General features: G+C 34.7%; 2 long non-coding RNA genes across 3 annotated transcripts; both read left to right on the top strand.

Moving 5' to 3' along the window:
• Positions 1 to 14,821: 14,821 nt before the first annotated feature.
• LOC127862624 (uncharacterized) lies at positions 14,822 to 16,040 on the top strand. Its single transcript, XR_008040707.1, has 3 exons — positions 14,822 to 14,963; positions 15,221 to 15,406; positions 15,700 to 16,040. It is a non-coding gene; the product is annotated as an uncharacterized LOC127862624 (long non-coding RNA).
• A 19,544-nt stretch (positions 16,041 to 35,584) lies between these two features.
• On the top strand, positions 35,585 to 57,019 carry LOC127862617 (uncharacterized). Of its 2 annotated transcripts, none has more exons than XR_008040706.1 (3): positions 35,585 to 36,177; positions 54,499 to 54,651; positions 55,887 to 57,019. It is a non-coding gene; the product is annotated as an uncharacterized LOC127862617 (long non-coding RNA). The 2 variants fall into 2 exon arrangements; XR_008040705.1 differs by lacking the exon at positions 35,585 to 36,177 and adding an exon at positions 49,545 to 50,120.
• The last annotated feature ends 15,070 nt before the right edge of the window (positions 57,020 to 72,089 follow it).

Below are 72,089 nucleotides of genomic sequence, written 5' to 3'. Positions count from 1 at the left end.
CAGGGGTGGCAAAATCAAATGTCCGAGTTTCCCGAGTAGTACATATGCTTGTCTGGGCAACTGATTTTTTTCAATTAAGTTGTCCGTGGACAACAAGTTTTATAAAAGTCGGGTCCAGGTATACAAAAAATACATTGTGTTAAAGCTGTAATTAAGTTTTACAAAACCGGATGTTGACACGAGATTACATTGTCAGTGCTATTTGCGGAGCAATCAAGCTAAAATACGGGCATTCTCCTGCGCAGTGATCTCCCTTATTCTATAAGAGACCAGGATCATGCCGCATTTTAAACATTCGGCCCTACTGTAAGACAGTTTACAGACTGCAGAGCTCCAGATAAGGGTCGTATTTTCATAATTACGAATTATTTTCAAGTCCGTTACGTATTTTTTTTTAAATCTTGTCGTACCATTAAGAATTACAAAATCAAGTTAAGAATATTATTTTTACATCAGTTCGTATCGATTTTTATTGAGTTCTTTTTGCGTATTAAAGATCTTTGCGGCGCTTATATAGAATGGTTATCGGGTTTGTTTGACAAAGCCCATTTTTTTTCAATAAAAGCGGCGTATACAGTCTATCTGTCAAAAAACAATGGCGGCGCCCAGAGAGCGTCCTAAAAAACTGCAAAGCGTCCAAAAACACGCTTTTAACATATTGTACGCAAAGTGAGCCGAAGTTAAATGTTTAGAAAGACATTATAGAAAAGATCTTATACGATGTTGTATGTTCAGTTCCCGACTCAGACACAGTCGGAAAAGCTCAACAAAAACGCGACACGACGGGTCCAAACTTAAACACAAAAAAAACATTGAACGAGTGGAAGGGACAAGTCCCGTGGCTAATCGTTGAAAAGATTGAAGGGGTGACCCGTTTTAATTGTGAAATATGTAAAAATTCATCTAAGGCATGCAATCTAAGCACAGTTTGGGCATGGTATTTGAAAAATAAAATTGTATAATACTGAAAAGACACTGTTGAACTGGAATAAATAAAGTTGCTAGTATGTTTATTTTGATTTTTTTTGCACGAAAATAACCATTATTATTTATTTTTAGGTCATTTAGAAAAAAAAAGAATTATTTTCCAAAACTTAGTAGTAACATTAAGAATAAAATTTCAGAGTCAGACCTGTTTACCCTACCGATTGCTTCTCAGTAGTATGGAGGGCATCTCTAAGTAGTTTTGGGCTGTTGTCAGTAGTTTTAACCTTTTCAATCATTTTGAGCATCAAAACACCATGACTGGGTCACATATCAGTTTAACGGTACATAAAGCATTAGATGAATTTACATGCTAATAATTTAATCTGTTAAGCGATTTTTTTGCTTTTATTTGTTACAGCCTGTGTCATTTGGATTGAGAAAATTAGCGCGATAAACCGTGAAATTGGAAAAATCAGCGCGATAAACCATGAAATTGGGATACATAAAGCATTATAAATATAATTATAAGTAACAGAATTAAAATTGTTTTAAGTGCATGTTTGACAGCATTTTTATATTATAAAGTGCTGCTTTAATGTCTTCTTACAATGAAGACAATATTTAGTTATTATCCATCTACATGCATATTAAACTTGCAATAATCTATAGATTCTTAAATACACCATTTAATCATAAGCTCATAACAAGTAGCTATTAATTTAATTCAGTATTTTTTTAAATTAAATATCATAAGGGGAAAACATAAACAAATATTGGCAGTGTTCTTGCTGTGTTAATGATGTATTAAATGGAGTTCAAATAATATATTTTATTTGTTAACCTTTCAATATCTTGCACTTGACAACCTCAGTTCAATGCTATTTTATTAATCTGTACAGCATAACACACATAATAAAGCAGAATATGCATATGAATCTGAGTACACACAGATCCACTAACATATACATCAAATCATGTTTGTCTCTTTCCATTTTCGAATGAAACTCATCTTATTATAATAAATGCTTTAATTTTGTGAGTAGACTGGACTCCAATTTTCCAACACTTGTTTCCGTGACGCACATTCACTGTGCAGATTTCTGATAAATATTTGCTGATGTTTTTTTTTATCTCAAACGTAGTATTTTGCTTTAATAGACACACGCATTAAATTATTCCCTAATGACCATATGATATCCGTTGTTAATTTGAATGGTATTTATCATTTTTTCCGTTAATCGCAATTTCTCGTCTGCTTGCTGCCATCTTGGACGTGTGTAAAAACAGGCGTGTTCAATCCCGATAAATCAACTATCGTCGGTATTCTCCGCAAAAGACAGAGAGATGTGTATACTGGATAGCAACGTTAAATCGTATATATTCGGCTAAATTTGCGAACCAATACGTAATCAGTTGTCGTTCGGTGACGACCCGACAAGCTCAATCAGCACATGTTTCCCGGGAGACTTGAATTTTAATGTTTCTTACTACGCAAGCCACAAAAATGATTATGATTGATAAATTACCCGCAAAGACCGAAAATAAGCAAACGTACGATTTAAAACTGAAATTTGACCATTTTGATCAATGGATCCGTAGTTTTTCAGTACAAATCCGTAGTGCGTAGTTTAGCCAAATAATCCATAGTAACTACGGCGATTCCGTAGAAGTAAACAGTTCTGCAGAGTTAAGAATTCTTTTTGAAAATCTGGTAGTAATTTAAGATTTTCACAAAACCTTATCTGGAGCTCTGGACTGGTTTCTTTATTTTTACAATCAGATCGACAGAAATAAAAGTATCAAAGTAAGATAATCAAAACACGGTCTACCTTGTTTTATAAGACGACTTTAATGGTAACTGAGGAGCTGCGCCATTAGCGCATGATACGCCCGTCGTTCGCCAATGAAGTAGTAAGGTAATAAATAACCCTTTGAATCATTTTTTTACTTCAGTTTATTTGTATTTGAATATATGGTTTATTTTATAAGTACATGAGCATGGAGCGCCGTCTCCTTGACATTCATACCATATCTTTTTTTGAGTATATGTATGCATTTCTTTAGAGGATATGGAGTTGAAGTAAACCTGTTATAGATATTTTGACCAATAATAAAAGAGAAATGAAGATGGGTAAGTGGTAGTGTACAATCGGAATAGAAAAAAGCTCACCTTGTTCAATTTTTCAGGGATACTAAAAAAAAAAAAAAAAAATCCATCGAAGGATATTTGAGCTACAGTAGGACATTCAATGAAATCACGAAATTTTGACGAACAAAGTCCCATAACTCTGGAACAACAATTCAGAATTCCGTCAAAAACGAAAGGGGATCAGGGTTTATCAATATTAAGATTGTGTTAAAATTTGAAGAAAATCTGTCAAAGGATATTTGACGTAGCGTATGACATTAACAGACGGACGGACGGACGGCTACGGTAGGACATTCAATGAAATCACGAAATTTTGACGAACAAAGTCCCATAACTCTGGAACGACAATTCAGAATTCCGTCAAAAACGAAAGGGGATCAGGGTTTATCAATATTAAGATTGTGTTGAAATTTGAAAAAAATCCATCGAAGGATATTTGAGCTACAGTAGGACATTCAATGAAATCACGAAATTTTGACGAACAAAGTCCCATAACTCTGGAACGACAATTCAGAATTCCGTCAAAAACGAAAGGGGATCAGGGTTTATCAATATTAAGATTGTGTTAAAATTTGAAGAAAATCTGTCAAAGGATATACCATAATACGTCCCGTCATAGACGGGCGTATAAAAATGGAACATTAAGGTTTTTTTAAATCTTCAACAACGGAGCAGAAACTCGAAGCTTTGAGCAGTCCACCTCCCAAAAAAACTAAGAAAGATTATAAAAACAAGAGGGCCATGATGGCCCTAAATTGCTCACCTGACTCATTAAGATCAGATGAAAACTATGACCTCTATTGTCTACACAATGTTTTTCTATGATTTGACCTAGTGACCTAGTTCCTGACTCTAGATGACCCAAATACAATCCCAATCCAGATTTCATCAAGATAAACATTTTGACCACAGTTCATAAATATTGGATGAAAACTGTGACCTCTATTGTCAACACAAGGTTTTTCTATTTATTTGACCTAGATTTTTACCCCAGATGACCCAAATACAATCCCACCCAGATTTCATCAAGAATTCTGACCAAATTTCATAAAGGTTGGATGAAAACTGTGATCTCTAATGTCTACAGGGTTCGACACTAAGGCACGTCCGACAGACATTGTCTAGTAAGATTGGTGGTCGGGCTAGTAAAACTGCGGGCTAGCTTGTCCGACTGGTCATACATAAATAAAATAAAAATCTATACTGATTCTTTTTACTATAAATAACTGTTGTGTAATCCTTTACTTTTAATGTTTAAAATTACTCTTGTATCCGTTATTTACATTAAAACAAAACTAGTATATTTAAATAAACGCGGAGCATTCACATGATTCATCGCTATTTTTAGATGCAAAGGAGAGCTTCCTGCAGAAATTGCTTGTTTAAATTGGTCAAGTTGTCATGAATATTAATGATTTTCTGCAGTGACGTAAAACTGTAGAGCATGATTTTACGACTTCTATCGAAAATCGGTATCGTCAATGTAAACATTTTTGCGTAGCAGACAAGATAATGTAATTTAAAGAATGGCTGTGTTCAAGTTCGGACTTTTGTCCGACAAATCAGTTAAAAAAAAAGAATCCGATGCTTAACTGACACGAAACGTAAATATGAAGAAACACGAAAACGTCAATTTTATCCTAGATGGAAAATCGAGTCAGTTCCCATGGCTTGAATTTGACGAAGAAAAGCAAAAAAAAAGGGTTATTTTATTGTTTTACTATATGCATAAAAATCTGGTGTTCACTGATTATTTACTGATAAATCCTGATTAAACAGTTACATGACACAATTGTGTTTATTTGCTATGTCATTTATGGTCTAGTAGACATCAGGTTCGGGCTAGTACATTTTAAGAGGAGCTGGTCCGACGGTCTTGCTGTAAAAAAAGTTAATGTCGAACCCTGGTCTACACAAGGTTTTTCTATTATTTGACCTAGTGACCTAGTTTTTGACCACAGATGACCCAAATAAAATCCCAACCCAGATTTCATCAAGATAAACATTCTGACCAAATTTCATAAAGATTGGATGAAAACTGTGACCTCTATTGTCTACAGAAGGTTGTTCTATTATTTGACCTAGTGACCTTGTTTTTGACCCCAGATGACCCAAATACAATCCCAAACCGGATTTCATCAAGATAAACATTTTGACCAAATTTCATCAAGATTGGATGCAAACTGTGACCTCTACTGTCTACACAAACAAATTGTTGACGGACGGACGCACGGACACACGCAGGCACGCACAACGGACGCCGGACATCACACGATCACATAAGCTCACCGTGTCACTTCATGACAGGTGACCTAAAAATATGTGTAGGAGATAAACATGAACAGTTGTGGTTAAAATCCCATAGAAACAAGGGCTGTTTGTAAAACATGCATGCCCCCCTATATGGGCTATAAGTTGTAGTAGCAGCCATTGTGTGAATACGTTTTTTGTCACTGTGAATGGTGGTGGTGGTGGTGGTGGTGGTGTAGTAGTAGTAGTAGTAGTAGTAGTAGTAGTAGTAGTAGTAGTAGTAGTAGTAGTAGTAGTAGTAGTAGTAGTAGTAGTAGTAGTAATAGTAGTTGTAGTAGTAGTAGTAGTAGTAGTAGTAGTAGTAGTAGTAGTAGAAGTAGTAGTAGTAGTAGTAGAAGTAGTAGTAGAAGTAGTAGTAGTAGTAGTAGTAGTAGTAGTAGTAGTAGTAGTGGTAGTAGTAGTAGTAGTAGTAGTAGTAGTAGTGGTAAAAGTAGTAGTAGTAGTGGCAGTAGTAGTAGAAGTAGTAATAGTAGACGTGGTGGTGGTGGTGGTGGTGGTGGTGGTGGTGGTGGTGGTGGTGGTGGTGGTGGTGGTGGTGGTGGTGGTGGTAGTAGTAGTAGTAGTACTAGTAGTAGTAGTAGTAGTAGTAGTAGTAGTGGTAGTAGTAGTAGTAGTAGTAGTAGTGGTAGTAGAAGTAGAAGTAGTAGTAGTAGTAGTAGTAGTAGAAGTAGTAGTAGTAGTAGTAGTAGTAGTAGTAGTAGTAGTAGTAGTAGTAGTAGCAGTAGCAGTAGCAGTAGCAGCATTACAAGACCAATACTTAAGAATGATCAAATGGGAAAAGGTAACATCGCACCGGCAGTAAATATGGGGCTTATTTACAAGTCAGATTTGGAATCTCTGCTGTAAAATGAGATTTTGAATGAATTAAAGGGAGGCAAATCTGTAATAAAAAGAACATGCATAAACCGTAGTTGTTTCCTTTGTTTGAACCATGCTAAATCCTTACAAGTTTGGAAAGAATTGGATGAAAAATTTGGACTTTATTGCATAAACACCATTTTCTCAATTCAAGGGGAGGTAATTCTGTACTTCATGGACCAATAATGCTCATTTTTTGTAGGGTTCGTGTCCTCATTGATATAAAGACACTGTGCAAATTTGGAAAGGATCGGACAAAAAATGTGGAAGATTTTTGAAAGTTTTCACAAAATAGGCAAAAACGAATAAACATGCAAAGTTCAACGAGCTCCTGCGGCCGTGTTTTTTGACGAATCAAATTTCTTTGAACAACTTTTTCAGGGGAGCCCTCAAAGGTCATCCCTGTGAAATTTTTTGAAAATCTGATGAGCGGTTTCTGACAAGAAGATTTTTTAAGGTTTTTACCATATATGGTCATGGCGGCCATCTTGGTTATGTGATCAAATTTTTTTTAACAATTCTTTTGTCCCATGACCTAGGGATGCTCCACATGAAATTTAGTTGAAATTGGCTCAATGGTTTAGTAGAAGAAGATGTTTACAAATTGTTTACAGACGGACGGACGGACGGACGCCGGACGCTGAGTGATCACAATAGCTCACCTCGAGCTATCGCTCAGGTGAGCTAAAAATGATCTAAGTAAACGCACCAGAACTTTTCAAGAAACTTGGCTCACAGATTTTCAATGGTTACCAGTTGATGATAATCAAATTGCTACCAGTAGGGGCGCAGAGCCTCAGTCTGATGAGGTCGACATATTGGACTAGTTTAATTTGTTAAGATTACGATGTACTTATGTTCAACACATGTTTTAATAACACTAGCTTTGCAAGATTAAAAGTTTAAGAAAATCTTTATATTGTTTATAATATACTGCTATAATGAATGTACTATTGAAATACAACTATAAAAAAAACTAGCAAATCATACTCATTTTGGTATATTCCACATTGTTTTACATTAATCAATAAATGCATTTATAATTTATATGAACATTAACGGACAAGTGTAGTTCAGCAACGGACAAGTTAAATTTCCTAAACGGTTGTCCGTGGACAAGTATAGTTTTTTGAGATTTCGCCACCCCTGTATATAAAGAAGATATGGCAATTTTAGCAAAATTTAATAATTTTACCTTAAGAGTCAAGGTCATTCAAAGGTCAAGGTCAAATTCAACTTGCCAGGTACAGCCCATGTGATAGTAAGAAAGTATTTGATTTTTGAAAGCAATAGCCTTAAGAAAGCCCTTGATACTTTAGAAGAAAAGTGGATCGAAACACAAAATTTAACAAAATATTTTAAGTTATTAAGACAAAAAAAGGCCATAATTCCATTTAAATGCCAACCAGAGTTATGCATATTGCCCTGTACAGTCCCCTTATGATAGTTAGCGAGTGTTCCAAGTCTAAACGCATACATGCCAGACATCCCGATCTCAACGGGACAGTCCCGCTTTTGGGCCCTTTGTCCCGGCGTCCCGATTTGAAACGATTTGTCCCGACATTCGTAAAAAACAATGTAAGGTCTATAGGTTCCCAATAAAATTCGCTATTCAATTCTCTGTTTCGCAAACACTTACCACCGCTAATCCCTTTATTGCCCCCAATTGACAATCCGATTCTACTTCTCGTGTGTACCAGTGTTGTTTATGACACCTTATCAGCGATTTATCGGCTAATTATTGATTTTATCAGGCATTCACACCATGGTGGTCTTCAAGATAGTGGTGGCTTATTGCTATCGATAGTTGTATTATAATGAAATTAATGTTGAAAATGTGTTTGTTTTTGTCTTTGTTTAAACGGTTTACAAAACAATTGTTTTGTAAAATTAACTCTACACGTACGTCATTAATGAGTCTTTTACATTCAATGTTTAGTTCCAAAATAGCGGGATAATCCGAATGTGCAATACCAAAATCGCAACAAACAGTCCGATAAGTGATACCCATCCTGCAGTGCCTTCCCCAGGAATTTGTTCAGGCGCCCCGGGGGTGGGTTCGGGAGCGGTGTCCCCTCCCGACGTTGATTTTTTTTAAATTTAACGTGTCAATTCACGTTCTGTGGTGCGTTATAACTCAAAGAAAAACAGCGTCAAAAGACGTCATTTGGTGCACTATGACTCTTCAAAAAAATCCCCCAGTCATTTAAAAAAAATTTTTTTTATTGTTTAATTGTTTTAAAACTTTTCCGCACAAATAGTAAAATCCCGACTCGAACGATTCCCCAATACATCCGTTTCAACCCGACTCTATTACTGTATACTTACTATTTTTCAAGTTTCTATTTATTACCCGATAATCCCGTTTATTCCGTTTTTATCAATCTCTTTCTGGTAAATATTTACGATAAAAGCTTTCAGTTATTTCTTTAACACAAACCTTGCCATTTTTTAAGTGACTATTTATAGATTTGATGAAATATTGCCTCTGAATATGCGTCAATCCCCTGACCTGTTGTGTGCTTGTTAAAACGCTCAATACACGTCATTTGTATGCAATAGACGCGACGTTGTACATGCTGCATAATTTTCGCGCTCTTTTTAATTGAGAAAAAGATTCGACACAAAATAAATTTGCACTGCTTATTTGAAGCAAAAATATTTAACGTTGCGGTAACATTTACATTCGGAAGTGTGTTTCGGATTAAAAACGCGTTAACATCGACTTACGGTAATGGGTTTCGGATTACAAATTTAATTATTCCCATTTGAGATTTCAACAAATATTAACCGTTGCGTTATAAATTCAACGATAATTTGTTTACACACTTTACGAGTCGAATAAATGTTTTGACAGAATTATGCATGAAATTCACGTTGTCCACGAGGATCACGGCCGGTTGCCATCATCAGTCTTCTAACTATCGATTATCGGACGAAACATTTACAAGTGTGCGTAATTAATTCAACGAAAATTTGTTAAAGCGCATTACGTGTCGAATAAATGTCAAAAAACGAGGTGAATCAGTTCTATAAATGGACATTATGAAATATACATGTTCTGGAATTAAATAAATTGTTATCACATAATTGTAACCGCTATAATAATTAATTGTTTACCACTTGCAATTAATTTCTCGTATTAATTATGAGTCATAGGTAACACTTGTTTACAGTAAAAAGGTGTGATGATGATGCCCGAAACCGTCTTTAATGTTGTGCACTGTACTAATTACTGGTTTTATATTACGCAAATGGTACAACTATTTGCTAATCATATGCGATAAACTCTTATTTCATGCCCGACGTCAATCAAAAATAATGGTCGATAGTTAACCCCGCCCCCATAAGCATTCGCGTAACCGATTGGACGATGAACTTCACAGTTTGACGACTGGAAAGTTACCAGATACATCCTTGTCAGCATTTTAATGACCGTGTAATGTTAGAATAATCGATACGCGCGTCATGCTATTCTCTTATCAGTGGATTATCCATTACCCCATGTGGTGTTTATGGCGATTACTTGTGAAAGTAGGTACCGAGTGCTCTTTTAAAACAGGGAATATTGATACACTGATAGGGAAACCTTGATTTTTTTTGACAATCTCCACTTTCTTTTACTGAAGAATACACTGATCGGAAAATTTCAAGCGCCCCGGGGACTCTGATTTCGAAATTCAAGCGCCCCGGCAAGGGGCGCTTAAATGGCCTGGGGAAGGCACTGATCCTGTCTAGTGTACTTGGGTGTAATTGTAATAAAAACAATGAGGTGCTATGCATGACAGTTTGACCCTACTCCAATTTAGCCGCGACAATTGACAAGTAACAAAATGCCGTGGATACATGCTTAAAAAAACATTGCAACAAACAGTAAAAGTGGTATCCATCTTGTCTTGTGTTATTGTTATAAAAACAACGTGTTGTTATTCATGACAGGTTGACACTACCCCAATACAGTGCCTACCTCGGAAATGTGTACGGCTGCGAATTCCGTGTCAAGATGATGTAACTGTTCGGTAGATAGTTTACTGTAACCCGTACTTTCAGTGTACTGGATAGCCTCCCCTGCGTTAATGTTTGCCATTGAAAGTAATATAATAAGTATTGTTGTCGTAATGTTCCAGATTTTGTACTCTAAAAAGATGAATATTATCTTCGTTGTTTGCTATTGTCTTATTTAATAAAACTGTTATTGTTATGTTTTAGATTTCATGCTTCATATCAGATGTTTTATGTCTTGAATAAAAGTATCAAGAGTTTTTGTTAGTACTATACTGACTACAGTAAAGGTGGAATGATAGATCGTTTTAGGTGTCCTGCTTTTTTGGTCAAATGTCCCGACAATTTTTATGGAATGTCCAGCTTTGGACCTAGAAAAATTCTGGCATGTATGCTTAAAGCCATAGCTATGATACTTTAGGAGTAAAATTGACCACAACATAAAACTTAACCTAATGTTCAATTATATAAGTATAAAACTTTAAAAGGGGCCACAATTCTGTCAAAATGCCAGTCAGAGTTACATTACTGTGCCTGCACAGTCCCCTTATGATAGTTAGTAAGTGTTGCAAGTATGAAAACAATAGCTTTGATACTTAAGGAATAAAGTGAACCTAAACAAAAATCTTAACCAAATTTTCAATTGTCTAAGTATAAAAAGGGAACAGAATTCTTACAAAATGCTTGATACAGTTGTCTGCATTTGTTTATACAGAGCTCCAGATAAGGGCCGTACAGCCGTAAATACGGCTTTTTCATGAAGGTTTACGCATTTATCTTTATAAACTAGACGTACAATTACGACTTCAATATCCCTTTTACGCATTTACGAAAACAATCTGGCCGTAACGATACCTCCGCGTCAGCACAGCGTGATTTGTTGGTCTCTAACCTAACGGCGCTTTTTGTTTATTTAAATTACTGGAAAGTTGTAGACTGGGTTCCGATATTATTGTCTATTATGTCGCGTGATTTCCAGTAACTTGTAAACCCGTCAAAAACAATATGTATGCGCGCAAGGGAAGGCCAGCTAACTTTCGGTTAAAAAAAACAACAACACTTTGTTGTCATATAATGGCTACATACGGTCGTCTAACTATCCTGATATTCAATATATCAACCCAGAAAAAGACATTGTCGCCCCAATATTAAACAATTTGATTGCATCGGTGGCTACTTTGCAACTTAAGCAATGATTCTTTTGAATAGATACAGTGACATTAGTGTTCATTTACTTAGCTTTCTAGTTGGCTTGTGTTTTCTTGTCAAGAAAAATGAAGAAATAGTATTTAGTCATGCGTTTTAATGTGTAGTTTAATTTGTATAATAATGCAGAATGGAAAACTTAATAAAGTAACTGTTTAAGAAGCTAAATATATTTAATATAATTGCTGCAAATGTTTCTGTAAAGTCAGTTATATACATTTCAATATACAAGAACGCGGGTAGTACAGTACTACCTGTATTTTTGGATATGGTAGTACAGGTACTTATTGATTTTCAGCGTTACTCCTTTTCTTTCTGTCAGTGGCAGTACCGTTACTAATTTCACAAATCTTTATCTGGAGCTCTGTTATATTTTTTGGCATGTTGGCAAAGAAGTATGCAAAATATAAAAGCAATATGTAAAGGGACATAGAAAATATTTAAGCTCGTACGCAAACTTTTACATATATTTATCAATAATATGCATATTCTAAGTGGAAAAAGGGACATAATTCTTACAAAATGCTTGATATAATTGTCTGCTCTTGTTTATAGATTGGGGTCATGTTGGTAAAGAAGTATGCAAAATATAAAAGCAATATGTCAAGGGACATATAAAATATTTGAGCTGGTATGCACACTTAAACATAGATTTATCTATAATATGCATATTCTTAGTGCAAAAAGGGACATAATTCTTACAAAATGCTTGATACAGTTGTCTGCTCTTGTTTATATATTGGGGTCATGTTGGTCAAGAAGTATGCAATATATGAAAGCAATATGTCAAGGGACATAGAAAATATTTGAGGTGGTACGCAAACTTTAACAATCCAAAGCTCACGCTAACGCTGATACAGGGGTGAGTAGCTCCAATATATATATTTCATATATAATAGTCGAGCTAAAAATTGTTGCCACGGGAATTTTAGTATGCATTGGACAATTGGTAGTAGTATACTAATAATATATAATGTACATTACGTTCAACTATACACATGCACACTATTAATAAGAGGACTTTAGTGAAATTAACATTTCATGAAAGTAGGTTTTGTGTAGGCATAAGTTCGAATCCCACTAAAGGCATGTATGTAAAACAAAAAATAAAACATCTTTTTTAGATAAATACCTTTTTGAAAACAAAGAATATGCATTGTTATGGGGGAATTCTTTTCATATGCCCCTTTAAACATTTTGTATTTTCTGATACGATCATTCAATCAATTAACAAACTTTGATTGAAATAGGAGAGGTTTTATAATGGAGCCTTAAATCTTCTTGTACACACTGATGTCTGCCGATTCTTTTCAAACCTTTTGAATCTTTATATATTATCATAGAACAATAGAACATTTATAAAGATGTATTTGTCACTGCTTGAATTGTTTTCAACAGACAGGGTCAAAGATGCTAAAGATAAACCAGAGACCATTATGATAATAGACCAGTGTTGGTAACAAGTGCTTTTGTTATTTAATTATGGCTCTTTCATTCAGTCAGTTTAAAGAGATATGATCCATTGTTTAAATAATAAAATTATGCCTTGTCACTGAATGATCTCAGAGCCCAAATTACAGCAATCATGGCAGAGGTCCACTTGTTATTATGTTGTAAAAAATATCAATGCTCAATGGGAATTTTTTAAAGTTTAAACAATAGGCATTTTTTTAAAATAAAAAGATTTTGAGATATTCTTTATGAATGGTTAAGGCTGGATGGAGGACGTACTTTTAAAAATGTTTTTTCCAATACTTAAGCAGTGTCTTTTTCGATAAGAATCGGGTCCGGTATTTGGCCCCATTCCGAATGGAACAAGAGCTGTGTTTGTGAAACACCATGCCCCCTACTGCGGCTTAAAGCCGCATGGCAGCTATTTTAGAAAAAAATGACATCTAACCTTGAAGGTTGACCTTGACGTTCTCAAAATGTGCAGCTCTCCCTTGTCAAATAAAAACGCACTTTTTACCAAAACACACATTTAGCGCACTTAAAAGTGCGTTAATTGTGTGTTTTTTGTTAATATGTGCGTTTTCAGTGATCAAAAGTGCATTTAAGTGCGCTTTTTGTGCGTTTTTGCTTTTCAAGTGCGTTATTTTAGTGAAAAAGTGCGTTTTTTGTGTGTTTTCTTCATCTGTATGTGCGCTTTTGAGTGTAGATGTGAGCAAAATGTGTGTTTTTTATCTAAGAAGTGCGTCTTTTATTTAGGAAGTGCGTTTTTTGTGTGTTTTCTTCATCTGTAAGTGCGCTTTTGAGTGTAGATGTGAGCAAAATGTGTGTTTTTTATCTAAGAAGTGCGTCTTTTATTTAGGAAGTGCGTCTTTTATCTAAGAAGTGTGTTTTAAGGTTTACAGATGTGGGTTTTTTCTCACAAAAGTGCGTTTTTCTATTTTGATGTGCGTCTTTTTTAAGCATAAGTTAGTCTTTTATTTCATAAGTGCGTTTTTATCATATGATCTGTTTTAAAAGGATGTATCTAAAAAGACACATGTTTAACACACTTCTTAAAAAGTGCGTCTTTAACAACCGTTTAGCAAATGTTGTACAGAAATTGAACAAGAAACAAAATTGTTGCAGGCTCTAACAATTTATTTACATCAAATGATTAAACATAGACATATATCTCAGTAACCTGTAATAATATAAGGGGCAGTTTGAATAATTACTGGTTGTCCATATTAACCTGTTAAATGTTTACATACTTTATCATACAATTTCAATGCATACCCTATTGCTTACGTTTTAATCTCAAACATTTCTAAAAATTTCCACCTAAATCAGACTGTGTGTAACTAATTAAAAATATTGAAAGTGTCAAAAGTATTATGTGGGCTTGATAGTATCAATTATATTTCCTCAACATATATAAGTATTTGAACTTTCTTATACTGATATTAATACCCTAAAACAATTAATGTCTACCACATTGACCATAAACATACATTTTAAAAGGCAATTAAAATAATATTTATACTATTAATATTATTTGCTAAAACCATTCAGCATGTTATATTTAAATATTTACAATTAAATATAATGTGTTAAGGGTGCTGTGTATTATTCAATAAATATTTTGGTGTTGAAATGACTGCCTTATCAGTATTTCTCAAATTATGCAATTTTTGGCTTAGACACAGCATGGTATCAGATAAGAGAATAGCCAGTCCCTATCAGTCCTCCATCTAATCCTAACTAAGGTGTGTTGATATACTTTTGATTTGTTCAGGCACCATCTATTTGAGAACCACAGATAGGAAGTTATTTTTTGAAAACAAGCAGCATCAGCAACTGACTTTAAGCTAGAATTAAGACTAATTATTTTAGTGTAAAATGTCTTGAAATACTTTCAGCATGAAGAATTGTGTGATGAAAAAAATGTGTATTTACTACAATGTGTAAATCAACAATAAAGGAGATTAAAAGTGGGTGGTTAAAGACATATAAAGTGATATGGTCTAGTTCAACAACTGCCTGTATTTTTGGAATACTGAAGAACAGTCTGTTGTAACAGGTTCGTATTTTCAATTCTGCATCCCTTTTTTATTTAGTTTATTGAATTAATAATGATCATTATCATATTTATGTATTGTCACTGGGAAATATAAATGGATGAGTAAATGTAATGCAATTTTAAAGAAAAACAACACCATTTGAATTATTATGGCTGTATTTTATGGTTATTGTCATCTTAAAGTTATTTATACCTATTTTTGGTCATTAATGAACAGTTTTTTCCCCCATATTAAATGAGAACTTTTAAATTTATAGGTTAAACCCCATGGAAAGAATGTGCATCATCGCATCGCCTGCCAAAAAAAGGAGCAAAAAAGAGACTACCTGATGTATGGACTTGAATACCAGGTTTTACCCTGCACAAGCTGGCCGACATGAGGAGAACAGGAGTGGGAAAACCGCGCCCTCTCCTTGACCAAGAAAAGCTGGATTTGTTTAGAGGTAAAACTATACAGGGTACTGGTTATTGCATTTTAAAGGTGTCACACTTCCGACCAGTCCACACAGCAAAATGAGACCACGTATCTTGGTACATTTTCGAACAGTATTTTCTATCAAACGTATTTATTTATGAAAAGCGTTAAGTCACATGTGATCAGGGGATTAAAATTGCAAAATAAACAACCAAAAACAACAAGCAAACAAACTAGTTTTGATTTAAATTTAGAATTTTTATAGCAACAAGATTACCATAACAGCAATATTCAACACTTACATTATAAAATATCTTTCAGGACCTGATCAAATGAGATCATGCACGAGACGCATCGCGCAAAGGCCATGACAGTATAATTGTTGCAAAGAAGTTTGACCGGCTAGTGGCAGACTTGGAGAGAAAGATGAGAGCTGCACTCCGCTGCCTCAAAGAAATGCTGAAAGGCCTTGATTGATATGCATCTTTCTTATGTATATAGCTGTTCGTGTGTATATACTGTACATGTTATTATAGTATGCTATTATTTTTTGTTTATTTATAATCAAATTATGTTTATATTTATTTCATCAAATTGCCATTGATATTTAATTACTCATGTATGTTAAAAAATGTTGGTGTACATTAAAGTATAAAATTGAATTATCTTGTAATTATTAAAATACACAAATATATATGTTTATATAATTATTGGTTATTATTGCATATCTGAATTAAAAAAAACTTTTAACAGCATATAATTGAATCAACTGTTAAGGCAAAAGATGCACCTTTAACGCACATGTGTGCTTTTTGTGAGTGTGTTTTTTGCTGCCATTCATTTGCGTAAATTGTGCGTTTTGTGTGGGTTATAACCAGGGTTGGCACCAATCGACCGCCCCAGGTTTTAACTGGCGGTTTTTACCGGTTAAAACCGCCCCGGTCAATACTCCCGAAGTGATCATTACTGGTCAATACTGGTCGATTGAACTTTACCCCCAATTTTAATTTATATTCCATGCCTAATTAAACAATATTGATAATATAAATTAAACAGACATGTTGCCAATAATGTTTTAAGCTATTAATACCCACTATTTTATACCTGTTCATGCAATTTTTAGGCCAATCTCTCAAAATTTTGCAAATATGTAAAAGTTGGTCAATTTGATTTTTTCTGGTTGATTGAATTTTTTTCCAATTCTAATGAATTATGATGCTCATATAATTCTGTGCTTGATTCAACAAGAACCTGTCAATTACTGTGTATGAGTTGTTCCTCATACCCCACTGTCCCCACAGTCTTCTAACAGTCTTCTCACCTATACAGGTTGGGGCAGCCAAAACTGATAATAGGGCCTTAAATGGCACCTTTTTGACACAATCCTTACTTGTCATGTATTTTTGAATTGATTTCTTTAAATACTTTTTAAACAAAATAGTGTAAAAAACTTTAATTTTTATTGATATAAGAATAAAAAACATAATAAGAAATAATTATTAAAAGAAAAAAACAATTGAAAAGAAGAGTAGACCCACAATTGGAAATCATTATTTATTGGCAAAATCAAGAACTTTGATTGTTTATTCATTTGAATACCAATTGAACTTTTTAATATGAAAGGGAAAAAACACCTCTAAATACAGAAAGGAAAGAAGTTAGAAGTAACTATTAAATTAATAGCAAGTACAATGTAATCTTCTTGTGTGAGTGATATGAAATAGGGCAGATTTGCTTAATTGTCAATATCAGAGACATAACACTGCATGCATTTTATTACCAACTAAGAGGCTAGAATTATAACCCTAGAATACACAAGAGTTCTGTTTGTCCATCTGCTTATCATATAGATATATCAATAGTTAAGTGAAATGGTACCTACAATAGTAATAATACTTTAGTAACAGATGTGATACACTAAGATAAACAGCGTTTTTCCTCCTTCTTTATAAAGTACCGGTAAACGGCACTTTCCCAATTACGAAAAAAATACAAATTTCCCAATATCTGTCCTTAAATTTCCAATTAAAGGTAATAAAAAAAAAAAAAAAAAAATTTTTTTTAAGCAACATTTAGTTAGTTTCCCTTTGCAGCTCTATAGCTTGAACCTAGGTTTATATATAATATTGACAGCTTGAAAACACTTGGTTATCAATTTTAAAGTATTTGGGAGCAAAAAATCAAATACACCAATTTCCCAATTTGAGGTTTTCACGACTCGATTTTTCCCAATTTTGATGTTTTCACGACTCGATTTTTCCCAATTGGACCGGTACGGGTACTTTTCCCAATTGGACAAGGAAAATCGCTGATAAAGATATTGCCTTAGTCCTTATGTATTTGAGGCTGTTTCCATAAATAATAAAGAAGTAACTTTTTACAGCTTTAAAGATTTTTTTACAATAAATAACTCAGAAAAAAGTTTATCAATTACAGAATAATTATTGATTAAATATAAAATGGCTCCTTTGTAATGTTTAAATGCTACAATTTTCAATCGACCAGTATTGACCAGTAATGACCAGTATTGACCGGTTTTAACCGGGTATTGACCGCCGGCCCGGTCAATACTCAATTGACCGGTCAATATGCCAACCCTGGTTATAACTGCGCTTAAGGTGCGTTAAATGTGCGCTTTTTGTGAGTTAAATGTGCGCTTTTTTATTTAAAAAGCGCACATTTAACGCACATAAAAGCGCACATTTAACACACATGTGCGCTTTTATGTGGGTTATAACTGCGCTTTTCGTGAGTTAAATGTGCGCTTTTTAAATAAAAAAGTGCACATTTAACTCACAAAAAGCGCACATTTAACGCACTTAAAAGCGCACATTTTACACACATAAATGGCAGTCAAAAACGCACTTATAAAAAGCGCACGTTTAACGCACATTTAACGCACATAAAAACGCACTTTAACACACATGTGCGCTTTTATGTGGGTTATAACTGCGCTTTTTGTGAGTTAAATGTGCGCTTTTTAAATAAAAAAAGCGCACATTTAACTCACAAAAAGCACATGTTTAACGCACTTAAAAGCGCACATTTTACACACATAAATGGTAGTCAAAAACGCACTTATATAAAAAGCGCACGTTTAACGCACATTTAAAGCACATAAAAGCGTACATTGAACACACTTATAAAAAGCACACGTTTAACGCACATAAAGCGCACATTTATCCACAAAAAGCGCACATTTTCTTGTTTGTTTGTTTTTGTTAAAAACTCACTCGGTAAAAAAAAGCGCACAAAAAACGCAGTGCCAATACCGCCACGTTTAACGCACGCAAAACGTACGCAAAACGTACATTTCACACACTTTTTTGAGAAGGGAGCTATGAGATACACATGCATGCAAAATATCAAATTGCTATCTTCAATATTGCAAAAGTTATGACCAACCTTAAAGTTTTGGGACAGACACACACATACAATGACAGACAGACAGACCAAAAACAATATACCCCCAATCATTCATATAAAAAGTATATATTTTTCCCATAAAGGGGACCTACAAATTCACAAATGAAGGTTTCAAAAAAACATGTTTTTTTTTATTTCAACATCTTGCTCATCTCCCATCCAGCCATATAAGTCATAGGAACCTTAGTAAAATAATACTGAAAACACTTCTATTCCTAATTTGAAGCATTTTTTTTATTTCATAGCTAACAACAACACTTATTTCACAATTTAAGCATTAAAAAAGATATGTCAAGTTCAAACCAAGAAAGAACTTGACACAAATCAAAATTGATTTTGATTTTCGACCAAAAGCCACTAAACCATGTAACATACACCCCAGGGTTATGATTTATTGAAACATAAAAGATAGCCGCTAAACCATGTTAAATAAGCCCCAGGGTCATGATTTATTGAAATATGGTAGACACCCACTAAACCATGTTACTTAAGCACCAGGGTCATGATTTATTGAAACATAGTAGACAGCCACTAAACCATGTTACATACGCCCCAGGGTCATGATTTATTAAAACATAGTAGACAGCCACTAAACCATGTTACATAAGCCCTCAGGTTCAAGATTTATTTAAACATAGAAGACAACCTCTTAACCATCTTATATATACGCCCCAGGGTAATGATTTATTGATACATAGTAAACAGCCACTAAACTATGTTGCATAAGCCCCAGGATAATGATTTATTGAAACAATTATTAGTAGACAGCCACTAAACCATGTTACATGTACATGTACATACGCACTATGGTCATGCTTTATTGATACATAGTAGACAGCCGCTAAACAATGTTACATAAGACCCAATCAAAATTTATTGAAACATAATTAATAGACAGCCACTAAACCATGTTACATAAGCCCTGGGGTCATGATTTATTGAAACATAGTAAACAGCCGCTAAACAATGCTACAAAACATAATATGTGTGGTTCCAGAGATGTACGTTTTGCTAAACACATCTATCATAATCATTATGTTACTGAAATAACAGAACATGGGGCATGACTGTTGTAATTTTTAACATACCTGACAATAAAAATCAAACATGAAAAACTTCATACACCCAAGAACAATTAATGAATGTTATATGTTGTAAGGTGTAGGAGAACTTCTCAGCACAAATTAGAGTCTACAGACAGATGGAAAGAGGTCAATTGTGATTTAATGTACCCAGTCAACTTTTTACTGGGGTGGAATGTATAACATAAATTACTATGGGGGGTATTCAGCAATCAGAAAAACTATTATAATATTATAATTACACAAATCTAAGTACAATGCATTTAAACCAAGTACAAAGTCAATATTCTAACTGCATAAATAGTTTTGGAATACCAACATAATTAAAGGCACCTCTCACAATGCAATAGTTTCCAGTGAAATAAACAAAATTGTTTTGCATAACAACTTTCATTTAGCATTGAATTATATTTGGTGAACTGATGCTTTAAAAATCTACTCAATTAAATCATTTAAATTAGTAATATGTACATAAGTAATAATGTTACTTTAAATGCACCGCTCCACGGATTGGCAAAAAGACATTTTTATTTTCATTAGATCACAAAAAGAACAAGAGCACCGCATAATGGGTGCAAACGCTCAGCTGCAGGGCAGTTTTGAATAAATGAAAGCTTGCCAGATTTTTTTTTTTTAGAGGTCACAGTGACCTTGACCTTTGACCTAGTAACCCCAAAATGGGTGTGGTATGTAGAACTCATCAAGGTGCATCTACATATGAAGTTTCAAAGTTGTAGGTGGAAGCACTTTGATTTTAGAGCCAATGTTCAAAAGGTTAACAAAATGTAAAGGTTTTAGCACAACACCGGAAGACGAGCTGGCAATGACAATAACTCGGGTTTTCTCCGATAACAGCCGAGCTAAAAAGTACATTAAAATTGAAATGGATTAAACACGTCTGCATAAAGCTCTAGTAACATTTTTCGATGCTTGTTTGGAAATGACATATATCACATACTTAATATAAAACTACTCAGCAAATGTATATGTGAGCAGTAGAGCTGTGCATGAGCACATTAAGCAATTATGAAATTTATATTGCGGACTTTAAATCTAAGACAAAATCTGGAATACAAAAGGTACAGGGTGTTCCCCTAAAGGAATAAGGCTTTAAAGCACACACTACTTATTAGCCATCGTACATTTGCAAAATTGTATTAAATTTCCACACCAATGTTCACATTTTTATACGTAATAACATGATCTTAAACTCATTAAGTTATTAGCCACATCATTCTTTTTAGTCATAGTCTACAGGACCACATGTTTATACACTGTTACAATATAACGCGGATGACAGCGTCCAAGTCAAAGCCAGAGTTATAAACATATTCTCATTATATGTTCTGAGCATTCATACATTATGTAAAGGTTGTGTGTAGTCCATATAAACGGACTCCCAGAGCCTTTGATAATTTTTGCTGTGACAGCTAAGCAACCCTTTAGGTTATACAGCTGAGAGTTGAATTATTGCAACCAGGTTGTGTTGTCATGGCCAATACATGCAAAATATAAACCCTACCGTAACGATAACTGTATACACTGTACATACCGCTTTTCTAATGTGCATATACCGGTATATTACAAAAATGCAGTTAGCCTTACATTTTGTAAAATTTAAATAAATTACAAGGGAGGCAAATGCTGTAACAAAAAGAACATGCATAAAAGGTAGTTGTTTTCCTTGTTTGAACCATGCTAAATCTTTAAGATACCTATTTCCATTAACTGTGACCTTCACCTGTGACCTTGACCTTTGACCAAGTGACCTGAAAATCAATAGGGGTCAGCTGCGAGTCATGATCAATGTTCCTATGAAGTTTCATGATCCTAGGCCTAAACCTTGAGTTATCATCCGGAAACCATCTGGTGGACGGACCGACAGACAGACCGACCGACATGAGCAAAGCAATATAACACCTCTTCTTCGAAGGGGGGCATAACAATGAAGTGAAACATGTATCGTAAAACTTTTTAAAAAAGCTGTCAATGATTCAAAAGATCGATAGCACATAAATGAAACATATGCTATTTTCACACCTGTATTGCACCAAACATATAATTATAGATATTCACCCTGTCATATTCCCCAGTAATGGTTAGTCTCTAATCAATTAAAATTGAGCAATTATAATTAATACAATCAGCACATAGGCCGCCGCCATAATTAAATGTCATGAAAACACTATAGACCAAAATGTTTGAGAAAATACGGGAGCCAACCCCCAGCCTCGTTATACATGTATTGGATTCAGCATTTTAACGGTCGAGCCTGTTATATTAGATTTACAGTGTAGTCTGACAATGTTATGGCCAGACAGTTGTGTTGAATTTGTACAAATTATTCGTGAAACCAGAACTGCAGTGTGTGCAGTGATATAATTATATTGTTTGTTTCTTCAAAAACTTGACAAAGTCTGTACTACAATCCCTTTAAATGTATGCACTGTACATGATTTATTGCTTATTACTTCTGTACATGTCATGTCTGGAGATTACATGTAAATATTAGCTGCGCATTTCCTTTAATTATTATAATATTTTCTATAAAAACACACCAGCAGAGTATGAAAAAAACTCATTTACCTCGTATCCCCTTTTTATATGTTTTCACATCAAGATACTAATCTCACAAACATGACTGATAATGGAAACCATTTTCTCTGACATTTCCAAGAGTGAATAATTCAGAACTGTATAAATCACTTGGGCAGAACAAGGTTTCTTGCACATCTTCACTTCATGGTCATGAAATATTTCATTTTAAAAATGTAATTGCTTGGGGATGTGAACGACGTTTGTAACATCAACAACTGAAAATGGACAGAATGACACTAAATCTACCCATTTCTGTTGGGGATAAAAAAAATAGATTTACATTTATGAAGATAAAACCGCGTTAGGAAAATATAATAACAATGTTTTTTTGTATATTTTACTGTACACATGCCAAGTTACTGTGTATAATATTAATAAGAGAAAATCATATGTGAACAACATCAAATTTCTCAAAGATCATAATTAAGTAAACAAAAAATTTGTTGACAGTTTTTCTTCAATTACTTTTTTATTTCTACCTTTTTGATCTTGAAACAAAAACAGTAGGGCAGCAAAAACACTGTATATCAGAAAGGTCAAAGGGAGTATTCATTTAAAAGAAATATAAATACAAAGCGCGGCTTAACAGGTGAAAGAATGCCCGACATTTTTAGGAAAAATATGAAAACAATGTCATGTTTTCAATAAGTTCCAATTTACCACTGTTATATAAACTGCAGCTCCTGTTTGCACATGCCCTCTTCTCATTTAGATATTTTATAAAATATCACTGTAGTTTCTTTACAAATAGATTTCAGTGGCGCTGTTTTTGCAGCTTATAAGCAAATTGAGATTGGTGGCCAGCATGGGAACAAGTGAAATATTTTGTTTCAATTTATCTGACCAATCAGAGCACACTAAGAACACTCAAGAACATTTCAATTTATCTGACCAATCAGAGCACAGCTTTTATATGACACTAAGGACACTCAATAGACAGGAACATTTCAATTTATCTGACCAATCAGAGCACAGCTTTTATATGACATTAAGAACACTCAATAGACAGGAACATTTCAATTTATCTGACCAATCAGAGCACAGCTTTTATATGACACAAAGAACACTCAATAGACAGGAACATTTCAATTTTAAAAGAATCATTTATTCTGTGTTTCCACTTTGACACGTTATGTTGTTTTTTTGTACCATTTTGCGTTATAATACTGTCACAATTGTCTATTGCCTGTAATGGTAGCGCTTTAAATTGTAAACAGCAATTTCTAGCAGAAAAATTAACTAATAAGAAATACAGGAAACTGTTTTACGCTTATTAACTTTTGATACATGACCGGTCCTAAATCTTATTGCACCAGGCTCATGGGCAAACACTAATTTCCAGTGATTTGTTACGGTCTTATTTATTGCAAAATTCAGCCTGTCCCCTGCTCCAAAGGCATTACAACATTATCCTGATATGACTTATTATTCCCCTCTAAATATGAGCTTTATTTGAACAGAAATTGAACAAGTAAGAGGCATTTGTGGCTATTTTCCTAGCTATCTTTCCAATTCAAGTTTGATGATATTGAATTATGGTTGCATGTGCTAACTTCTTCAACGCTCTAAGAACATGTATGGATAAGAATTCATATAAGTTTTTAGTAACTGGTTTTCTTATCCATTATTGCATGAATGTAATTCACATGTCATGCTTAAATGTTCATTATAATAAATACTGTTTAAACCAAGATAATGTAATAAATCATTATTAGAAAACCATTCAATTAAATGATTTATATCAAATAAAATTTGAACATGAACCTGTAACTTACTCAGCATTACTCAGTTGAGCTAGCTCTTTAGCGATGCCTAGTTATCACTTATTATTATGCTTAACTTCAAAAATATCATCTCTTTTTGTAATTAAAATTTAAGGGCCTTGCCACCTTTCCCCTAAAGGTAAAATAACACTGATTTCTTTCCCTGAGGAGTTTTCCGCAAACAGGTTTGGTCAGTTTTATAAGATCCAAAGTTTCTTGTAAGACCAGAGTAAACTAGAAATGGCGCGGCAGAGGCCGACGCGTATCCCCACGCCGCATGTCTGAACCAGGGGCACCCCAGGGTTGGTAATGGGGCTATGCATAGTTGAGATTGACCGTATTGTCATAAGAGAAGTTTAGTATCAATTAGAAGTGAATCGGTGTAGAAATGAAGAAATTATAGTAAAAGGCAATTTTGGGTGGGCTTGGCCTATGTGGGCGGGGCGCCCCAGGGTTGGTAATGGGGCCATGCATAGCTGAGATTGACTGTATTGTCATAAGAGAGGTTCAGTATCAATTTGAAGTGAATCGGTGTAGAAATGAGGAAATTATAGTAAAATAAATTTTCGGTGGGCGTGGCCTATGTAGGCGGGGCGCCCCAGGGTTGGTAATGGTGCCGTGCATAGTTGAGATTGACCGTATTGTCATAATAGAGGTTCAGTATCAATTTGAAGACAATCGGTGTAGAAATGAAGAAATTATAGTAAAATAACCTAAAAAAATGAGTAAAAATCTCTGACTCAACCCTACCCCAACCCCCATAACTTTTTACCCAGGGGTCAGATCAAAATTCCAAATAGTTCACCGTCGCACATATGCTCATAGCTACCATGTGTGTAAGTTTCAAGGTTCTAGTGCTAAAAGTGTAGGAGGAGCAAGTGGTCAGGACGGACGGACAGTCGGACATAACCACAATATCCCCACTTTTTCTCCCAAAAGCGTGGGGATGATTAGCTGTTGAAGCTTACATGAGTTGTCATAAATGCCAAGCAAAATACAAATTATTGAAATAGAACCATTTCGGTTTTAATACAATGCTTAGTTTTATGCTTTGAAGGATGCTAGAAAATTCAAAAAGATATGGTTACAACATAATTATATGGACCCTTTCTTTAGACTTGCAAGGTTAAAATCCACTCACATCAGTCGAGTTTTACAAGTCTACAAGCTTGGACATAAAACAAACTAGAAATGGCGCGGCAGAGGCCGACGCGTATCCCCACGCCGAATGTTTGACCTAGGTGTGCCCCAGGGTTGGTAATGGGGCCATGCATAGCTGAGATTGACCGTATTGTCATAAGAGAAGTTCATCATCAATTAGAAGTGAATTGGTGTAGAAATGAAGAAGTTATAGTAAAAGGCAATTTTGGGTGGGTGTGACATATGTGGGCAGGGCGCCCCAGGGTTGGTAATTGTGCCATGCATAGTTGAGATTGACCGTATTGTCATAAGAGAGGTTCAGTATCAATTTGAAGTGAATCGGTGTAGAAATGAAGAAATTATAGTAAAAGGCAATTTTGGGTGGGTGTGGTCTATGTGGGCGGGGCGCCCCAGGGTTGGTAATGGGGCCATGCATAGTTGAGATTGACTGTATTGTCATAAGAGAAGTTCAATATCAATTTGAAGTGAATCGGTGTAGAAATGAAGAAATTATAGTAAAGGCAATTTTGGGTGGGTGTGGTCTATGTGGGCGGGGCCCCAGGGTTGGTTATGGGGCCATGCATAGTTGAGATTGACCCTAATGTCATAAGAGAAGTTCAGTATCAATTTGAAGTGAATCCGTGTAGAAATGAAAAAATTATAGTAAATGGAATTTTTTGGTGGGTGTGGCCTATGTGGGCGGGGCGCCCCAGGGTTGGGATTGGGGCCATGCATAGTTGAGATTGACCCTAATGTCATAACAAAAGTTCAGTATCAATTTGAAGTGAATCCGTGTAGAAATGAAAAAATTATAGTAAATGGAAATTTTTGGTGGGTGTGGCCTATGTGGGCGGGGCGCCCCAGGGTTGGGAATGGGGCCATGCATGGTTGAGATTGACCGTATTGTCATAGGTGAGGTCCAGTATCAATTTGAAGTGAATCGGTGTAGAAATAAAGAAGTAAATGTAAAATAACCTAAAAAAATGAGTGATAATTTCTGACGCGGCCCCACCCCAACCCCTATAACTTTTGACCCAGGGGTCAGATCAAAATTCCAAATAGTGCAGGGTCGCACATATGCTCATAGCTACCATGTGTGTAAATTTCAAGGTTCTAGTGCTTTTAGTGTAGGAGGAGATAGTGGCCAGGACGGACGGACAGACGGACGGACGGCGGAGATCACCACAATATCCCCACCTTTTTTTCAAAAAGCGTGGGGATAAAAAACTGCAGATTTTTTGTGTCTGTACATATTCTGACTGTTTCCTTACAGAAACCATCAACCACATTGACAATGCTAAGCACAATACATGTATCAATATACTTTAAAAGCAATGAAAATAAATAGAACTTTGGTTTATGGACCTGTCACACCACTACCGGTGCATGGCTGATGCCACTGATATTTGTTTTGAAAAGGGGTAGACGTTTTGCCCCACTTACATGTATACTATATTGCTAATTAATTGTTTGCGAGTCGCAACTAAAGCATATAAAGCTTTCTAAAAGTAAATTACCAACTTCATTGTATTCTTTCTTTCTAATTATAATTATTAACACTGTTGTAATTTACTACATAAATAGTGTTGCGCCGGTGCCTGGCCTACCAAACGCGCACATACATCATGATTGGGAACCAGCGACAAATCCGTATAGTGCATGCTGGGCAGCACGAGGTAGTACGGTCTCTTGTGCACCACGGGATGTTGAGGTGAGTAGATGTGTTTCGCTATGCGAGTATTTTGTCAGGAAAAATTGTGAGCCTGTATATGTTATATTGTATTGTATTGTATATGTGACTGTCAGTGTGCTGAAATATGTGTTTCATTGGAGGGGTTTTCCTTTGACTGTGTTCCCAGAAGGTAGAATATCCAATCCGTGATGTGTACCTGAAAAGCTGACGAGTGGAGCCGAGAACGACGAAGAAGATTGGTGAAGATTTAATACCAACTCGCAAAATCAAAAACAGTCTCGCAAATTTTGCAGGAAACATAAAAAAGTTCGGACATTAATTTAGTACTATTAAAACAAAATCAAAAGTTCTTAACATGCACATTTTATTTCTGCAATCATACAAATATATCAGTTCCTTGGACCATAAGGGCATTGTTTTCGAATATAAGTGTGTCGTGTTCACTCAGAAAACAAAGTTTAAGTGTCAGTTTGGGATATTTTTAATGGGTTTAAAACTTTTCAAATATTGAAAAAAATCAGCTATGATATCGTGTGTTGAGTGCGACGTCACCAAAATACAAATCAACGGTTAACTTTACTTCATCTTTCGTATTTTTTTTCCGTCTGTAGGCAAAAAGAAACTAATTATGTTTGGCTTCGACGCCATGTCTGTTCAAGTTCAATGAACAAATGTGAATAGTCAACTGTTTCACGTTCTTTGTTCCAATACTATCCTCGTATCTGTACTATAAGTATACCAGTCTACATACAAGGTGTGCGCTTCCGCATACAGGTATTCAGACGTTCTATAAATTGACCTACGCAGGGCTCGAATTTAACTTTTTTTTCTACTTGCAAAAAATTGCGAGCAGCTTTAATACCAACTCGCAAAATCAAAAACATTATCGCAAATTTTGATGGAAACATAAAAAACCCTTGGTTTTTAGTTTAGTTCTATTTAAACAAAATAAAAGTACTTAACATGTATACACATTTTATTTCTGCAACCATACAAAGATATCAGTTCCTTGTACCACAAGGGCCCACATTAGGTTGATTGACCATCTTCATCTATAACAAGTTTTAGTCTTATTTTAAGTTATTTTTTCCACTAATTCACTGTTTTCATAGAAGGATTTAAAATCTGTTTTTTCTAACTAAACGGTTAACTTTGCTTTATCTTTTGTATTATGTATATTTTGTGTTATTTCCGTCTGTGGGAATAAAGTGACAAGTTATTTTTCGCTTCAATGAACATGTGTGAATAGTCGACTGTTTCACTTCCTTTGTACCAATACCATCCGCGTGTCTGTATATACCAGTCTACATACAAGGTGTGCGCATACGCATAAGGGTTCTTGGGCGTTCTATAAATTGACCTAAGATTTAGTGATCATGTGTCGAGCAGCATTATACCTACTCATTTCTTTTCACTATTTACTTGCAAAAAAATACTAGTGGCTTAAAACTTGACTCGCATTCGGTATTTTTTACTCGCATTTTGCGAGTGTGCGAGTGTTAATTTCGAGCCCTGAAATGAGCTTTCTTTGATTTATAGCGTGACATAAATATGTTACGACTCTGGTTGACTTTCGATACGGGGTTAGCTTCAGCGTACAGGTCTGTCAATACTATATAAACTGTACGCTGAAGTTTCTTTAGCTACAGCCGAACCAATCATTGGACGAATTATCACATTGTCGTGCTGTGGTAATTTTTACGTAATGGCTTATAATGGAATATATCGTAAACAAACTATAGAATTAATTATGAAAAGGGCTTACCGAACATTCCATCGTATTTTTTGCAGAATGGAGATTTGTGTTCGTTTCTCGGAAATTAACAACCAACCAAATATTCCCGCGATGTCAATGTTTTATGTAGTCGTGAAAATAGCGTTTTTTTTTATAATTCGTTACTCCGCATTTCGTACCAAAAATAGGAAAACAAAAAAATGTAAACAAATTCCTTTTTCCAAATCAGTAACAGCTTCATTGCTATGCGTAGTTGTGATGAGGCAAAAATAATCATTGAAAATAATCGTGACTTATAATATCAGTTGCCACATAATCACATAATTGTACAACATTAGGAGCCCTTTTGTTCCCTTCGTTAGGGATATGACCGAAGAACGTAAAGGACTCAAATCTTTGAAAGAGCAATAATTTAACGTATGAGTTTGATCCTAAACCATTCCAAAAATGTAACAAATATTTAATTGTCAAAATATCATATTCAGTTATGCGCGTTGTGACTGGTATAGAAGTGGTAGCATAATTTGCTCCGTGTCCTTTCTGCACTAGAACATCGCGTATAAATTATCATCCGCAGGCGTGATCCGTGATCATTCCATTTAAAACCATAACGATTACAAATAATTCATGTATTCATTATAATTAAAAGCGCTTATATATCACCCATTTATACAAATTTTCTATTCGACCGATTTTAATGCTTTTTTTGCTTTATGCTCTCTAATAACAGTAACACGGGTTATTATAAAAATACAAAACATGGTATTCATAATTTTATTTTATTAACACACAGCCTTGTTTTGCAAAATTGTTGCGTTTAAATTAGTTATTTGTATAAGCATGACCGCGCCGGTATTGCAAACACATATGCAACAGTCCATTATTTGGTTACCAGACAACTCGCCCCAAAGCCAACTCGCCCCAGGACAAGTCGCCCCGAAAATCTGGACAAGTCGCCCCAAATATATTGGACAACTCGCCCCAATCGAAAGACAACTCGCCCCAATCGAAAGACAACTCGCCCCAAATAAAAGACAACTCGCCCCAAATTAAATGACAGCGTGCAACGAAATATTTTGTCATATATATAATACTCTTTTCGGAAAAAAATGTATTAAATAACATTTTTGACTTTAAAAGGAATGCTGAATACATAAAACGAATAATACATGGGGAAAAAAATAAAATTGAAATGTGTTATATTCATAATTTTATTCATAATTTATAACAATTACAGACTCACGATACTTACATTTGTTTTTATTGAAAACATACAAAGCATCAATTTTAGCATATTAAATGAAATAAATAACACAGATTTATGAATGAAAAGACAATTCAAAATATTATCAAACATTTCCATTTATTAACTCATTTTAAAAATAATTTTAAAACACAGTTTGTAATGAGCTTTGATGAATAATATCAAACATTTCAAACATCCGTAATAATTAACACAAACTTTCACAAAATATTATCAAACATTTCCAACATCTTTAATACTTTTAAAACATTACAAACACAGGTTGTAATGAGCCATGATGAATATTATCAAACATTTCAAACATCCGTAATAATTAAACACAAATTTTCACACAGAAACAAGCTTTTAAACACAATGGTTGAAACATTTCTAACAATCAGAAGAAGAAAAAAACAACAAATGAGCAATAATTTATTTCAATTCAATCTAGCAACTTTCAGGCAGGCATTTGGTCCGTAAATATTGAATATTATCAAACATTTAAAAAATATAATAATGGTCAAACATTACAAACACACAGTAACTTTCACACACAAACAAGCTTTTCAAAAACAAGGGTTGAAACATTTCCAACAATCAGAAAGACATCAAATGAGCAACGTTCATGCATTTGGTCCATAAATGCCACTGCATTTCCTCAGTAGGCCGTTGACTGACAATTCTCCGCTCTCGTACGCTTCCCACAGCTTGAAGATTTTTCCCTGGAGAGACTTGTTCTTCCTTCGTTGTCGCCTGGATAGCTTTCCTTCTGATACCATCTTCACCTGTGTTGGGAGAAGGGAAGCCTCTTCACAAAGAAGGGTCAGTAGTAGGTGGAAAGGCAAATTGGCTTTCTTGGCGTGCTGATTTAGTTTCAAGTGCCACCCTTCACAGTCATTATTTGTTCGGACACTCCGACCAAACACGCTCCAATTTTCAGGTCCCCACACCGAAGATTTAAGCCATGTCCTGTCCACATGGCTCTAGCAGGTCGGCCAGGCGTTCGTCTGTTGTTTTTTTCTTTCAGTCTGAAACAAATAAAAATGAATCAGTACTATTACAAGAGACCAGTAATTTGTAAAGTAATAGTCTGAACGGTTTTTCGAATTATTTCTAAATAAGTGAAACGTGGCCATCCAGTTATTTTTTGTATTTCTTTGTGTATTTGTCAAATATATAATCTACCTCATAATCGCTGGTTCCACATGTTCCGCTGGCAGGAACGGTATAGACATGACCTTGCGGACAAAGGTGAATACAGTGTTGCGTTGACTGTAGGCGCTCTGTAAAATCAATGAAATACTATATAAGTGATATGAAACATCGACATTTGTATGTGTTATTTTTTTCCTAGATTTATATAACGGCGAAAATTTAAATTTTCGTAAGTACAATCATAAAATTATTCATACAAATTCATAGTATGAACATTCAACGACAATATGGGATGAATATTTTATAACAATTATACACATGTGTAAACGTATCTTTAAATGACACATTTTTATTTATATGTTATACATGTTATTAGAGTTAAGCAGTCAAAAGTATAATTTAAAATGCCAATATGGGTGTAAGACTCGCGTTTCTGACTTGTATGTTTACATCTCGGGTACACCATATGTATGACACCTACCGTTTGATGTTATCTATTACAGTAATTGATAGAAAACACTTATAGATTAACACGTCTGTAATTCTCAATTAAAGGTAAAGTGTGGCAATCGTTATTGTTGTAGACAACATCGGCTCATGTTTGTATCTCGGGTACGCCCTATTTATGACACATATTGATTGATGTTATAATTTACACTAATTGACAATAATTGGTAATAAAAACTACCGGGATTAATAGAAGATCTATCAATATACAAAGATTCGTGCCAAATCTGAAATTTATACTTTATTAGAACATTTTAATACAGAAAAAGATTTAATTCAAGCACGTACACAGTATCTTTAAATAAGAATCCTTAAATGTTAAATGTTCTTTTTATAGGAAAGCTTAAATGTTATTTATCAGTAGTAATAATAATTAACTTAATATATAATTGTTTATTAAAAGTTAGATCTCATATATTAAACTCGCATCGAATATGTTAAGAACATTCTCCGTAAGTAAACTAAATTCTATGAATCACATTTCCTTGACATGCTTTTTAATTGAAATATGTATAATGTTTATATGGCTATGTACTGATTGTATTCGACAATCAAATTGTGTGTCTGTCTGTCTTAACGATTTTTTTTTATTATTCCGTTATCAGTTTAAAAATGATGGTATTAAGATGTTACTAAACAGTAAATACCCAACGCGCGGTCCAGTGCAGATTAATGCATCTGTCCGCTCAATAAATAATGTTATACACTAGGTATTCTGTGCATTTATAAACGCGTAAAATTCCTATCAATACAGGTAAAGTCATTATTTTATGTGGATATCACAGTACAGTTAATAAATTTCTAATCACAGCATACGAAATTTTAGGCTCTAGGAGAAGTGCCCCCCCCCCCCGGAGAACTGCCCCCCCCCAAAGATTTTTCACTGGGCGGAGAACTGCCCCCTCACTGTTTTTGTATAGGGCGGAGAACTGCCCCCCTGCTGATTAATAAGGGGCGGAGAACTGCCCCCCTGTCAGAATTGATGACCCGGAGAAGTGCCCCCTAATTAAAGAAATAGCGGTGATATATAAAGCGAGTATTATAATGACAATAACGCCAGTAACTTTCTTGCTATTATGTATGGAAATTGAGTGAAATTTCAAAAGTAATATAAAGTTGTACAAGTAATGAAAGTTTTAAAACGGCATAAAATACCTACCTCGGCATGGACGTCGTCACGTCGCCAACTTTATAATCACGTGATTTTCGTCAATGTGAACAAAGAAAAACAAATAACTTTTTGCTAATAAAAAGTTTTCGCGGCTGAATTATTTGATATTTTCCCCGTAATAAAAACAAACAATTAGCATGCAATTTAATCCATCCTTATGCCAGCTGAAAACAATAATTTATTTGTTTGTTTTCGCCAATTACGGATTTGGACGGTTCAATATAATAAACCCGTATGCGGCTTTATTCAAAGCTAACAAGTTCTTAACAATTAAGGTCGGTCCGGTCTACCAATTAAAAGATTAAAAGATCGCGGTACTTATCGTTAACGGTAACAAGTTCTCTGCCTGCCTTATTAGCTGCTAATTAAAGCAACTGTTACCGATTTTGTTTGTTTGGCATGTCGACATGATCTGCTCAAAATGCAAACTGCGGACGACTCGACAGTCTGGCGATGCTACCGACGGATAAGGTGCTAGAAGACATGAATTAACTAAACAACATAAATAAATTGCTTATAAATTCAACTTCACTTCATTTTTTTCTTCAAGTCAGCTAAATTATTGCCTTTGCCTTGCCTATTAATTTACTTTTTTATATGTCAATTAACTTTTTTTCCATGGGTCAATACTACTTTATAATGTAAATTAATTCCGATGTAACTTTTCCTCCATAAGTACCGAGTTGCACGTCTATATTTAGTTGCAACACATTGCCAGTATTAACACGCACGCGTTTCCTGTGTGGATCTCGACTATGTTTCGCGCTCTTATTAAAACACGACTTTTACAAGGCATTCATGTATAGTGAGTGGTGCAGATGCGTACCAAGGGCCTTAAACAGTATTATCACATACCTCTAGACAATTTGTGTTATTCAGTTCGATAAATGGTAATATACTTGTACTGAAATTAAATTGTTACCGGATAAAATGTGTACGGCGATAACGTAAAATTACCCGTAAGTATTGTTTTTACTACGTAACTAATAACTAATATGACACCGGGGGGCAGTTCTCCGCCCCTACAGATTTGATGGGGGGGCAGATATCCGCCTACTAAATTCTGACAGGGGGGCAGTTCTCCGCCTCTACCGATTTGATGGGGGGGCACCTCTCCGCCACCTTTAAAATAAGGGGGCAGTTCTCCGGGGGGCAGTTCTCCGGGGGGGCACTTCTCCGGATACCGAAATTTTATAATTCCGAAGTAATCTTATTTACTATGAGCAATAGTTTAAAGCGGTATACATCACCCAAATAACGCAAAGATAACGGTCCAGTGACTTCGTACATTAATCTGAAAGGTTTTATGATCGTTATCAGGTCGTAAAACACATCTGTTATGTGTCACCGGATTAACGGACATTGGTTGATTACCCGATAATATGCAAGTATCCAACAATTTAGATTCATTATTTATGGGGAAATAAAAGCTGCCTGACCTAAAAAATGTAAGACACAACAAATAATTATATTATAAGTTTACTTACCAGAATCACAGCCTAAGTGTTGCCATCGCTCGCAGGCATCGCAAGAAACAGCACGTTGCCTTTGCCCAACTGTCTTTCCACAATGTATACAATTTGCCACTTCTGCCATTGCAGAAACACAAACACAAAACTAACTAACACTAGAAAATTATTGTATCCGACATCAAATAAGCACATATATGTTTGAACACATGGCAGATGCACTGAAACCCACACAACTATATAGCAATCGTATTCCAAGTCACAAATAGTATTGTCCGACACAAACAAAACACATACTTTGGGCTCATTCAGATACCCTCTTTATATATAGTCAGCCCTTATAATTACTTTGCAAACAGCATTGTTGTCTGGGTAAGCGTGTAACCTTATTTATTCTTTAATCACGCCAAACTGTCATACCGTTTGTCTTATTAATAAATCTTTGACCAGACAATGAAAGCATGCCGGCTTAATTAATTTTCGTCAATTCACACGTTTTCAAAACATAACTAACACAAAGACATTCCATTATTCTTTAATTAAACCAAACTATCATACAAAATGTCTCATTAAACAATCTTTGAACAGAAAATGAAAGCATGCCGTCAAAATAAACGTTTAACATTTCACACGTTTTCAAAACAAGACGAACTAAATGGGGCTTATTTTAATAAACACAATCATAAAAAAGCTAATAACAATTTATTACTAAAAGCAATCCGGTATGTAAACAATTATTGAATTACAAAGTTTTACAATATGAAATGAAAAAAAAAAATCATACAACTACATTTCCTAAAAACAATAATCACGAATATTAATACATTAAACTTAACAAATTTTATATGAACATAATTTCTATAATACTATATATAAGAAACAAAATTGGGGCGAGTTGTCTTTCGATTGGGGCGAGTTGTCCAACATATTTGGGGCGACTTGTCCAGATTTTCGGGGCGACTTGTCCTGGGGCGAGTTGGCTTTGGGGCGAGTTGTCTGGCTCCCCATTATTTATATATAGAATACTAGGTCGGTGCCGAATAAAGCGAAGTTTATTTTGCGAGGCTTAGAAAATCTGAACCACGAGCCTTGGCGAGTGGTTCAGATTTTCGGGCCGAGCAAAATAAACTTCGCTTTATTCGGCACCGACCTAGTATTCGATTTATCCCATCATCTTTCTTATTCGTTAACTATTTCTTTTAAAATAGAATAGGAAAAAAAACTACACGGAAAATCCCGAAGTTATTTTAAGCAAACAGTGTTTTTCGACCTTAGCTGTAAAGAGGTCCGCGTAAGAAAATAGTACCAGAATATTTCAAGCAAAACAATAACAATTCATTTATTTACAAGACAACAGCCACTTACAAATGTTACCAAAACTCAACCAAATCAATAACAATAACCAAATTATATTTATAGCGATGTAAAGAGTCAGGTTCATTTAGAATTTGTTTTTCTACACAGTAGGCCGAGCACGTGAGTCGACTTGGCGTGTAGAGCAAATCGATGCTTTTTGTCGGATTTACGGTGTGTTAAAGGTGTTATTGCAATACTGGATTAGTTATTGTGTACATGAAAATTCTGGATGTTGAACGTTGCCCCGAAGAACTGGGATTTAAATGAGCTGGACAGTGACTGCTGAAAGCTGTACTGTGGCTGTGGGTGGGGAACTTGCACTTGTGTTTCGGGTAGAATTTCCGCTTCGGTCTGATGTTGTTCCGGCTGGCTAGGGGGCTGCGTTGACGAAAATGTGGCCGTGCTGGTGACAGAGTGTTTCCTTCCTTGAATTGGATCTGCATTTTGACCATGGGAGGCAAGTATGTTGGAACATTTTATTCTGTTGCTCATGACTTACATTTGAGTACTTTAAAATTGACTGTACATTCTTGTGTCCAGTGACAGACATAATTTCAGTGGCTGGAATGTTGTGTTCTCTTACTCCTATAAATATGAGGTCGACATCGACCTCATATCGTTTAACGTTATTTTGAAATAGCATCGTTCCGACATGAATTCATGTCGGAAGCTTTAACGGCATCAAATTCATATAACAGCACAGAATAATCATGCAATAAATTATTAAACATAAAATATAAACATTATTTTACTTATTGCATTAGAAAAATGTTTATACAAACTTACAAGTAATGATAGTCCAGACCTTAAAACACTACCACTGTTCAAATTCCATATTGTTGCCATATAGCACTGTGTAAATTGAAAGTTGCATAATGTTACCTCATTGGTCGGTTATAAATACATTGTTTCTCTATATATAGTATTTGATTTAGACGAAAATAATAATTTAAGTGGAATGTCATATTAGTTTTCCATTAAAACTTTGATCTTGCCGTGTGTGTTTATGGACGTTAATAATTATGTTATACTTATTTTTGTATTTCATTAAGAATTAGAACGTGTAGCCCTTTTTGTTAACTGTTTTTAGCAAACGATTCGCGGCTTAATAAGACACGGAAAATAGTTAAAGCGACACTTTCATTTAAAGGTTTAATGTGAACAATATTAAATGAAACCTTTTTTGGTATTAATATATTTTATTGACGTGTTAAATTCGATACTTGAAAAGGTGTTTAGTCTTTAAAAAGATGTCGCTGATATTGTTAATTTTAATAACTGTTAATATGCTTAATGTTGTATAAGAAATCGAATAGTTTCACTGAGTTGTATTCCCGCCTAAAATCCGATATCGTAAAACGCGCAACGGTTAAGAATAAGGTCTGAATAAGTTTAGGTATTCAGATCCGAATATCAGCAGCTGTGCCAGCTGGGAAGCCCCCTTTTGGCTTTAACAACCGCAAGCGAAACAACATACTTTTTTAAGTCTCTCACTAAGACTCCATGATCACAAGTATAGGTCCCTGCTGTGGCGTATGACACCATAGTGTTATTTAGTATTGGTCGGCACAGTATCTGATCATAAAGAGATAATTGGTTTGTGCTGAACACAGGGCAATAAAACCTACAGATCTATCAATAAACAAGATTATTGAGATATCTTTTATTGAACACCGCGATAAAAATGCTCAAACCACGGACTCTAGATTACACAGATAAGAAACATGGCAACATTCTCAGAATCATCACTGCTATATGTGTAATCACCTAACAATTCGTCTAAAAATAATTTATATATTTGAGTTGAAGACGATGTACTGTTGCATAAGTCTGAATAAACTATCTGTCTGCCTGTCTAAATCTAAGCCGTCATCGTCCCAGTGAAAAAATCTGATTTTGAATAGTTGGACATGATGCCCTGATGTCAAAATACGAAATGACCCGCGTAACACCGACCGTGATTTTCAAGAATCTTTAATAAATTGATATTTTAAGGTAAATAACATTTCATATAATTATACATAATTCCCTCCTTGATAATTAACAGCAAACGATGAATGTTTTTGACACCCATTTTATTTCAAGTATGCATGCAAAGCCGAATAAAATCGAGAGGATCCGCTATATACGCTGTTTCATCATAAATTTATCACCCTTTCTGTGTTATAAACAAGAGCTGAAATCGTTAATTTATTAAGATGTATTTATAATAAGCTTTATTGATATGTTTCGTGAACAAAATACCACAATATATTCCATAAAAAATATAATAATCATGGCAAAGGAAATTCAATGGCCGGTTTCTAAACAAAAGCATAATCGCCAAGACCGTAGCATCAGTTCAGTGCGTTAGGAACGCGCGCTTCTTTCTTCCGCCTTCATTCCTTAATTACTTTCGGTTTTAAACAATTTTTTTCTATCGTATACAGAATTCTATTCTCCTAAGCAAGATGTAATTTTTAAAACTGAACTCCAAATATAAACGCTACAAATTGGTATTAAGTACGAACATGTCAACCGTAAATCTAGATTCTAAAACTCCAAAACGGTATAATATTTGCAAAAGTTTAAGTTATAACTCGCCGGGCTGTCGAAATCAGAAGAACGCTACAAATTGGTATTAAGTACGAACATGTCAACCGTAAATCTAGATTCTAAAACTCCAATACGGTATGATATTTGCAAAAGTTAAAGTTATAACTCCCCTGGCTGTCGAAATCAGAAGAAAAACTTAATATATGTTTGTATATCTGTTTACTACGTAACGTAAGCTTTCTAATGATATATAATTTGTCAAAATCGGCCGAGAAATGAAACTTTAATTCAACAAAAGACGTGAGTGGGTACATCAAAATGTATAACCTCGGCGCTTCGCTGTACGCTAATTGTACAAGATCGATAGCCACAACACGGTAAAACGCGCGGTGGTTAAACATAAAATGTGTATTTCTTGGGTTTATCTCGCTATAAATCCATTAATAACAACGGGAGTATACTAAAACGTATATTTTTTTAAAGAGGAATTAATAAGCAACAAGATAACGTATAAACCAATAAAATCGGATGAATAGATTTTGCATAAGATTGAATTTACGACAGTAAGGGTCAAATACTCGAATCATCTCCTATCAATATACACTCCGTGATACAACTGGTAGTTTAAACACACACATATAGGTTTCATTTAATTAAAAAGTACAGAAAGCTAAAAAGTGATGTGGTTTGTTGTACAACAACAATTGGTTTTGTGTAACCTATTCAAAAAATAATTTCGTTCAAGATAATTCAATGTAATTCTATAAACGACAAACACACTTCGTGTGTTGTGTATGTTTATTTTTAAAAATGTACATAAGTGGTTTAAAAGCACAATTTTTACACATTTAAGAGGTAATCGCTCACATTTATGTCTAATTAATTATAATTTTATGCATTAGCAAAGATTTAACGAGAAAAACTGAAGTTTAAGTTGAACTCAATTTGCTACAGGAAAACGACGGTAGCCGTTTAGACGTAAGCGGGGTAGCTTACGTCTAATTATTTGGACTAGTGTTCTCTAAGCTTTTGGACCAGGTGCTTGCGAGTTGAATGATTGGTCAGGCGTTTTTCAACTGGTAGCCCGGCTTCAGTTGCCATCATCCTGAGCATTTTGCTCAATTTATTCATCCCAATTTTTTGACGAATGAACCATTGCACGCTTTCTTTGTGATCAGACTCGGACTTCTGCTTCATTATTGTATTTGGAGCGAGATAGAATGGGTCGTTCACATCGAAAAAATTAGCTGGGCGTTTCTGTGCATAAATTTTGTACAAAGCGACTGGGTTTCTGGGGTCATTTTCATTGGTGGCAAACATTTTCGGGGTGACTCTTCTAACATCGCTCAAGTTTTCTCCAGTTCTAGTCTTGGTTTGACGTTCATTGAGCTCCAAGTACTCGGTCCCATCAGAAGATATTTTCAGTTTAATATCCCCCCATCTGTTTGGAGAAAAAAAAATTGTAAATATTACAGTAATTTATTACTTATTATTTTATGCTTTCCGGTGGTTTATAGAGAAATATCAGTGAATTAAAACTAATAATTTCACTGTTTCAAACAATAAAAATTTATAGTGAAATTTATTGATAATTTTCACTGTTTACTGTGAAATGATGTCATTTCTTTGACGAAACGATGTCATTATCCCAGCACAATTCTTTAGTTAAGCTCGTTCGTTAACAATGAATATTAAGTGTGAAAAAAGCATAAAATAAAAAGAAAAATGTGTTTGATACGTTGATTTACGATTTTAATTTACTCGTGATCATAGAAAATATATATTTTCATTTTATTGTGGCCACTTGTGCGGCACTCATGAAAATATTATTTCCCAAAAAACCTGTCACCCACTACCTTAACAATCATGTGCGGAATGGTACAAAATTATACTGTCCAATTTGCGCAGTATGCAGTTTTGCTAAAATTTCAGTAATTAACAGACGACCAAATTAATGAATTTGTATATTAAAATAGTTCATAGTTCTACTTCATATAAATTGTTTATGTTTGAATAGCTGTTTCAGTATCATAAAATAAATATTACATGTTTGACAGGGTGACAGTAAATTTGTCAACTTTTGGTAAAATACTGTCAATCGAGGTGAAGCGGAGGTTGAAATTTCATCAAGTTGACAAATTTACTGTCACCCTGTCTGACGTGAACTGTAATATTTATATAATATTTAATTTGTTGCTGTTTTTTTCAGATTTTTTGTGTGTGAAACTTACCAAAACTTACTTTATGCAAAACAGCGAAGTTTTTAAAAAAAAATTGTTTTTAATTTAAATTCTGTTATTTCAGGTATCAAATTGATTATACCTAAGGCTGTATTGTTCCTTTGTGCCACGCAAACCAAAATGCAAGCAGTTGTTTAGCCACATGGTGTGGACAAGAGCTTTTGGACTGTTAGGACCTAGGACACCCTTCTGCCACATTATATCTATTTCATGGTCGGTAAGTACGTCTGCCTCACATGGCCGGTTGCCCTTTCCCTAAATAAAAGCAAAGGAGGTTTAGAAAAAGAAAAACCCATTATTATTTATAGCGTTAGAATTTTAAAAATTATTTCTTTATTCGTCCTTATTTCTAGATTCACGCGAAAAATCCCAATCAACTGAATTTACGCACACAAATTCCAGATTTGTTTGGTCCCAGGTACTTTTCAAAAAGGCAACAAACTTGCTGTAAACTGTGAAAATCAGTGTTGGCTTAAAGAAATACTGCAGTCAGTATACAAAAATATTATCGTTTTGTCAATATATCACAAACTGTCATAGTTTTCATTAACCCTTTCAGTGCGGGAACCAAATTTTGAAGGCCTTTGCAAACAGTTTGGATCCAGATGAGACGCCACAGAACGAGGCGTCTCATCAGGATCCAAACTGTTTGCTATTCTGATAATATTCTTTGAAAAAAATCGAAGAAAATGCTAATTTTAGAAATTCAGCAGACGACATTTTAGCACACAACAAATTTCCCAGCATTCAAAGGGTTAAATAATTCAGTACAGTGTTGAGTTATGAATTTAATACCAACTCGCAAAATCAAAAACAGTCTCGCAAATTTTGCAGGAAACATAAAAAAGTTCGGACATTAATTTAGTACTATTAAAACAAAATCAAAAGTTCTTAACATGCACATTTTATTTCTGCAATCATACAAATATATCAGTTCCTTGGACCATAAGGGCATTGTTTTCGAATATAAGTGTGTCGTGTTCACTCAGAAAACAAAGTTTAAGTGTCAGTTTGGGATATTTTTAATGGGTTTAAAACTTTTCAAATATTGAAAAAAATCAGCTATGATATCGTGTGTTGAGTGCGACGTCACCAAAATACAAATCAACGGTTAACTTTACTTCATCTTTCGTATTTTTTTTCCGTCTGTAGGCAAAAAGAAACTAATTATGTTTGGCTTCGACGCCATGTCTGTTCAAGTTCAATGAACAAATGTGAATAGTCAACTGTTTCACGTTCTTTGTTCCAATACTATCCTCGTATCTGTACTATAAGTATACCAGTCTACATACAAGGTGTGCGCTTCCGCATACAGGTATTCAGACGTTCTATAAATTGACCTACGCAGGGCTCGAATTTAACTTTTTTTTCTACTTGCAAAAAATTGCGAGCAGCTTTAATACCAACTCGCAAAATCAAAAACATTATCGCAAATTTTGATGGAAACATAAAAAACCCTTGGTTTTTAGTTTAGTTCTATTTAAACAAAATAAAAGTACTTAACATGTATACACATTTTATTTCTGCAACCATACAAAGATATCAGTTCCTTGTACCACAAGGGCCCACATTAGGTTGATTGACCATCTTCATCTATAACAAGTTTTAGTCTTATTTTAAGTTATTTTTTCCACTAATTCACTGTTTTCATAGAAGGATTTAAAATCTGTTTTTTCTAACTAAACGGTTAACTTTGCTTTATCTTTTGTATTATGTATATTTTGTGTTATTTCCGTCTGTGGGAATAAAGTGACAAGTTATTTTTCGCTTCAATGAACATGTGTGAATAGTCGACTGTTTCACTTCCTTTGTACCAATACCATCCGCGTGTCTGTATATACCAGTCTACATACAAGGTGTGCGCATACGCATAAGGGTTCTTGGGCGTTCTATAAATTGACCTAAGATTTAGTGATCATGTGTCGAGCAGCATTATACCTACTCATTTCTTTTCACTATTTACTTGCAAAAAAATACTAGTGGCTTAAAACTTGACTCGCATTCGGTATTTTTTACTCGCATTTTGCGAGTGTGCGAGTGTTAATTTCGAGCCCTGAAATGAGCTTTCTTTGATTTATAGCGTGACATAAATATGTTACGACTCTGGTTGACTTTCGATACGGGGTTAGCTTCAGCGTACAGGTCTGTCAATACTATATAAACTGTACGCTGAAGTTTCTTTAGCTACAGCCGAACCAATCATTGGACGAATTATCACATTGTCGTGCTGTGGTAATTTTTACGTAATGGCTTATAATGGAATATATCGTAAACAAACTATAGAATTAATTATGAAAAGGGCTTACCGAACATTCCATCGTATTTTTTGCAGAATGGAGATTTGTGTTCGTTTCTCGGAAATTAACAACCAACCAAATATTCCCGCGATGTCAATGTTTTATGTAGTCGTGAAAATAGCGTTTTTTTTATAATTCGTTACTCCGCATTTCGTACCAAAAATAGGAAAACAAAAAAATGTAAACAAATTCCTTTTTCCAAATCAGTAACAGCTTCATTGCTATGCGTAGTTGTGATGAGGCAAAAATAATCATTGAAAATAATCGTGACTTATAATATCAGTTGCCACATAATCACATAATTGTACAACATTAGGAGCCCTTTTGTTCCCTTCGTTAGGGATATGACCGAAGAACGTAAAGGACTCAAATCGCTGAAAGAGCAATAATTTAACGTATGAGTTTGATCCTAAACCATTCCAAAAATGTAACAAATATTTAATTGTCAAAATATCATATTCAGTTATGCGCGTTGTGACTGGTATAGAAGTGGTAGCATAATTTGCTCCGTGTCCTTTCTGCACTAGAACATCGCGTATAAATTATCATCCGCAGGCGTGATCCGTGATCATTCCATTTAAAACCATAACGATTACAAATAATTCATGTATTCATTATAATTAAAAGCGCTTATATATCACCCATTTATACAAATTTTCTATTCGACCGATTTTAATGCTTTTTTTGCTTTATGCTCTCTAATAACAGTAACACGGGTTATTATAAAAATACAAAACATGGTATTCATAATTTTATTTTATTAACACACAGCCTTGTTTTGCAAAATTGTTGCGTTTAAATTAGTTATTTGTATAAGCATGACCGCGCCGGTATTGCAAACACATATGCAACAGTCCATTATTTGGTTACCAGACAACTCGCCCCAAAGCCAACTCGCCCCAGGACAAGTCGCCCCGAAAATCTGGACAAGTCGCCCCAAATATATTGGACAACTCGCCCCAATCGAAAGACAACTCGCCCCAATCGAAAGACAACTCGCCCCAAATAAAAGACAACTCGCCCCAAATTAAATGACAGCGTGCAACGAAATATTTTGTCATATATATAATACTCTTTTCGGAAAAAAATGTATTAAATAACATTTTTGACTTTAAAAGGAATGCTGAATACATAAAACGAATAATACATGGGGAAAAAAATAAAATTGAAATGTGTTATATTCATAATTTTATTCATAATTTATAACAATTACAGACTCACGATACTAACATTTGTTTTTATTGAAAACATACAAAGCATCAATTTTAGCATATTAAATGAAATAAATAACACAGATTTATGAATGAAAAGACAATTCAAAATATTATCAAACATTTCCATTTATTAACTCATTTTAAAAATAATTTTAAAACACAGTTTGTAATGAGCTTTGATGAATAATATCAAACATTTCAAACATCCGTAATAATTAACACAAACTTTCACAAAATATTATCAAACATTTCCAACATCTTTAATACTTTTAAAACATTACAAACACAGGTTGTAATGAGCCATGATGAATATTATCAAACATTTCAAACATCCGTAATAATTAAACACAAATTTTCACACAGAAACAAGCTTTTAAACACAATGGTTGAAACATTTCTAACAATCAGAAGAAGAAAAAAACAACAAATGAGCAATAATTTATTTCAATTCAATCTAGCAACTTTCAGGCAGGCATTTGGTCCGTAAATATTGAATATTATCAAACATTTAAAAAATATAATAATGGTCAAACATTACAAACACACAGTAACTTTCACACACAAACAAGCTTTTCAAAAACAAGGGTTGAAACATTTCCAACAATCAGAAAGACATCAAATGAGCAACGTTCATGCATTTGGTCCATAAATGCCACTGCATTTCCTCAGTAGGCCGTTGACTGACAATTCTCCGCTCTCGTACGCTTCCCACAGCTTGAAGATTTTTCCCTGGAGAGACTTGTTCTTCCTTCGTTGTCGCCTGGATAGCTTTCCTTCTGATACCATCTTCACCTGTGTTGGGAGAAGGGAAGCCTCTTCACAAAGAAGGGTCAGTAGTAGGTGGAAAGGCAAATTGGCTTTCTTGGCGTGCTGATTTAGTTTCAAGTGCCACCCTTCACAGTCATTATTTGTTCGGACACTCCGACCAAACACGCTCCAATTTTCAGGTCCCCACACCGAAGATTTAAGCCATGTCCTGTCCACATGGCTCTAGCAGGTCGGCCAGGCGTTCGTCTGTTGTTTTTTTCTTTCAGTCTGAAACAAATAAAAATGAATCAGTACTATTACAAGAGACCAGTAATTTGTAAAGTAATAGTCTGAACGGTTTTTCGAATTATTTCTAAATAAGTGAAACGTGGCCATCCAGTTATTTTTTGTATTTCTTTGTGTATTTGTCAAATATATAATCTACCTCATAATCGCTGGTTCCACATGTTCCGCTGGCAGGAACGGTATAGACATGACCTTGCGGACAAAGGTGAATACAGTGTTGCGTTGACTGTAGGCGCTCTGTAAAATCAATGAAATACTATATAAGTGATATGAAACATCGACATTTGTATGTGTTATTTTTTTCCTAGATTTATATAACGGCGAAAATTTAAATTTTCGTAAGTACAATCATAAAATTATTCATACAAATTCATAGTATGAACATTCAACGACAATATGGGATGAATATTTTATAACAATTATACACATGTGTAAACGTATCTTTAAATGACACATTTTTATTTATATGTTATACATGTTATTAGAGTTAAGCAGTCAAAAGTATAATTTAAAATGCCAATATGGGTGTAAGACTCGCGTTTCTGACTTGTATGTTTACATCTCGGGTACACCATATGTATGACACCTACTGTTTGATGTTATCTATTACAGTAATTGATAGAAAACACTTATAGATTAACACGTCTGTAATTCTCAATTAAAGGTAAAGTGTGGCAATCGTTATTGTTGTAGACAACATCGGCTCATGTTTGTATCTCGGGTACGCCCTATTTATGACACATATTGATTGATGTTATAATTTACACTAATTGACAATAATTGGTAATAAAAACTACCGGTATTAATAGAAGATCTATCAATATACAAAGATTCGTGCCAAATCTGAAATTTATACTTTATTAGAACATTTTAATACAGAAAAAGATTTAATTCAAGCACGTACACAGTATCTTTAAATAAGAATCCTTAAATGTTAAATGTTCTTTTTATAGGAAAGCTTAAATGTTATTTATCAGTAGTAATAATAATTAACTTAATATATAATTGTTTATTAAAAGTTAGATCTCATATATTAAACTCGCATCGAATATGTTAAGAACATTCTCCGTAAGTAAACTAAATTCTATGAATCACATTTCCTTGACATGCTTTTTAATTGAAATATGTATAATGTTTATATGGCTATGTACTGATTGTATTCGACAATCAAATTGTGTGTCTGTCTGTCTTAACGATTTTTTTTTATTATTCCGTTATCAGTTTAAAAATGATGGTATTAAGATGTTACTAAACAGTAAATACCCAACGCGCGGTCCAGTGCAGATTAATGCATCTGTCCGCTCAATAAATAATGTTATACACTAGGTATTCTGTGCATTTATAAACGCGTAAAATTCCTATCAATACAGGTAAAGTCATTATTTTATGTGGATATCACAGTACAGTTAATAAATTTCTAATCACAGCATACGAAATTTTAGGCTCTAGGAGAAGTGCCCCCCCCCGGAGAACTGCCCCCCAAAGATTTTTCACTGGGCGGAGAACTGCCCCCTCACTGTTTTTGTATAGGGCGGAGAACTGCCCCCCTGCTGATTAATAAGGGGCGGAGAACTGCCCCCCTGTCAGAATTGATGACCCGGAGAAGTGCCCCCTAATTAAAGAAATAGCGGTGATATATAAAGCGAGTATTATAATGACAATAACGCCAGTAACTTTCTTGCTATTATGTATGGAAATTGAGTGAAATTTCAAAAGTAATATAAAGTTGTACAAGTAATGAAAGTTTTAAAACGGCATAAAATACCTACCTCGGCATGGACGTCGTCACGTCGCCAACTTTATAATCACGTGATTTTCGTCAATGTGAACAAAGAAAAACAAATAACTTTTTGCTAATAAAAAGTTTTCGCGGCTGAATTATTTGATATTTTCCCCGTAATAAAAACAAACAATTAGCATGCAATTTAATCCATCCTTATGCCAGCTGAAAACAATAATTTATTTGTTTGTTTTCGCCAATTACGGATTTGGACGGTTCAATATAATAAACCCGTATGCGGCTTTATTCAAAGCTAACAAGTTCTTAACAATTAAGGTCGGTCCGGTCTACCAATTAAAAGATTAAAAGATCGCGGTACTTATCGTTAACGGTAACAAGTTCTCTGCCTGCCTTATTAGCTGCTAATTAAAGCAACTGTTACCGATTTTGTTTGTTTGGCATGTCGACATGATCTGCTCAAAATGCAAACTGCGGACGACTCGACAGTCTGGCGATGCTACCGACGGATAAGGTGCTAGAAGACATGAATTAACTAAACAACATAAATAAATTGCTTATAAATTCAACTTCACTTCATTTTTTTCTTCAAGTCAGCTAAATTATTGCCTTTGCCTTGCCTATTAATTTACTTTTTTATATGTCAATTAACTTTTTTTCCATGGGTCAATACTACTTTATAATGTAAATTAATTCCGATGTAACTTTTCCTCCATAAGTACCGAGTTGCACGTCTATATTTAGTTGCAACACATTGCCAGTATTAACACGCACGCGTTTCCTGTGTGGATCTCGACTATGTTTCGCGCTCTTATTAAAACACGACTTTTACAAGGCATTCATGTATAGTGAGTGGTGCAGATGCGTACCAAGGGCCTTAAACAGTATTATCACATACCTCTAGACAATTTGTGTTATTCAGTTCGATAAATGGTAATATACTTGTACTGAAATTAAATTGTTACCGGATAAAATGTGTACGGCGATAACGTAAAATTACCCGTAAGTATTGTTTTTACTACGTAACTAATAACTAATATGACACCGGGGGGCAGTTCTCCGCCCCTACAGATTTGATGGGGGGGCAGATATCCGCCTACTAAATTCTGACAGGGGGGCAGTTCTCCGCCTCTACCGATTTGATGGGGGGGCACCTCTCCGCCACCTTTAAAATAAGGGGGCAGTTCTCCGGGGGGCAGTTCTCCGGGGGGGCACTTCTCCGGATACCGAAATTTTATAATTCCGAAGTAATCTTATTTACTATGAGCAATAGTTTAAAGCGGTATACATCACCCAAATAACGCAAAGATAACGGTCCAGTGACTTCGTACATTAATCTGAAAGGTTTTATGATCGTTATCAGGTCGTAAAACACATCTGTTATGTGTCACCGGATTAACGGACATTGGTTGATTACCCGATAATATGCAAGTATCCAACAATTTAGATTCATTATTTATGGGGAAATAAAAGCTGCCTGACCTAAAAAATGTAAGACACAACAAATAATTATATTATAAGTTTACTTACCAGAATCACAGCCTATGTGTTGCCATCGCTCGCAGGCATCGCAAGAAACAGCACGTTGCCTTTGCCCAACTGTCTTTCCACAATGTATACAATTTGCCACTTCTGCCATTGCAGAAACACAAACACAAAACTAACTAACACTAGAAAATTATTGTATCCGACATCAAATAAGCACATATATGTTTGAACACATGGCAGATGCACTGAAACCCACACAACTATATAGCAATCGTATTCCAAGTCACAAATAGTATTGTCCGACACAAACAAAACACATACTTTGGGCTCATTCAGATACCCTCTTTATATATAGTCAGCCCTTATAATTACTTTGCAAACAGCATTGTTGTCTGGGTAAGCGTGTAACCTTATTTATTCTTTAATCACGCCAAACTGTCATACCGTTTGTCTTATTAATAAATCTTTGACCAGACAATGAAAGCATGCCGGCTTAATTAATTTTCGTCAATTCACACGTTTTCAAAACATAACTAACACAAAGACATTCCATTATTCTTTAATTAAACCAAACTATCATACAAAATGTCTCATTAAACAATCTTTGAACAGAAAATGAAAGCATGCCGTCAAAATAAACGTTTAACATTTCACACGTTTTCAAAACAAGACGAACTAAATGGGGCTTATTTTAATAAACACAATCATAAAAAAGCTAATAACAATTTATTACTAAAAGCAATCCGGTATGTAAACAATTATTGAATTACAAAGTTTTACAATATGAAATGAAAAAAAAATCATACAACTACATTTCCTAAAAACAATAATCACGAATATTAATACATTAAACTTAACAAATTTTATATGAACAAAATTTCTATAATACTATATATAAGAAACAAAATTGGGGCGAGTTGTCTTTCGATTGGGGCGAGTTGTCCAACATATTTGGGGCGACTTGTCCAGATTTTCGGGGCGACTTGTCCTGGGGCGAGTTGGCTTTGGGGCGAGTTGTCTGGCTCCCCATTATTTATATATAGAATACTAGGTCGGTGCCGAATAAAGCGAAGTTTATTTTGCGAGGCTTAGAAAATCTGAACCACGAGCCTTGGCGAGTGGTTCAGATTTTCGGGCCGAGCAAAATAAACTTCGCTTTATTCGGCACCGACCTAGTATTCGATTTATCCCATCATCTTTCTTATTCGTTAACTATTTCTTTTAAAATAGAATAGGAAAAAAAACTACACGGAAAATCCCGAAGTTATTTTAAGCAAACAGTGTTTTTCGACCTTAGCTGTAAAGAGGTCCGCGTAAGAAAATAGTACCAGAATATTTCAAGCAAAACAATAACAATTCATTTATTTACAAGACAACAGCCACTTACAAATGTTACCAAAACTCAACCAAATCAATAACAATAACCAAATTATATTTATAGCGATGTAAAGAGTCAGGTTCATTTAGAATTTGTTTTTCTACACAGTAGGCCGAGCACGTGAGTCGACTTGGCGTGTAGAGCAAATCGATGCTTTTTGTCGGATTTACGGTGTGTTAAAGGTGTTATTGCAATACTGGATTAGTTATTGTGTACATGAAAATTCTGGATGTTGAACGTTGCCCCGAAGAACTGGGATTTAAATGAGCTGGACAGTGACTGCTGAAAGCTGTACTGTGGCTGTGGGTGGGGAACTTGCACTTGTGTTTCGGGTAGAATTTCCGCTTCGGTCTGATGTTGTTCCGGCTGGCTAGGGGGCTGCGTTGACGAAAATGTGGCCGTGCTGGTGACAGAGTGTTTCCTTCCTTGAATTGGATCTGCATTTTGACCATGGGAGGCAAGTATGTTGGAACATTTTATTCTGTTGCTCATGACTTACATTTGAGTACTTTAAAATTGACTGTACATTCTTGTGTCCAGTGACAGACATAATTTCAGTGGCTGGAATGTTGTGTTCTCTTACTCCTATAAATATGAGGTCGACATCGACCTCATATCGTTTAACGTTATTTTGAAATAGCATCGTTCCGACATGAATTCATGTCGGAAGCTTTAACGGCATCAAATTCATATAACAGCACAGAATAATCATGCAATAAATTATTAAACATAAAATATAAACATTATTTTACTTATTGCATTAGAAAAATGTTTATACAAACTTACAAGTAATGATAGTCCAGACCTTAAAACACTACCACTGTTCAAATTCCATATTGTTGCCATATAGCACTGTGTAAATTGAAAGTTGCATAATGTTACCTCATTGGTCGGTTATAAATACATTGTTTCTCTATATATAGTATTTGATTTAGACGAAAATAATAATTTAAGTGGAATGTCATATTAGTTTTCCATTAAAACTTTGATCTTGCCGTGTGTGTTTATGGACGTTAATAATTATGTTATACTTATTTTTGTATTTCATTAAGAATTAGAACGTGTAGCCCTTTTTGTTAACTGTTTTTAGCAAACGATTCGCGGCTTAATAAGACACGGAAAATAGTTAAAGCGACACTTTCATTTAAAGGTTTAATGTGAACAATATTAAATGAAACCTTTTTTGGTATTAATATATTTTATTGACGTGTTAAATTCGATACTTGAAAAGGTGTTTAGTCTTTAAAAAGATGTCGCTGATATTGTTAATTTTAATAACTGTTAATATGCTTAATGTTGTATAAGAAATCGAATAGTTTCACTGAGTTGTATTCCCGCCTAAAATCCGATATCGTAAAACGCGCAACGGTTAAGAATAAGGTCTGAATAAGTTTAGGTATTCAGATCCGAATATCAGCAGCTGTGCCAGCTGGGAAGCCCCCTTTTGGCTTTAACAACCGCAAGCGAAACAACATACTTTTTTAAGTCTCTCACTAAGACTCCATGATCACAAGTATAGGTCCCTGCTGTGGCGTATGACACCATAGTGTTATTTAGTATTGGTCGGCACAGTATCTGATCATAAAGAGATAATTGGTTTGTGCTGAACACAGGGCAATAAAACCTACAGATCTATCAATAAACAAGATTATTGAGATATCTTTTATTGAACACCGCGATAAAAATGCTCAAACCACGGACTCTAGATTACACAGATAAGAAACATGGCAACATTCTCAGAATCATCACTGCTATATGTGTAATCACCTAACAATTCGTCTAAAAATAATTTATATATTTGAGTTGAAGACGATGTACTGTTGCATAAGTCTGAATAAACTATCTGTCTGCCTGTCTAAATCTAAGCCGTCATCGTCCCAGTGAAAAAATCTGATTTTGAATAGTTGGACATGATGCCCTGATGTCAAAATACGAAATGACCCGCGTAACACCGACCGTGATTTTCAAGAATCTTTAATAAATTGATATTTTAAGGTAAATAACATTTCATATAATTATACATAATTCCCTCCTTGATAATTAACAGCAAACGATGAATGTTTTTGACACCCATTTTATTTCAAGTATGCATGCAAAGCCGAATAAAATCGAGAGGATCCGCTATATACGCTGTTTCATCATAAATTTATCACCCTTTCTGTGTTATAAACAAGAGCTGAAATCGTTAATTTATTAAGATGTATTTATAATAAGCTTTATTGATATGTTTCGTGAACAAAATACCACAATATATTCCATAAAAAATATAATAATCATGGCAAAGGAAATTCAATGGCCGGTTTCTAAACAAAAGCATAATCGCCAAGACCGTAGCATCAGTTCAGTGCGTTAGGAACGCGCGCTTCTTTCTTCCGCCTTCATTCCTTAATTACTTTCTTTTTTAAACAATTTTTTTCTATCGTATACAGAATTCTATTCTCCTAAGCAAGATGTAATTTTTAAAACTGAACTCCAAATATAAACGCTACAAATTGGTATTAAGTACGAACATGTCAACCGTAAATCTAGATTCTAAAACTCCAAAACGGTATAATATTTGCAAAAGTTTAAGTTATAACTCGCCGGGCTGTCGAAATCAGAAGAACGCTACAAATTGGTATTAAGTACGAACATGTCAACCGTAAATCTAGATTCTAAAACTCCAATACGGTATGATATTTGCAAAAGTTAAAGTTATAACTCCCCTGGCTGTCGAAATCAGAAGAAAAACTTAATATATGTTTGTATATCTGTTTACTACGTAACGTAAGCTTTCTAATGATATATAATTTGTCAAAATCGGCCGAGAAATGAAACTTTAATTCAACAAAAGACGTGAGTGGGTACATCAAAATGTATAACCTCGGCGCTTCGCTGTACGCTAATTGTACAAGATCGATAGCCACAACACGGTAAAACGCGCGGTGGTTAAACATAAAATGTGTATTTCTTGGGTTTATCTCGCTATAAATCCATTAATAACAACGGGAGTATACTAAAACGTATATTTTTTTAAAGAGGAATTAATAAGCAACAAGATAACGTATAAACCAATAAAATCGGATGAATAGATTTTGCATAAGATTGAATTTACGACAGTAAGGGTCAAATACTCGAATCATCTCCTATCAATATACACTCCGTGATACAACTGGTAGTTTAAACACACACATATAGGTTTCATTTAATTAAAAAGTACAGAAAGCTAAAAAGTGATGTGGTTTGTTGTACAACAACAATTGGTTTTGTGTAACCTATTCAAAAAATAATTTCGTTCAAGATAATTCAATGTAATTCTATAAACGACAAACACACTTCGTGTGTTGTGTATGTTTATTTTTAAAAATGTACATAAGTGGTTTAAAAGCACAATTTTTACACATTTAAGAGGTAATCGCTCACATTTATGTCTAATTAATTATAATTTTATGCATTAGCAAAGATTTAACGAGAAAAACTGAAGTTTAAGTTGAACTCAATTTGCTACAGGAAAACGACGGTAGCCGTTTAGACGTAAGCGGGGTAGCTTACGTCTAATTATTTGGACTAGTGTTCTCTAAGCTTTTGGACCAGGTGCTTGCGAGTTGAATGATTGGTCAGGCGTTTTTCAACTGGTAGCCCGGCTTCAGTTGCCATCATCCTGAGCATTTTGCTCAATTTATTCATCCCAATTTTTTGACGAATGAACCATTGCACGCTTTCTTTGTGATCAGACTCGGACTTCTGCTTCATTATTGTATTTGGAGCGAGATAGAATGGGTCGTTCACATCGAAAAAATTAGCTGGGCGTTTCTGTGCATAAATTTTGTACAAAGCGACTGGGTTTCTGGGGTCATTTTCATTGGTGGCAAACATTTTCGGGGTGACTCTTCTAACATCGCTCAAGTTTTCTCCAGTTCTAGTCTTGGTTTGACGTTCATTGAGCTCCAAGTACTCGGTCCCATCAGAAGATATTTTCAGTTTAATATCCCCCCATCTGTTTGGAGAAAAAAAAATTGTAAATATTACAGTAATTTATTACTTATTATTTTATGCTTTCCGGTGGTTTATAGAGAAATATCAGTGAATTAAAACTAATAATTTCACTGTTTCAAACAATAAAGATTTATAGTGAAATTTATTGATAATTTTCACTGTTTACTGTGAAATGATGTCATTTCTTTGACGAAACGATGTCATTATCCCAGCACAATTCTTTAGTTAAGCTCGTTCGTTAACAATGAATATTAAGTGTGAAAAAAGCATAAAATAAAAAGAAAAATGTGTTTGATACGTTGATTTACGATTTTAATTTACTCGTGATCATAGAAAATATATATTTTCATTTTATTGTGGCCACTTGTGCGGCACTCATGAAAATATTATTTCCCAAAAAACCTGTCACCCACTACCTTAACAATCATGTGCGGAATGGTACAAAATTATACTGTCCAATTTGCGCAGTATGCAGTTTTGCTAAAATTTCAGTAATTAACAGACGACCAAATTAATGAGTTTGTATATTAAAATAGTTCATAGTTCTACTTCATATAAATTGTTTATGTTTGAATAGCTGTTTCAGTATCATAAAATAAATATTACATGTTTGACAGGGTGACAGTAAATTTGTCAACTTTTGGTAAAATACTGTCAATCGAGGTGAAGCGGAGGTTGAAATTTCATCAAGTTGACAAATTTACTGTCACCCTGTCTGACGTGAACTGTAATATTTATATAATATTTAATTTGTTGCTGTTTTTTTCAGATTTTTTGTGTGTGAAACTTACCAAAACTTACTTTATGCAAAACAGCGAAGTTTTTAAAAAAAAATTGTTTTCAATTTAAATTCTGTTATTTCAGGTATCAAATTGATTATACCTAAGGCTGTATTGTTCCTTTGTGCCACGCAAACCAAAATGCAAGCAGTTGTTTAGCCACATGGTGTGGACAAGAGCTTTTGGACTGTTAGGACCTAGGACACCCTTCTGCCACATTATATCTATTTCATGGTCGGTAAGTACGTCTGCCTCACATGGCAGGTTGCCCTTTCCCTAAATAAAAGCAAAGGAGGTTTAGAAAAAGAAAAACCCATTATTATTTATAGCGTTAGAATTTTAAAAATTATTTCTTTATTCGTCCTTATTTCTAGATTCACGCGAAAAATCCCAATCAACTGAATTTACGCACACAAATTCCAGATTTGTTTGGTCCCAGGTACTTTTCAAAAAGGCAACAAACTTGCTGTAAACTGTGAAAATCAGTGTTGGCTTAAAGAAATACTGCAGTCAGTATACAAAAATATTATCGTTTTGTCAATATATCACAAACTGTCATAGTTTTCATTAACCCTTTCAGTGCGGGAACCAAATTTTGAAGGCCTTTGCAAACAGTTTGGATCCAGATGAGACGCCACAGAACGAGGCGTCTCATCAGGATCCAAACTGTTTGCTATTCTGATAATATTCTTTGAAAAAAATCGAAGAAAATGCTAATTTTAGAAATTCAGCAGACGACATTTTAGCACACAACAAATTTCCCAGCATTCAAAGGGTTAAATAATTCAGTACAGTGTTGAGTTATGAATTTATACCGGTATTTGCTTTCATTTAAAGTGGCTATGCACGATTTTGATGTGTCTTAAATTGTAATATATTGCTAAAAATATTTTACAATAACACAAAATAGGCAAGAACAATTATGCATTGAAGACAAATTTCATAAAATGCAGCAAAGCCAAATAAGCCCCCCCCCCTGAGCCGATTGAAACGGAAGATTTTTTGTACATTATTTCCTACAATAAACCAAAGCATTTGTCTTTTAAATATGATTGCAGTTAGTGTTCTTGTGTGGTTTGAACAAATATCATTGCAGGAAATTAAAATGATTTGTAACACTAAATGTAGATTCACAGCGTACATGCATGACATACGTACTGGCAAATTCGACTGTACAGACATTTTCGACTTCAGAATTAAATATCTGGCTTGTTTCGCATTTTTTGACACATGTTCTTCTTATATTTTATTTTAATTTATATTAATTTTAAATATATGTATAAAAAAAATTTTTACACATTTAATACAAATTAATAAATATTTAACAAAATTATGCATTTCCATCTTTAAAAAGAAAGTTATTTTTACCTGCTTTTTCAGGCTTTTCTTTTTAGCATTGTAGGTTTCTCTTGTCAGAGAAAATTGTGGCCCTTTCTCATTCATAATGCTAAAAGGGTATTTGTGTCTTTTCAGCTTCCGGTCCAGGCTACTGATGATGGCCCGGATACTTGTCGGCTCAAACTCTGTGCCATCTTCGCGTTGCAGGGATAGAATGAACGTTGCAATATGCTCGTCAAGGAAATCGACATCCAACTGATGCATTTCTCTGGTCTCACCCTTTGTCAGTAGAAACCTCTGGAACTTTTTTGTGTCATTTAATGTTTTTTTTGCTGTGTTTTTGTTTTCTTCTTTTGTGATGTACTGTCGGACTTCAGAAAGCTCTATGTTTTTAAATTCATTTGGAATTGACTGGTTGAGATGTTTAGCTTCATTTTGAATTGTAACATTTGTGTTATTTTGATCATCACAATTTGACTCAGGGGCATTATTCTCAGTTAAATCCTCATCAAATTGAAGTGCATTTATTCCATATTTTTGCTCAAATTCTTCCAAACTTAATTCCACAGCATTTGAAAACAAACCATCCCATACTACATCAAAATCACCTGTTTCTTGGTTGAACATTGTTGTCAGAATTTATTTCATTTGATGAAATATGTTTTGCTGCAGTTTTATTTTAATTCTTGATTGTGTATTATTTATTTTTTCATTATTTCAACCACAATTGACATTTAAGACTTAAGCAGACGACTTGATTTGCTGCTGACTTATTTAATAAAATACATGAAATAAAAAAGAAACATTTCATATATTTTAAATATTTATTTCCAAACAATTTATTTCCAATTAAATGAAAATAATATATTTTATTATTGCATTGTGTTGATTTTTAGCCATTCATTGACAAGAAAAGTCACACACAAGGTAAACAATTGCTAACTACTGAACCGTGATACAAAAAGTAGTCCCTCGTAATAATGACGTCATGAGGACGCGCACTTAATATTTGTTAACAATGTTGTTATTTTGCTGTTTGTGTTGCATTTTGTGTTTCAAATATATTACATCTTGGTATCAAATTGTTTGTTTTGTTTAATCTGATTCGATTTTACTAAAACTGATTACTTAATAGTTGATTCCGAGTAATATGACCATTCTCCTCACATAACAGTCCGCCGCGCCGGACAGCTCTACTTCAGCACTGCCGAAATAGAGGAAAATTTATTCCACAGGGGTTTATTTCGACAATGCACGTCTGATGATGGGATAAAAAGAAATGTGACTTTATCATTAAGTGATCACATGAAATTCACACCGAAATGATATACAATCAATGCTTACAAAAATTGTCATCATTGCCATCATAGTTCCTCATTAATTTAAGTACTATGTATTAACATGTTATATACATCATTAGGAACTCATCAAAGCTATATGTACAAACACATTTTTAATTTTAAGTATATTCACTTGTGTTACACGGACAAAAGTTGTTAAATTCCTATTGTTTAAATTACATGACATAACATCATTGGATTAAGGATACTTGTATTTGTTATACATTTCAATTATTAATACATTAGTTTAAACCGAGTTCCGAATAAGAAATTCCCATAATGTTGTTCATGGCGTTACTCCGGCCAGTAAGATTTGGTCACGTATTGGTTGAAATGTTTATCTCATCGAGTACATGTATTGCCTTTGTTGTAAAGATTATACCGCACGGCAGTCCGTGGTAATGCAACATAGGTTTAGCAAATTAACATGAACAAAATAAAAGGTTCCTCACAAAAGAAATCAATTTAACACTTTTCCCAATTTGTAACAACAATACTGAGATAACCACCTTTTTATATCCGTAACTGTTGTTCGTATAAAATCATTATTTTACTTATACGCATTGTGTGCGAAATAAAGATATTGTTCTTTGAATAGATGGTTAATATAACCAAACATTTTCCTGCAAAACCATAATCACTTTGTTTAATGTCTGTGAAGCGTATTAAGAAAGTTAAATGCATACTATTTTATTTTGATTGTTTTATTGTAGGAAGGGTACATTATTAGCTTCCTTGGTTTTGCATAAATTAGCATATACAAAAACAACAGTCATAATTTCTCTTCTTCAGATTGCCGTTTTATGTATATTTGCGGGTTTTAGTTAATATGTTGCATTTATGGCATTTCACGATGAACTTCGAATAAGTAAAACATTTCCGTACAAACGTTCATTGTATATTAATAAATTTACGTAAGTCATTCAGATGTACGAGGAAATTAAGTTAAAAAATGCATAGCATAGTCATATACAAATGCATACTGTTTAGTATTCTTTAGTGTAATTATGCAATACTATATTGGTTGTTTGTTAGATAAGAAGTAGTGAAACTCAAATAGTAATATATTTCGCATGTGAATACATATTTAAGTGTACGTTTGCAGTCTTGGCCAGAAAGTCTTCATGACGACGTCATCGATCACGCCTTACTAACTCTTTCTAACAAAGTATTTTAAAACAGATGCTAATGCGTCTCTCATTTTCATTCTAGCATGTTACGAAACATGTATGCCGGTTTTGTACTATTTTTAAAAAAAGATGCTAATGCGTCTCTCATGTTCGTTCTAGCCTGTTACGAAACATGTATGCCGGTTTTGTACTTTGTAGCCATATACTTACAGTTACTTGCCACACGTTTTTTCAATATTTTGCTATCAAGTGGTCGGCATTCTTGTCCACATGGTCCAAAAGCGGATAACAAAGCATTGTTTTTAATTGTTTGAAGATTAAGAAATTATTTTGATGCATAATGTACATCTCTTTTTGACCAAAGTTAATACAGTGATTCATATTGTTGATCCATTTAACGACGTCGATTGGGCTTAAATATCATTTAAACAACATAATACATACATTAATATACGTTTTTACGCTGATGAATATATATGTCTCATTTCATCAATTATACTTTACATTTGATCAGAATGATAGACTAAATCAATATGATCCCCTCCCTTTGAAGATATGACATACAAATATGTTTGATAGAAAAAAGAAAAATCATATAAATGTGTACTAGATGTTAGCTTTCAGAACGAAAACATATTTTGTCCCATTCATTAAGCCTGGGAATATTGCAGGCAATACAGTTTCAGATAGTGGTCAACATTTGCCTTTAATAATCCTCAAGTGCCACATTGAATCAAGTGAATCAAATACATTTTGAATCACAGGTCTTATACAAAATATAATTACGTCTTAAATACGTTTTCACGCACATACTTTACCTACTTTCAATAGGAGTGGGCTTTTTCTTTATATAAAAGACCAATCCAATCACCGCGTGAAATGTACGTTTCCACAGATGTACGTGTACGTTTTTATGTATGTCGTTCCCATTACATAGTGACTTGTTCCCATGATTAAGTATTTCGTTTATTCGAATTACTTTCTCATTCACACGAGTAAGCTTTTTCGTTCTCATGAGTAAGTTATCTCGTTCCCACTACCTTTTTAAACTTTGGAACGACATAAATAATATCATTACCATGTCACATCCGTATTACCGTAGACATGTTAATATCTGCATGAAAATCATCCACCATGTGAAGATCTGTCAGACTAGTTATTAAGGTTATGGCAGGTATCCGAGTCTGACCAAAGTATGACGGGGGAATAACGAACAAACGGAGAGACAGACCAAAACACAATATGCCACCACCCAAAGGGAAAGTTATATAGCAGTGAGGAAACAATTAACATACATTTTTTATTTGCTATAACAACACATTTTCACCGTAAAACAATATTTCTGCTCTATAAATGAATATATACATTATACGGCGTGAAACAACAACAAATTGGATCCGCAAATCACATACATTAACATGATTGTAACTCCAAACAGACAAACACTGCAATGGTTGACACACAAAATATGATAAGTTTGATACTATATTATACAACAGGTGCTATGTCTTAAAAAAAAACAACAATAAATGTGAACAAAACTACAGAAATTATTCAATTCAATAACATAAACATTATAAATGTGCATAGGCAATTATTGATTAAGTCCCTGATCATAAGTAGTACACAGTCAATGGTTGATTGATTGATACCTGGTGGTACTTTCCATAAAGTTTTCTTTATTCAACCAAGTTTTACTTTTGCAAAATATTAATTTGGGATAAACAAACAAATTAAGACATGATGTTGAACCTTAAATCTACTTTTACCAATAAATTACAGTACTTATACATAGGATGTTTATATAATAACAATTTTATTCTAGCTAAATATGCAAACAAATAAACAAAATATATTTCTGCTTGAAATCAAAAATTGATACATGTATCATAAATTTTGAAATATGACCCAACTTTGTCCAATAAAAAGCTGTGTTCAATTGTTCACCAACAGAACCGACATGTCAAATGAAAAACATGTTGAATATAAATAACCACATTTGTATGGAATCCAGTCTTAAGACATCAGCTGAGTTGGGAGTTTTACAGAAACTGGCCGCAGTGACTGCACTTCAATGACATCTAATATGGAGTGGTCAACATTAAAAAAGCTTTTACAAAACTTGTAAACAATCAACTAAAAGCAATCATTTAAAATTGGAAAAATGTCACAATCAATTAACAACTATAATTCAGAACTGGACACATGTCACAACAACAGCAAGTGAATAAGTCAAATATAATATATTAACACGTATTGCATCAGTGTTAAAATATACAATGTGACATTGTGTGAGAACATGCACTTATAATAGTCATAATACCAAACTTTTAGCACTGTTATGGCTAATTTTGGCCATTAAAATATAATGTATTTTAATAAATACCATACTGATGACTTTGGTATGACACAAAAATAAACAATTATGCAAGTCATATTTCTTTAGTGATAATTCAATGTATATAGTATTTAGTTTATAGTGTGGATTAATTTGAAAGAATGTATGAATGTACTTATTACGTTGAAATGTGCAATTATACTATAACAAGAGAGACAATTTGTATTTAGTATATCATAGTGCTCTCCCTTGAATCGTTCTTAACTGTTTTCCAAATTTCTAGATAGTAGTTGCTTGATTCTGAACTGAACATCATGGCATTAAACAAGGTGTTTCTATTGCTAAAAATAAATGAAAAAGTCTGCATGTCCTTGTTAACTATACAGTTTAATATGCGCATTCATTCAATGCAATTCTTTTTCTCTATTGCCTGACATGTACATTTGGTATATTATGCAAATATTTTGTACAAATAAATGAAAACAGTGAATTTACCTGTTTGAAATGGCAAGATTTTATGAATAATGTACAAACAAAAAACATAAGCTTTGCGGTTGATCTACATACAAATGAAAACATACGTTTATATGTTACCATATAAATCTGTTACATTAGACGAAAAGCTGGACGTAAATATGTGTACATGTACATACAAATATATCAAGAATAAAGCACTTTGAATGCTATGATGCGAATGTCAACACAAATATCATAATATAATCAATTAAGAGCAATCAACAACCATAACTAATTAATCATGAAAATACCCACTTTAAAACAAAATAACTTTTTCCATCATATGTTCAATAAAGAAAGCGTCCTTTTCTTATTATTCAACAAACTCCAGTCAAATTAAGATACACTTCTAAATATCACTTTATTTAGATAGTTTTTCCATCAATGTGTGCATCAATTATCCCAATATTATAAATTCACACAGTTTTTATAACGCGCTGAAATATTTTTAATATTAAACAAAGTATATGTTGTCAATAGACAAATTGACAATTAACAGAAGGTTAACATAGTTTGAATAAATCAATTATTTTGACCTTTTACTATTACAGCACTACATGAGATTCTCGATATAATACTGTCTCAAAAGAGCTAACTGATGAGAAACGTATGCATTCAGAATTACAGACATATCAAAATAGAAACATCACAATTATGAACCGTTCTGATCAATTCTTTTACCTAGCACCTATTGCAATTTTAAAGGAACAAACTGAAAATAAACATGTCTTGTTAAGCCAATAAATAAGTTAAATATTGTACAAGGAATCAGCATTATTTAAACAACTTTGTGAAGGCTTAAAATCAATGTTTAAAAAAAACAATTGTAAAATCATTTTGTCTGTCTGTTTACGATAATCAGGATAAAGCTATATAGAGTCAGTTTCTGAATACAGACAAAATAGCAGTACTTGCATTATTTTGCTCTTGAAATAAAACTTTACATTACTGCTATTACTGAGTTTCCCCTTATCATATTGGTCTATTTACCAATATATAACAAAATACTTAATCATCAAGATACTGTCAGTATCATTATGCCCATACAATATGAAATGAAGATTTTTCTTCCCATACAATCAGACTGTACACACGAGACAAAGTTGCTGGTCATAGGACATGGCTGGTAAAAACACTTGGCTGGTCGCACGACTTGGCTGGCCACAGAACTAAGCTGATCCTAAGACTTGACTGATCACAAGACTTGTCTGATCACATGACTTGTCTGATCACATGACTTGTCTGATCACAGGACTTGGCTGGTAACATGACTTGGCTGGTAACAGGACTTGGCTGGTCACAGGACTGGGCTGGTAACAGGACTTGGCTGGTAACAGGACTTGGCTGGCCACATGACTTGGCAGGTAACAGGACTTCGCTGGTCACATGACTTGGCTGGTAACAGGACTTCACTGGCCACATGACTTGGCTGGTAACAGGACTTCGCTGGTCACAGGACTTGGCTGGTAACAGGACTTGGCTGGTCACAGGACTTGGCTGGTCTTATTGTGCTTTGTCATTCCCTCATTTTTGTCTTAACAGTGACAGGTATTTTCCTTCCTTCCCAATATTTCAAGATGAGGAATTCCATCGTAAATGCTCAGGACTGCGAGTCTTTAAAGAAGCCAACGCAGGCACTTATTGACTATCATGTTTAAATTGTATGTATAAATGATCTTCAAATGTATGCATGGCGTCAATCTAATGACAAATGCTGTACCAGGCTGTCTTTTTGATTGGCCGGTTTTATTACATCGATTGGGATCTGAAATAAAGGAAGGTATGTAAATGTTAATTTCAGTTCATTATTCTAATTTTGTTACTTAGGAAAGCAATGAAAAAAAAAAAAAACTGACATATGGTTCTAAAGCTTCTTTGATTTGAATTTATAGAAAGGTGGTACGAGATATATTCCTTAATTATAAATATTTACGGCAAAATAATATGAACATGTAATGAAAAAAGTTTTTTTTATCTCCAATTCCACTAATGCAAAAGGAAGCTGATATAAAATACACGGCAGTACACGACCACATGCTGATTAACATGTTTGGAGAGTTGCATAACAAAACAAGAGCACCGCCTTGCGGGTGCAGACCGCTCATCTATTTTCTTTTTAAAGGTGAAGGGACTCTCATTTTCAATCACAAAGGAGGGAGGGGTGGAGTGAAGAGGGGTGTATAGTGTGGGGTTGTGGACATTTATTACATTATCTTCCAAAAAAGCGAAAAAAAAAAATAAAAAAAAAATATTCGGGGGCGGGGGGGGGGGGGGGGGGGGTTTGGGGGGTGGGGGTGGGGGGAAGGGCGATGGGGGGGGGGGGGGGATTTTACATAACTTTGCCTGCACGGTCCCCTTATGATAGTTAATAAGTGTTGCTAGTATGAAAGCAATAGCTTTGATACTGTAGGAATAAAGTGGACCTAAACACAAAACTTAACCAAATTTTCAATTTTCTAAGTATAAAAAGGGCACATAATTCTGTCAAAATGCCAGTCAGAGTTACATTACTTTGCCTGCACAGTCCCCTTATGAAAGTTAGTAAGTGTTGCAAGTATGAAAGCAATAGCTTTGATGCTTAAGGAATAAAATGGACCTAAACACAAAACTTAACCAAAATTTTCAATTTTCTAAGTATAAAAAGGGCACATTATTCTGTCAAAATGCATGCCAGAGTTATCTTACTTTGCCTGCCCAGTCCCCTCATGATAGTAAGTAAGTGTAACAAGTTTGAATGCAATAGCATTGATACTCACTGAAAAAAGTGGACCTAAACGCAAAACTTAACCAAAATTTTCAATTTTCTAAGTATAAAAAGGGCACATTATTCTGTCAAAATGCACGCCTGAGTTATCTAACTTTGCCTGCCCAGTCCCCTCATGATAGTAAGTAAGTGTACCAAGTTTGAATGCAATAGCATTGATACTTTCTGAGAAAAGTGGACCTAAACGCAAAACTTAACCGGACGCCAACGCCGACGCCGACGCCAAGGTGATGACAATAGCTCATAATTTTTTTTCAAAAAATAGATGAGCTAATAAACAAGATGTGTTTGTGAAACACAATGTCCCCCTATATATGACCTTGACCTTGTGAAGGATGACCTTGACCTTGTGAAGGATGACATTGACCTTTCACCACTCAAAATGTGCAGTTCCATAATATACACATGCATGCCAAATATCAAGTTGCTATCTTCAATATTGCAAAAGTATTCATAAAATAAGCGATTTGGGCCACATATATTTGACCTCTGTCCTTGAAGGATGACCTTGACCTTTCACCACTCAAAATGTGCAGCTCCATGAGATACACATGCATGCCAAATATCAAGTTGCTATCTTCAATATTGCAAAAGTATTCATAAAATAAGCGATTTTGGCCACATATATTTGACCTCTGACCTTGAAGGATGACCTTGACCTTGACCTTTCAACACTCAAAATGTGCAGCTCCATAAGATACACATGCATGCCAAATATCAAGTTGCTATCTTCAATATTGCAAAAGTATTCATAAAATGAACAATTTTGGCCACATATATTTGACCTCTGACCTTGAAGGATGACCTTGACCTTTCACCACTCAAAATGTGCATCTTCATAAGATACACATGCATGCCAAATATGAAGTTGCTATCTTCAATATAGCAAAAGTTATTGCAAAATGTTAAAGTTGGCGCAAACAGACCAACAGACCAACAGACAGACCAACAGACAGACAGGGCAAAAACAATATGTCCCCCACTACTATAGTGGGGGACATAAAAATATGTTTTGAGGTTATATATGCCACACAACCTGACAGGCGGACAAACGTTTAGACGGACCAGTGTTCTCTTAAACTGTCTCTGAAAGTAGGTATTTACAAAAAGCCTACACACGTCTCACAAACTCACAAAGGTTCTATGTGCAGCATGTTCACAGGCAGCAGGTCAGGTTACATGGAGAGGAGAGAATCTCAATACATCAACAGCTGCTGGCTTGAAAGCTGTGACTGTAACTGCATCCAGAAGAAACTTAACACCTTGATATTCAGGTTGTCTGGAAAAAGTAGATTGTGTGTCAAACTTGACAGATAATTGTGCAAATATGTCAAGCATATGTTTTTGCATTACAGAAACTGTCTTTGTTAAACATAAGCTTCCATATTGCTTAGCCAACATAAACAGATTTGAACAGAACCAATTTTGTGGCAACAACGTTTCAGAGATGGAAAGCTTCTGAAAATAATATAGACATGCAATGCATTTTAAATCAACAGAGAATATGTGTTGAGTTAATTTCAGTATATTATTAAACTTTATTTCACAGGTGGTTATAGAGAAACAAATATGTTCACCAGGTGCATAGCAATGGGGGAAAAGGACTTTCCCTTTATCCCAAAGTGTAATAAATATCCTAATATTTCATCACTTTACATTTGCAATACTTAAAAATACATGAAAATAGCTCAGATATCATGTCTTTGCGTAATACTGTATTAATATGGGACCTTAGTCAAGTGGTGGGATGCTGGTCTAGGAATCGAAAGGTCCCAAGGTAGAATTTTGCTCAGACCACAGAACTGTGCATATCAAACAATTAATCCCATTCTTGTTCTATTGGGTACCTGTGAGGGAAATAAGCAAATCTGCTGTGGTTGCATTCTGTGCAGAATGCAAACGGACGACTAATATCCCAGTGATCTGGTGCCAGTGTACGTTTTGCAATGGTTAGGGGACTTACCTGTTGAGATGTAGTGGCTGAGTTGGAGTTGTAAGGATATTTCACTGACATATGTCCCTGTAAACCAAATAATTAATGCATTCGGAAATAGCATCAGTTATATTGGAGGTCAATCAATGTTGTTTGATTAAATAATATAAGACATACATTATGTTTGAAGGCTCTTGATACGAATGAGGTATACAATAAACACTTCACACACACACACAGCCTACCATATACTGTACACTTGATACAGTCATTTTTCATCCATATCTAACCAATCTGCATTAAGTTACATGTAACTCCAAAAGGGTTGGACGGACATAAGTAAGAATGGAAGGACGGAGAGAATTCTACAATTCTATACGACCTCCCCCCTGCACCCTTTCAAGGCAATACAAAATGGCAACGATTATGAATATTTACAATTACATAATGAATTAAGTTTAAGTTAGCAGCAAGGATAGAGTGTTACCAATGTATAACACGCACATACTATTGAAATAAAATTTTGAGTAGTAACACACTGCACATTATACACGGTAAATTACAGGACCAATGTACCTTGTAGAAGAGGTAATATCAGCCCACTTGGCAGGACAGTTTGGAGCCCCAGCTTTAGACTGGCTGCACCTATCCGGGCCCAGCTTACCAGACAGCCTGTTGTTCAGCTGGGTACCGATCTATGACTGCATGGGATCCTGTAGGAACAAAATTCAGGAACTTAAATAAATATTGAAGGGAATAATTGTATAATGTGCTGAAGTCATTTAAATAATTGTTTTGCTAAAATTAAATAAAATTTAACAAGTCTATTACAGAGGATTTTGTATGCCAGGATAAACTCTTGGTTCAAGGGCTGAATTTCAACCGAAATGTAGACAAAACTATGCCTTGACCTTCTATGATTAAACCTGATCAATTGCTATTTATTTACCAAGTTGATTAATTTTAAAAACACATACTAACCATTTGATGCTAGGAAGTTTTCTTCAATCAGGCAGAAAAAATACTGATGTTAAGTGAACTATATGAGCCTCATTCTGGGAAAATGGGGCTTAATGTATGTGCAGTCTGCACAGGCTAATCTGGGATGACATTTTAATAGGACTTAATGTATGAGCAGTCTGCACAGGCTAATCTGGGATGACACTTTAATAGGACTTAATGTATGTGCAGTCTGCACAGGCTAATCCGGGATGACACTTTAATATGACTTAATGAATGTGCAGTCTGCACTGGCTAATCTGGGATAGAACTTTAATAGGACTTAATGTATGTGCAGTCTGCACAGGATAATATGGGATGACAGTTTAATAGGACTCAATGAATGTGCAGTGTGCACAGGCTAATCTGGGATGACACTTTAATAGGACTTAATGTATGTGCAGTCTGCACAGGCTAATCTGAGATGACACTTAATATGGCTTAATGTATGTGCAGTCTGCACAGGCTAATCTGGGATGACAATTATATAGGACTTAATGTATGTGCAGTCTACACAGTCTAATCTGGGATGACACTTGACTAGGACTTAATGTATGTGCAGTCTGCACAGGCTAATCTGGGATGACACTTTAATAGGACTTAATGTATGTGCAGTGTGCACAGGCTAATCTTGGATGACAATTTAAGCACATACATGAAGCCCCATATCCCAGAACACCGCTAAGATACTACTTATTGTTCTTGTTGCTGCTGCTGCTGCTGCGACTGGCCATAGACAGAGATGGAGTGAGTCCCGACGCCAAAGTCGCCACCCCAAACCCGAGAATCGCTGACAACAACTGTTGTTGAATGGCGTCAATTGCATACTGCTCTCCAGGCCTAAGGTTCACGTTATTTGAGAACAACATATTGAGGTCAGTCACATTAATGGATGTGTCACGCAACACCTGCTCTACCTGTTGGATCAGTTGGTTTCAGTTCTAGCGACTTGTCCGGCCTTATTTGTCGACGCCCATCATCCAATTGTTGCTAAGCGACATCGATGCTGAGACAGAAGTCTAACTCACTAAGGCTCTGCTGTTGGAAGTGTTCATGTAGCCAACATGGGAGGAGATATTAATAGGAGGCGTGGTAGACGCAAGATGTCTTCGTGCTGAATTTCATAAGCGATTTGTAGCATTAGTGCAAGAAGAGGGTTGTCATTGACTTTCACTTCAATGACGTTTGTCATGTTTGGTAGTAAAGTTCACTGAAAAGGAAATGGAAAGTAAACTAAAACCGGATTGTTTAGTGACAGACGAATAAACCTTGCAACACCTTACTTTACAGACCTGTTTTTTAAATGCCAAACATAATTGATATTTAGAATATTGCAATTAATTGTTCACCAATTAGAACTCAGAATAACGTAGTATCAATGTTTTACGCGCACCAATTTGTGGGTTTGTAGCAAGGCGTTATATTTATTTTTTGTAAATCAAAAACAGGCATTACTTAAGCAATTTAGAATGTGAGACTGTACACCTTTAATTGTGTGACTATAGAACTTTAAATTTGAGACAACATAATTTTAAATGTGATACTCAGCAACTTAAAATGTTAGACAACACAACTTTAAATGTTACAATCTACATATTTAAGTGTGAGTCCGCATACCTTTAAATGTGACAGTTTATGACTTATACCTGAGACTTAACAACTTTAAATGTGAGACAATACAACTGTATGGCATTTAATAAGAAACAATAGATGTGAGTTCAAAATAGTGATTAAACTTAGTGAAATAAGCAAACTTGAGCTTTGTCACAGATGTGACAAATCCCCCCACATGCCGCATTGACACATAATATTTTGCATGTCGTCTTCACAAAAAACAGCTGACACCATGCTCAATTTTTAAAACGCAATACGTGACTCCTTGACCTAGTTTTTGACCCAGAAAGGTCCATGTTCTTACTTGGCCTTAAGATCATCATCATAAAACTTCTGACCAAGTTTTGTAAAGATCGGATGTAAACTACTTGAATTAGAGAGCGGACGCTATGCTGAATGTTAAAAAATGCACAAAGTGACCCAGTGACCTGGTTTTAGGCCCTGAATGGCCCATGTTCAAACTTGTCCTAGAGATCATTTAGAAAAATCTTGTGACCAAGTTTGGTGAGGATTGGATGAAAACTACTTGAATTAGAGGGCGGACAACATGCTGAATGTTTAAAACGCACAAAGTGACCCCGTGGCCTTGTTTTTGACCCGGCAAGGTCCATTTTCGAACTTGGCCTAGACATCATGTAGATACAACTTCTGACCAGGTTTGGTGAAGATCAAATGAAAACTACTTGAATAAGAGAGCGGACACTTAATACGGACCGACAGACAGATCGACAGACCGACTGACCAACAGACAAGTTCACTCCTATATACCCCCCTAAACTTCGTTTGTGGGGGTATAATTAAGCCATTTATTTTGATAAGAAACTTTAAAATGTGCTATAACTAGGGGCTAGCTCTATGCAGAGTTTATTTTAACCATTTTTGGATTGGGACAATTCGTAAAAAATCATAGTGTTTTGAATTTAATTGGGAAAATGGTTGTAGATTTTGCTAAACATAATTTAAAAATTGACAATAAGTGCTATCAAGATAAATTGCACTAAGGTTCAACTTATAGAGCTGCATAAGGAAACAAACTCAATTTGTAACCTATTAAAACATTGTTTTGGGTCAAACCTTGAATTGACAACTTTAGCCAGTAATTATGGAAAAAATAAACTGTTTAAGATTAGGAATGGGACTCAATTTTGGCCCCAATTTCGACAAAATGAATAACACTGTATGATCTCACCTGAAGCTCAAGAAGCTGAGCTGATATGCTGGCCTCACTGATATTGCCAAAGGCTGAATTTGAGTTCTGATTAACTCAATGTTGCAACCTATCAAAACATTCTTTTTCTTCCGGGAAACCATGAATTGAGAACTTAAGCCAGTAATCATGGATATAGACTTTTTGAGATGAGAATGGGGCTGAATTTCGGCCCCAATTTCAACAAAATAATTAACACTGTAAGGTCTCACCTGAAGCTCAATAAGCTGAGATGACATGCTGGCCTTGCTGATATTGCTAAAAGCCGAGTTTGAGTTCTGCTTTCTTCAGGTTGAGAGTCGAAGGGCGTACTGGACCACACAACAAAACTGCTGTTATTTTTCAAAGCCTTCTCTTGCATCAATTCAATGCGAGGCCTTTTAGGCTCGGAGTGCTAAGTGCTCATAACAAAACCAGACGTGTTTACTTTAAGCACCTTGTTCACAATAGTTGGCGTAACTTGCGTCTGAGGCACATCCCATGGATGTATGGATCTCTTAGTGTTTACAACAAAGTCTTTACTGCCTTTCTGTGTCATCATGGATGTATTGTGCTCTGGGTGTTAACAACCAAGTCTTTACTGCCTTTCTGTGTCAGCATGGATGTATTGTGCTCTGGGTGTTCACAACCAAGTCATTACTGCCTTTCTGTGTCAGCATGGATGTATCGTGGTCTGGGTGTTCACAACCAAGTCATTACTGCCTTTCTGTGTCAGCATGGATGTATCGTGCTCTGGATTTTCACAACCAAGTCATTACTGCCTTACTTTGTCAGTAACATTGCCAAAAGTCCATTCTATTATGATATTTTGGCCGTTGAGAGGACAATCTGGGGCAGTCCGTAACCCTACTGTCGTCAAAACTATCAACAGCAGAAGTATCTCACTAGGAAAGCTTATGCTTTTATTGTTCCTTGATTTTCTCGCGATCATTTTCTGTTTGTCCCATAAAGATTGGAACTAGTTATTGAACTTTTTATTCTTCATGATATTTGTTGTGATGTCCAACAGCAACAACTGACTGTTAGCGTTACCATAACTACTGCTATAACTTTTCGTGTCTGTAAAACTCGTCCCTCTCAGGCCCATGTGGAACTCTAGCTTAACAAAACTACCGAGTCTTATGTGTGGACAACTTGACTTGGGAATTGCCTTTGTTCAGAACAAAATCATGCTCAGAATTTCCTGCAGAACAGAGCTGTTCAGCGATGCTGACTTTTTGAGGTCAAGGGGGAGGAGTTAGAAGTCAGGGTAGGGGAAGGGTCGTTCTGGACTGGGGCTCCTGCAGGTAGGGACTCGTGCGGTTGCTTGGCCAACTCGATATCAATGCTGGTGCTCTGTTGAAAACAACAACAACACAGTGGTTGATAGGAACTTGTAACAAAGTATATTATAATCTATAACAAACTATGCCTCTTGACAGGTTGTGAAGGTTTTCAACAACATGAATTTCTAATCTGGCAGTTAATTGGTTCCTTGTCCTTAATAGCATGAAAATAAATACAATTAAGTCATTTTGTATTAAAACAAGAAAAGTGTTGGCTAATACTATACTTATCTGTACATTTATATCTATAATCTTAACTCCATTTTCAGAGATGTATTTTCATACGCCAATATGCGGATCACTAATGTTAGAAAGTGTCGTCCCAGATTAGCATGTGAAATTCACATAAGCTTATAAGGGAGGGTAATTTCTGACTAGACTGGATTTTCATAAAGAGGATTATTTGTTCAATAAAAAAATACCTTTAAGAGGAAAGTGTTGTCCATGATGAGCCTGTGTGGACTGCACAGGCTAATCTGTGACAACAATTTAAGCACATGCATTAGGTCCCATGTTTCCACATCACAGCTTATTCATCTATTAGCCAATTTTTTGCTGCATAACAAAAAGAAGGAAAACCATCTGGTTAAAAATTTAATATTTTTGTAATTGTACTTATTCTTTTAATCACATTACTTTTAAAATGCCATTAGATATGTTTTATTGTTAATATAGGTTTCAATAAATAGGAGGCAACAATATTAATATTTAATAATATTATTAATGTCTCCCCAATGTTGCAAAAAAACACACACACATATTATTATTTTACCATGCCTTTACAGATCTGTGATGGTTAAAATCTGTTGAAATTCACACTAGAAAACAGTTTTAAAGTCAATCAACATGTAAGTTGTAAGACATAATAACAAGAGCACCGCCTTGCGGGTGCAGACCGCTCATCTATTTTCTTTTTAAAGGTAAAGGGACTCTCAATTTCAATCACAAAGGAGGGAGGGGTGGAATGAAGAGGGGTGTATAGTGTGGGTGTGTGAACATTTATTACATTATCTTCCAAAAATTCAAAAAAATGCAAAAAAAAAAATTCGGGGTGGGGGGGGGGTGGGGGGGGGGTGGGGGAGGGGATTCTTGGGTGCGATGGTTGGACGGTTTTTAAAAATAAAAACAATAAAAATAAATCTTTGTGTTTTTTAACCGTTTCGAAAAAAATA

This window comes from Dreissena polymorpha, chromosome 1 (genome assembly GCF_020536995.1).
Source record: "Dreissena polymorpha isolate Duluth1 chromosome 1, UMN_Dpol_1.0, whole genome shotgun sequence".
NCBI lineage: Eukaryota > Metazoa > Mollusca > Bivalvia > Myida > Dreissenidae > Dreissena > Dreissena polymorpha.
This window is presented reverse-complemented; position numbering and strand designations above follow the sequence as displayed.